This window comes from Coregonus lavaretus (assembly GCF_964263955.1).
Source record: "Coregonus lavaretus genome assembly, chromosome: 25".
Lineage (NCBI taxonomy): Eukaryota > Metazoa > Chordata > Actinopteri > Salmoniformes > Salmonidae > Coregonus > Coregonus lavaretus.
The window spans coordinates 37,546,875-37,618,963 of record NC_140012.1 but is presented as its reverse complement, the minus strand read 5'-3'; the positions used below and the strand labels follow the sequence as shown (position 1 = coordinate 37,618,963).

Here is a 72,089-nt window from a genome sequence, read left to right as displayed (position 1 = left end):
TTATTAAAAAATTGAAAGAATATGGCACCACAACAACCCTGCCAAGAGAGTGCCGCCCACCAAAACTCATGGACCAGGCAAGGAGGGCATTAATCAGAGAGACAACAAAGAGACCAAAGATAACCCTGAAGGAGCTGCAAAGCTCCACAGCGGAGATTGGAGTATCTGTCCATAGGACCACTTTAAGCCGTACACTCCACAGAGCTGGGCTTTACGGAAGAGTGGCCAGAAAAAAAGCCATTGCTTAAAAAATAAAAAAAAATAAGCAAACACGTTTGGTGTTCGCCATAAGGCATGTGGGAGACTCCCCAAACATATGGAAGAAGGTACTCTGGTCAGTTGAGACTAAAATTGAGCTTTTTGGCCATCAAGGAAAACGCTATGTCTGGTGCAAACCCAACACCTCTCATCACCCCGAGAACACCATCCCATGCTGTGGGGATGTTTTTCATCGGCAGGGACTGGGGAACTGGTCAGAATTGAAGGAATGATGAATGGCGCTCAATACAGGGAAATTCTTGAGGGAAACCTGTTTCAGTCTTCCAGAGATTTGAGACTGCGACGGAGGTTCACCTTCCAGCAGGACAATGACCCTAAGCATACTTGAGGGAAAAATTGAAATGTCTTAAAATGGCCTAGTGAAAGCCCAGACCTCAATCCAATTGAGAATATGTGGTATGACTTAAAGATTGCTGAACACCAGCGGAACCCATCCAACTTGAAGGAGTTGGAACAGTTTTGCCTTGAAGAATGGGCAACAATCCCAGTGGCTAGATGTGCCAAGCTTATAGAGACATACCCCAAGAGACTTGCAGCTGTAATTGCTGCAAAAGGTGGCTCTACAAAGTATTGACTTTGGGGGGGTGAATAGTTATGCACGCTCAAGTTTTTTTGTCTTATTTCTTGTTTGTTTCACAATAAAAAATATTTTGCATCTTCAGTGTGGTAGACATGTTGTGTAAATCAAATGATACAAACCCCCCAAAAATCAATTTTAATTCCAGGTTGTAAGGCAACAAAACAGGAAAAATGCCAAGGGGGGTGAATATTTTCGCAAGCCACTGTACCAGCTGTATTTCTGCATTTTGAAAGTTATTCATCTTGAAAACCTGATTGCTGACATGCAAAACATGTTGGGACTAAATCAACAATGGACTAATGAAACAAATACCAAAAGCTCGTTTTGGGGTGGAATTTTCCTTTAAGGGATTCTGAACTTGTGTGAGACCAGTATCCAAATGAGTTGCTGGGACAATGTCCTTAATTCACTTAATTTCTAGGAAGAATTCAATTAGATCAAAATGTAACCAAATCTTATTTTATCTTCGCTGCTGTATAGTATTCTAATCATATACTAAGTACGGGGATAACTAAGTAGAATTCAAAAGGTACTCGCACTCAAACCATGCAGAAAAAACATGCAGGAGGCAGATATAAAATAACATTGGTGTTTAATTACATTCTTGACAGTGAACACAAAAAGGTGCAAATGCAAGTGGCAAAAAAGTGCAAACAGAAAGCATAGGTTTCTACCATCATCTACTGTCAAGCATGTAATTACAGAGCAAAAATATGTTTCTATTTGGGCCTCTTGCAAGTTATTTCTACATGGTTGAGTGTTCTATCCAGCCTCCTACATATTTTTCTACATGGGTGGGTACCTTTTGAATTCTACTCAATGAATAATATAAATGCAACATCCATGATGACACGATATTGAAAACAAGTCACTGTCTTCCTTTGATAGGAAAAACTACTATCTAACCAGACTGTATGATTAGGGCAGTGGTGGATGGTGGCACTTTAAATGGGGAGGACGGGCTCATAGTAATTGCTGGAACGGAATTAATGGAAAGTTATCAAACACCTGGTTTTCCATTCCATCCATTATTATGAGCTGTCCTCCCCTCACCAGCCTCCCATTTATCTGTCCTGCTGAATGATTCACGGTCAGACAGTTGAAAAAGACTTGGAAAGCATCGAGGGATGACTTTGCAGGTCATCTGATAAAAGATGCATCTTGATTGCTATAGACAAATACTCTCACACAGAAAACCTTTCAACTATTGGCAGCACAATTGTTTAGATAGAAAATAAATGAATGTGTCAAGGCTATCGATTGAATGAGCGAGATCAAAGTACTCCATCTCTCAAATTCGTTTTAGTGTGGAAAACCTTTGCAGGAATTTGTCCTCATGCAAACTCTCAACTTTAAAGGTTGATATCTACCGATGTAGGATCTTAATTTACTGTAGGATCTTAATTTGATGCAGGACATTTAAAACTTGTAGTGTATGTGAATTTTTTTTTTTATGTCCATTGATTATGTAAGGGATAATCAACGAGGGGCAATGCGTTCTAAGGAAAATAATGATTGACGTGGAAGGTGTGTTCCACGACACGCTAGCAGAGTGGAACTGACCTTACATGGAGTTCCATTATTTTCCAGAGAACGCATAGAGCCCCAAGTTGATTGTCCCTTTTACAGTATACCATGACTATAATTTAACACATTTGCCACTAGAATATAAAATCCATATAATAGTTTACTTTTCCTGTTTGCTGCAGGATTATTTTCGTGCTGTAGCTAACTGGCTCAAAATAAGATCCTACATACGCTATGTGGACACCCCTTCAAATTAGTGGATTCGGCTATTTACACCTGCTGATGACAGCTGTATAAAAACGAGGACACCGCCATGCAATCTCCATAGACAAACATTGGCAGTAGAATGGCCTTACTGAAGAGCTCAGTGACTTTCAACGTGGCACTGTCATAGGATGCCAGCTTTCCAACAAGTCAGTTCGTCAAATTGCTCCCCTGCTAGAGCTTCCCCGGTCAGCTGTAAATTCTGTTATTGTGAAGTGAAAACGTCTAGGAGCAACAACGGCTCAGCCGCGAAGTGGTAGGCCACACAAGCTCACAGAACGGGACGGCCGAATGCTGAAAAGCATAGTGTGTACACATCGTCTGTCTTTGGTTGCAACACTCACTCCAAACTGCCTCTGCAAGCAACGTCAGCACAATAACTGTTCGTTGGGAGCTTCATGAAATGGGTTTCCATGGACGAGCGGCTGCTCACAGGCCTAAGATCACCATGCGCAATGCCAAGCGTCGGCTGGAATGGTGTAAAGCTCACCGCCATTGGACTCTGGAGCAGTGGAAACATGTTCTCTGGAGTGATTAATCACGCTTCACCATTTGGCAGTCCGACGGAGGACGAATCTGGGTTTGGCAGATGCCAGGAGAACGCTACCTGCCTGAATGCATAGTGCCAACTGTAAAGTTAGGGGAGGAGGAATAATGGTCTGGGCTAGGCCCCTTAGTTCCAGTGGAGGGAAACCTTAACGCTACAGCATACAATGACATTCTAGGCGATTCTGTGCTTCCAACTTTGTGGCACTTTCCTTTTTCAACATGATGATACCCCCATGCACTAAGCGAGGTCCAATGTTTTGTCGAGATCGGTGTTGAAGAACTTGACTGGCCTTCACAGAGCCCTGCCCTCAACCCCAAATAAACAGCTTTGGGATGAATTGGAACGCCGGCTGCGAGCCAGGCCTAATCGCCCAACAGCAGTGCCCGACCTCACTAATGCACTTGTGGCTGAATGGAAGCAAGTCCCTGCTGCAATGTTCCAACATCTAGTGGAAAGCCTTCCCAGAAGAGTGTGATAGCAGAAAGGGGGGACCAACTATATATTAATGCCCATGATTTTAGAATGAGATGTTCGACGAGCAGGTGTCAACATACTTTTGGCCATGTAGTGTATGTACAGTACCTTCATCTCAGACTGATGCCGCATTCACGTGCTAGTCGGAACTCGGAAATGACAGACTTTCTAACTGGTTGAACACGACACGTATATAACTACAACCAGTTAGCAAGTCGGACATTTCCGAGTTTTTTAGTTCTGACTAGCACGTGAACGCGGCATTACTCATGACTCAAATCTCTGAAATGCCAAAGTTATCTTTTAAGTCGTATGGGGTCAGTTCCATTGCCAGGATGCAATTATTGCTCAGCAGTTTGTCTAATGCAGGGGTGTCAAACTCATTCCATGTAGGGTAGAGTGCATTAATAAAATGGTATGCCCGCTCCACTGGAGCCTCCTCAGAGGAGGAAGGGGAGGACCATCCTCCTCAGTGAATTTCAGAAAAATAAAAATAAAATAACATTGAAAAAGTTATCCTTTTTAGATAAAACTATATTACAATACTACAAATAATTGATTAAAACACATTGTTTTTTAACACATTAGTTCTATTAGCTATGTTGACTAGGACATTACTTTAGCTAATATGAGGATAACGATGTAGCGCTTATGACAGGGTTTGGCTTGGAACGTTTTTTTCGCCTGGTCACATACAGCTGATGTGTTGTTCATTGAAGTCCACGAACGAAGGGAAAAGGTGAGAGGAGGTGAGTGCATAGAGGCGAGAAGGAATACAACGTGGCTGCTATAAAAGTGAACTGTGTTTATGCGTGATATGGGGTGTATTCATTCCAACAATTCTGTTGAAAACCGTTTCTTAAACGGAAGCAAACGAAACAGGGATCAAAATACCTGAATTTGTCCAATAGAAACACTTGTTTGCAACTGTTGGACTAATGATTACACCCTAGATAAGATAGATGCAGGCAAGAATGTGCAAGGCGGTATTGAATGTGTCAATGTCTGTCAATGGGTCACTGTCTGTCATCTCAAATCTTCCTCTCGACCTGTGTGCGCCTACATTTGTAAACTTTCATTCATAGGCTAGGTTATAGCAACCTCATGATGGGTATAGGGAAAATTCGAGTATCATGTAGTAGCCTAAACCTATCGATGTTACATTGAACTGGGTGAATGGAATATGAATGAGAGTCATATAGAAATAAGGTCATGCTCATAAAAAATTATAATCGTAAACGGCACTGACCGTCACTGGCCCACTCACACCTATCTGTTTCATGTCAACAAGTATTGACTAATATTTGCAACATTCTAATAATTCTCATGTGCCGACGTATCGCCCAATCGTGCCATGGTTAAACGTGCACTCCTGTAGACCTGAAATAATTGGATCGTGGAACTTGCATCCAGCCAACCAGAAAAGCAAGGTGAAGCAGTTAATTCATTCTTGATAGTCAGGACAAGTCTTGTCCTGCTAAGAAACATTATTTTTATAGTTGAAAAAAATAGATTTAGCAAGCAGTAGTCATTTAGATTAAGGATAAATGTGGAGTAGAGCTTTATAGTTATGTGATGACACCACATGCCCAGCGTACCTTCAAAATTATTCGGCAATCATTATTTATTCGAAAAACAGTTTCCATCATAATTTGTAGCAATAAAAAAAAAATTGACAAAAGAAAAATCCGACCCTGTTGAACATACAAAAATGTAGTAGATGTAGAACATCTACTGCATTTTTATCATTTACTACATTTTTGTAATGCTCAACAGGGGCGGATTTTTCTATTGTCAATTTTTTTTATTGCTACAAATTATGATGGAAACGGTGTTTTTCTAATAAATAATGTAGTAGATGTTTAAAACATTTCGCCTATAACTGCCGTTTACATTACACATGTCGCAATGTTTTCTTTTGTGACATTGATTTTGTGGAATAAACCTGTGTCAATGGAAACCTGCCTACTTATTCAATTGTTATTTCGTAAAGTGTAGAATGTTGTATTTGTTCAGCTGAACCTTTCTTTAATAGGAACCATATTTCAGCACAATCTGATGATTCCCTTAAAAAAAAATAATTATGTTCTGTCTTGCCACTCAATTTAGATTCCTGCACAGTAACTACAAGCTCATGCATGTTACTGATAAATATGTATATAAATGTAGCCATGTTTGTTTGCGTTTTACCAATTACCACCACAATTCCTACAGTACCCTTACGAAAAAACCACATGAATCTCACATGTGAACACCTGAAGTATTCCAAAATCATGTGATCACGTGATCTTATGTGAAGTTAATGTGACAACATGTGACAACATGTAAATCAACATGTGATAACATTAAACTACACCTGAAAACATGTGATCACATGTGAAGTGTTACAAAAACATGTTTTCACGTGACATAACATGGAACATTTCATGTGAAATCATGTGGTTTTTCTGTAAGGGTAGCGCCTCTAATTTACATCTATGTCACAATCATTTAGCTAAGTAATATTTTATTCTCCCAATAGCTGATGTCTACCCCAGGGTCTATCACACCTGTTTCTTCATCGCCACATACCTCGCTCCCCTCTGTCTGATGGTTCTGGCATACACCCAGATATGTCATAAACTGTGGTGTCAACAGGTATGTATGTAAATGTTTGTGAACAATAACAGACAACATTTGCACTGTTTCTTAGCAATCTGGCTGTTTGTTGATTGATCATGCAGTCATCAAGTTATCAGTGTCAATTATCCTTGCAATTATTTGACAATGCACTCTCAGAATATGCACTCCACTGTTCAGATCCATTCCATTGAGCTTTTTTAATGTTTTGAGTTTTAATGAGTCGGACAAGCAAAAGCTGTTCAAAGACCACAGTGTGATCGGCTGTGGGTTGTGGGTTCTTTAAACAGATTCCTGGGACGTCATCTGTGCTGCAGAGGAAGCGGACGTCCCTCCAGTGTTCCGCTTATCCCCCAGGTCCTGGGGAGTCAGCCAGGGTCCGGACCAGCACAGTGTCCGCTGAGATCAAACAGGTCCGGGCCCGCAGGAAGACCGCCCGCATGCTGATGGTGGTGCTCTTCGTATTTGCCCTCTGCTACCTGCCCATCAGCGTCCTCAACATCATGAAAAGGTAGCAGCCTCTTTGGGTGCTCTGTCTCTCTGTCATCAGGATCAATAGCCAATTCACTCTACGATTCAACGTAGAGATGTTTCAAGGAGTCAGTCGTTTCTAGGAGTCAGCAGTTTACGTTTGGAAATGAGTCATTTGACTCAAATAACAGTTGTCATTCACAGTAGTCCCTGGTAAACATTGTGTTTACAGAAAAAGGTGCTCACATACTGAGAATTGAGTAATCTGTAAGCATTAAATTAGCATACGTAGAAGAGATTTGTTCTGCTCCATCAACGCGGTAAGACAACATATCTGGGATGTCTGTCTCTCAGGGTGTACATCATCGCCGTCTGATGAAAACCTATTTTCTCCAAAACAAACTTTTCAGGAATTTGGGGAAAAAATACCATAATTTCATATTAATGTAGAATTATGAAACTAAATAATATATTTTCTTGGTCCTAGAGTCATGAAATGTTCAGAGTACATTGAGGGGAGTTACTGCTTTCATTAAATGTAAAACAATAATACAAATTGGCAAAACATTTAGTTACGAGGTTTTCATCAGACAGCAACGATATATTAATTGCTAGTTATTCATAGAATTAGGTAAACGATCTCTTTAATATCCCCCCTCCCCCCATCTAGTAAATATGTGTACACTTGTAAACACCTGTCAATAAGCTACAGCTCCATTTACAGCTTCAACACACTTGGTGTCATTACTGACGAGGTCTCACTGATGTCACCTTGTCATTGCAGAGTATTTGGGACGTTTAAGTACACAAACAGCAGAGAGACTGTGTACGCCTGGTTCACGTTCTCACATTGGCTGATATATGCCAACAGTGCTGCAAATCCAATCATCTATAACTTTTTAAGTGGTGAGTTTATCTCAATATACTTAGTTCATGATTTTATTGCCCCATCTGCTGGACAGTACGGTACATCACAACACACTTAGAGTGGCACTTTGGAAGAGGGATTTGATGTGCAGCATAACTTGTTCAGTCAATTTTAATGGTAAAGAAACATAATACTGAAGTGGTAGAATTTCAACAGAATTCCCCTTTCATTTGAGGCTTGATTAGCGGTTTAGAGTGTTGGGTCAGTAACCGAAAGGTTGGTGGTTCAAATCCCCAAGCAGACTAGGAAAAATCTGCCGATGTGCCCTTGAACAAGGCCCTTAGCCCTAATTGCTCTTGTAAGTCGCTCTGGATAAGAGCATCTGCTAAATTACTAAAATGTTATGTGTTTAACGAAGTTTCGCTTTTTTCCACAGGGAAGTTTCGAGCGGAATTCAAAGCAGCATTTTCCTGTCACTCTTTTGGCCGATGCCAGAACCAAACAGCGGGCATACGGAAAATAATAAACACTGACAGCCGTAAATCCTTGTCCACTCAAGTCAACAACATGGACAATGTCTCACGGATATCTGACCATGTGGTTTAATCCTATGCTGGGGCATGCTGGGAGTTCTTATAATTGCACCATGCCACCCAGGACACACTGGCATTCACTGTCGCCATGATATGTACAAAGATCACAATTAGAATTCATACACATTGTAACGTCAACCTTTTCATAACAGACATCTTGAATGAGACCACGTACTCCGAATGGACTGAAAGCACTCAATATCCACCACCCTGTGTGAAAGCAAATCCCTCCCCAGGGGAAGAGAAGTGATTTGAATGAGTCATGTCTGTTACAGACGGATAACAGTCATATCGGCTCCAGTCTTTGATTCTCATCCCACCAGAGGCAGGAAGAAGCACCCCATGGTGTTGTACACCTCACCAGAAAGAACAGACTGAAGGATGAATCACAATGCACAAAGATTAAACCCTATCAACGGTTATTATCAAAGCTTCTTAAAGCCGAAGATGGAGTACAAAAGAACAGTTTGCTCGTTAACTAGCCACATCAGTGTACTACATGTGTATTTGTGATGATGTTTACTTATGACTTCACTTATCGTAATAATAATTATTGTTATTATTAATATTTGTATTATTATTGTTGTTGATGCTGTTGTTTATTATTGTTATTATTATTGTTATTTCTTCCTATTCTATGTGTAATATCTGGTTATATGTTTACAGACGTGGTATTGTACATTGACAGTCCAGCCAAAGTTAGAAAACCTCCATGGAGGAATACATCTACAGAGGTTTTCATGACAAGGTGGAATGTTAAATTCTCACAACCTTATATCATAAAGACGGCTTTGTTTCTAATTCACTGCTGGACAAACAACAACCAATCAGAAGTAAATAACCCTACAAGACATTGAATTCTGATCGTTTTTTTTTACGACGTCTTATTTCATGTGAACCCTTGAAAAGCAGTTTCTACAATTGCTTTTGTTTGTTGTGAGTTCTTCTCAGGTGCTTGTTGTGATGATTTCTTATTGGTGTTTCTTATCATGTCATGTAATTTTCAAATAGTATGTTAAGCAGTTTCCCCTAGAAATGTATGTGTTCATGTAAGTGTTTGTTGTTTTTGATCTGTTTGAAGGTAAACATTTTAAACATTTATCATTGTTCGTTGTGCTTCTTGTAAAACAACATAGTATGTACAGTAAGTATTTGATCCCCTGCTGATTTTGTACGTTTGCCCACTGACAAAGACCTGATCAGTCTATAATTTTAATGGTAGGTTTATTTGAACAGTGAGAGACAGAATAACAACAACAAAATCCAGAAAAACGCATGTCAAAAATGTTATGAATTGATTTGCATTTTAATGAGGGAAATAAGTATTTGACCCCTATGCAAAACATGACTTAGTGCTTGGTGGCAAAACCCTTGTTGGCTATCACAGAGGTCAGACGTTTCTTGTAGTTGGCCACCAGGTTTGCACACATCTCAGGAGGGATTTTGCAGATCTTCTCCAAGTCATTAAGGTTTCGAGCCTGACGTTTGGCAACTCGAACCTTCAGCTCCCTCCACATATTTTCTATGGGATTAAGGTCTGGAGACTGGCTAGGCCACTCCAGGACCTTAATGTGCTTCTTCTTGAGCCACTCCTTTGTTGCCTTGGCCGTGTGTTTTGGGTCATTGTCATGCTGGAATACCCATTTTCAATGCCCTAGCTGAGGGAAGGAGGTTCTTACACAAGATTTGACGGTACATGTGGTGAAGTTGTCCTGTCCCCTTAGCAGAAAAACACCCCCAAAGCATAATGTTTCCACCTCCATGTTTGACGGTGGGGATGGTGTTCTTGGGGTCATAGGCAGCATTCCTCCTCCAAACACGGCGAGTTGAGTTGATGCCAAAGAGCTCCATTTTGGTCTCATCTGACCACAACACTTTCACCCAGTTCTCCTCTGAATCATTCAGATGTTCATTGGCAAACTTCAGACGGGCCTGTATATGTGCTTTCTTGCGCAGGGGGACCTTGCAGGCACTGCAGGATTTCAGTCCTCCATGGCGTAGTGTGTTACCAATTGTTTTCTTGGTGACTATGGTCCCAGCTGCCTTGAGATCATTGACAAGATCCTCCCGTGTAGTTCTGGGCTGATTCCTTACCGTTCTCATGATCATTGCAACTCCATGAGGTGAGATCTTGCATGGATTCCCAGGCCGAGGGAGATTGACAGTTCTTTTGTGTTTCTTCCATTTGCGAATAATCGCACCAACTGTTGTCACCTTCTCACCAAGCTGCTTGGTGATGGTCTTGTAGCCCTATTCCAGCCTTGTGTAGGTCTACAATCTTGTCCCTGACATCCTTGGAGAGCTCTTTGGTCTTGGCCATGGTGGAGAGTTTGGAATCTGATTGATTGATTGCTTCTGTGGACAGGTGTCTTTTATACAGGTAACAAGCTGAGATTAGGAGCACTCCCTTTAAGAGTGTGCTCCTAATCTCAGCTCGTTACCTGTATAAAAGACACCTGGGAGCCAGAAATCTTTCTGATTGAGAGGGGGTCAAATACTTATTTCCCTCATTAAAATGCAAAATCAATTTATAACATTTTTTACATGCGGTTTTCTGGATTTTGTTGTTGTTATTCTGTCTCGCACTGTTCAAATAAACCTACCATTAAAATTATAGACTGATCATTTCTTTGTCAGTGGGCAAACGTACAAAATCAGCAGGGGATCAAATACTTGTTTCCCTCACTGTATCAACATTGACCTTGTATTCATCAGACCTGGGTTCAAATACTATATAGGGTATTTCAATTACTTTCAAAGACATTTGGAAGTAAGTATTTTCATATTTTATTTAAAAACACAAGTATATTGGAATGTATTTGGAAATACACTTGGAAAGTATAAATAAACAGTGTATTTTTAAATACAGATAAAAACTCCTATGCATTTGAACCCAGGTCTGTTTGGTATTTGAAATAATGTTTTTGGAAATACGTTTAAAAATATATATTTTTATAGTAGGCTATTTATAGGAATGTATTTGAAAATACTCAAATACACAGTAAATACGTTTTTAAATAATACAAAATCAAATACACATTTATTTGAACCCAGGTCTGGTATTTATGGAGAGGGCCTACTCTATAGGGGCAAAATGTTTGAGATAAAATTTGATAGGCCACAGCATTCCAGGGGAATCCTGAGTAAAACAATAACTCACAGTGTGTTGTTATTCATGATGTTATCGATGTTGCTATTCATGATAATGAATATAATTTGTGTTATTCGTATTGTATTGTGTGTTATTCCATAATATTTGCACGTAAATAAACATGAAACTGTATGAACCTAAAAAGGAGAAATACATTGGTTAAGTAAACAAATCTCTGAAGCTGGAGACTCTTATCTCCCTCACTAACTTGAAGCATCAGTTGTCAGAGCACCTTACCGATCACTGCACCTGTACACAGCCCATCTGAAATTAGCCCACCCAACTACCTCATCCCCATATTGTTATTTATTTTGCTCATTTGCACCCCAGTATCTCTATTTGCACATCATCTCTTGCACATCTATCATTCCAGTGTTAATACTAATTGTAATTATTTTGCACTATAGCCTATTTATTGCCTTACCTCCATAACTTGCTACATTTGCACACACTGTATATATCATTTTCTGTTGTATTTTTGACTTTATGTTTTGTTTTACCCCATATGTAACTCTGTGTTGTTGTTTTTATCGCACTGCTTTGCTTTATCTTGGCCAGGTCACAGTTGTAAATGAGAACTTGTTCTCAACTGGCTTACCTGGTTAAATAAAGGTGAAATATATATATATATATATATATTTTAAGTACACAGGAGGCTGCTGAGGGGAGAACGGTTCATAATAATGTCCGGAACGGCATCAAACACCTATAAATCATATGTTTGATGTATTTGATACCATTCCACTGATTCCGCTCCAGTCATTACCACGAGCCCGTCCTCCCCAATTAAGGTGGCACCAGCCTCCTGTGGTTAAGTATAAACTTGACCATGATTGACTAACCAGGTTGTATAGGCTATTATTTAAATGGCTGAATATACCCACCTCTTACTGACCACCACTGTCCTTATCCACTAATCATAACATTGATGAAAGCAACCTGGAGACAATGCGATGTGTTTTGTTATACAACTAATTAATTAGTGGTGTATGTATTCCACCCTGTCCTAAACATATTTCATTGACTGTCAGTCACCATGAGTTTGACAACTTTTAACATCTTACATTAGAATGAAATTTCAGTACTCCCTAAAGATTCAAGATAAAAGTTACCAAGTTATTTCATTTGATAACCCAATGCTGCATGAATAACAAGGGCACGAAATGTTTACTTTATGAGCATGAAGTATGATCTGTGCAATCAGCTGGACCTTAAACTTTAATTCACTTATCTGTTTAACTAACCATAACCTCAGAGGTGTAAGTACTTAGCCTAGATCCCACCTGCAAGTCTGGTTACCTTTCAACTGACGTCATAGCGATTGGTACGCACTGGGGTAATCGCCAGCTGCAAAGATCGGAGCTGTCCACTTGAAGAGGTACCAACCGAAAGGGAAGGTGTTACCATGCAGCGAACGACAGGTGTGAAAACCGCGATGGTAATTGGTGAGTATTTAAAGTCTACCGGTGATTTGGGGTATGTTTAGCTTCTTTTTACTGAGCCTCAAGCAGGTGAATTTCCTTTACTACTACTGTGATACCTGACCTATAAAGATAGACTGTAGCTCCCCAATGTAGAGTAAGTAGCAAAAGTGGTCAAGTTAAATAGAGGTATGATAATATCCATATGTTTAGTATTTGCATTTGCCAAATAAATTAGTGAATTGGCAGCCTACGGTAAACTTGCTTGAAATAATGCTACACAATCTACCCACTGGGCAAAAACTGGTTTAATCAACTATGTTTCCACGTCATTTCAACGAAAAAAAAAATCTATATAATTTTACATTTAGCAGACGCTCTTATCCAGAGCGACTTACAGTTAGTGAGTGCATACATTATTATTTTTTCATACTGCCCCCCCGTGGGATTCGAACCCACAACTCTGGCGTTGCAAGCGCCATGCTCTACCAACTGAGCTACACGGGGCCCGATGTGATGATGCTGAATCAACGCGGAAAACTGATTGGATTTGCAAAAAGTCATCAATCTAAGGGCATTTCTTTTCTTTTTTTTACCCAACTTTTAACCTAAATCCAATGAAATTGGGATTTTTGTTTGTTTGTTGATTTTACATTGAATTCACAACTTAGCAAAATGTAAATCAAAACTGGACCTTGAACTGAGGTCTGTGCCCAGCCAGTAGTTTAAAGGGGAACATAAGGACAAAAGTTTTGTATTCAAATTCAAGCAGTAGCCTACCTTTCAGCTTGCTCAGTGTGAAATCCACTCATAAGAGAAGGATGGGGAAGGTGTTCTATCTACCAAAACGTTGGAGAAGAGTTCAATCCAAAGAAGATAACTTTAAAAATGTTGTATTCAAACTTTTTTTGTAAATATCTTCCAGTAGTTCTTGTTTACCAGATAACCAGCATCCAGATTTCATCCAGATCCACAGGCTGTTTGGCTTTTATGGAGACCTGCCTATCAGAGTCAGCTTTCTGTGAGAAAACATCTCTCAGAAACATCTGTAATCCTAAAGGTAATTTTTTTGCTGTAAGGGATTTAATCTGTTTTATTTGATTACTGGGACTTAACCATATTTCCATTCTTTGAGTGAATAAAATACTATCAAAAGCCATGGAACATAAATTAAATTACAAAAACATAATGTTCGATTCCACCCCTGTACGATATTAAGGAAACCTAATACCACTGAAGCAATAGCCTCAAGCCTATAGTCTTATGTGGAAAATGGATTTCCCACCTGTTATTGCCTAGAGCAGATGAAATTGTTGTCTCAGCGAGAGGATAAATAGAACCTCAATGACTGTAATTCTGGGAGCTGTAGGCTACATTGTTGTGAGAAATGGATTGGACATTTACATGTCCGTCTTTCTTTGGACTCCCACAAAGCTACGTCAAACCTTCCCAGAAATTATTTGTGTTTATTCTGAGATAATCAAACAATTCCTTTTGCCAATTACATGGTGGGGGGTAGCCCAGCCTTGAAAAAATAAACACCTGTTGCACAGAATACATATCAGTGCCAATGTGCATCTATTTAACTGCCTTTGAAAATCTGGTTTTTCTACCTCTTCTCCTTTGTGCTCAAATCCAGATGGAAGTTGCCAAATAAAAGGCTCAAAGGTCTGTAATATGACCATCCACTCCATTCTTGACCAATATCCTACCGTGAGAGGGTGTCTGTGTGCATGGGAGGAGCCCTGTACCTCTCTGGAACTACTCACATCACAATGCCTCCCTGAGACAGGTGAACCCATTCTCTCATACATGGTACAGATGTAGGATCTTCATTTGATCACCCTGTTGGAGAAGAACTTTAAAATTAATTAAAAACATGGTGTATTTGAGGTTTAAAAGGCTTCTGAAGTTTATAATTTCCACTTCTAAATTTCAGACTTGATCTTCCCTTTAGAAAAACGTATCAACCCCTACAAAAAAGTCAATTAATTATAATCCACATAATAATTCACATTTCCTGTTGCTGCAGGATTATTTTCCTGTTGTAGCAAACTGGCTCAAATTAACATCCTACATCTGTACATGTTGTTTTAGTTGTTCTATCAACATAGGCAACACTTAAATTAGTTGTATTCTTCGTAAGGAATCAATGAAGTACAAAATGAAGCAAACCTAGTACGGTAAATGTGACCCTCCTTTGGTGATACATACATTACATGTCCCTTTTACATTACAATACATCTGTATTTGTAGATGGTCAAGCCCTGAGCAGCTCTGTTAGATCCCGCTGGAATCCTATGAAGGAACAACCAATAACCACCAGAGATAGCTGTCTGTCTGCCCTTCATAGTTGCCAGAAGTCCCACCACTGTGCATTGGTGTATAAGAAGTTGAAGGACTCATGCCAGAAAGGAAAAAAACTGTGCAACTCTCCAAGCTCTCAGGACCACTGTCTGTCATTGTGGATGGAACTCCAGAGCACCTCTCTGTCTAATTGTACATGCACCATGAGCAGAAGAAAGTGCCGAGGGATATGGAGTGTTGTGAACAACAACTCCTGCATTCAGAACGCACTGGAGGCATTGGGTTCAACGGGTCTACATGATTTAAAGGACAGGTCAAATACAAGAAAGAAGTTAACTGGTAATGGTAAGACACTCATTTTATCTTCTGTAGTTTACAGGGTATTGATACACTTTTATTTACTTTTAAAATGGACATACAGTACCAGTCAAAAGTTTGGACACACCTACTCATTCAAGGGTTTTTCTTAATTTTTACTATTTTCTACCTTGTAGAATAATAGTGAAGACATCAAAACTATTAAATAACACATATGGAATCATGTAGTAAAAATCTATTTTATATTTGAGATTCTTCAAATAGCCACCGTTTGCCTTGATGACAACTTTGCACACTCTTGGCATTCTCTCAACCAGCTTCATGAGGTAGTCTCCTTGAATGCATTTCAATTAACAGGTGTGCCTTGTTAAAAGTTAATTTGTGGAATTTCTTTCCTTTTTAATGCATTTGAGCCAATCAGTGTGTTGTGACAAGGTAGGGGGGGTATACAGAAGATAGCCCTATTTGGTAAAAGACCAAGCCCATATTATGGCAAGAACAGCTCAAATAAGCAAAGAGAAATGACAGTCCATCATTAGTTTAAGACATGAAGGTCAGTCAATGCTGAACATTTCAAGAACTTTGAACGTTTCTTCAAGCACAGTCGCAAAAACCATCAATCGCTATGATGAAACTGGCTCTCATGAGGACCCCCACAGGAATGGAAGACCCAGAGTTACCTCTGCTGCAGAGGATAAGTTCATTAGAGTTACCAGCTTTAGAAATTGCAGCCCAAATAAATGCTTCACAGAGTTCAAGTCACAGACACATCTCAACTGTTCAGAGGGGTCTGTGTGAATCAGGCCTCCATGGTCGAATTGCTGCAAAGAAACCACTACTAAAGGACACCAATAAGAAGAAGAGACCTGCTTGGGCCAAGAATGTGTCCTTTGGTCTAGAGTCCAAATTTGAGATTTTTGGTTCCAACCGCCGCTTTTTTGGTTACTACATGATTCCGTATGTGTTATTTCATAGTTTTGATGTCTTCACTATTATTCTACAATGAAGAAAATAGTAAAAATAAAGAAAAACCCTTGAATGAGTAGGTGTGCCCAAACCTTTGGCACGTACTGTAGGTATAAGTGGCTGGCTTTATACCGGTTTTGAATCTTTCTCCCATATAGCACAACAGAAGAAGAGTTCAATTGTGGACTGGAAAAGTAGCAGTCTGAAAGAATATGGTATTCAATTTATTATCCTCATGTTCATACATTTAGAACAAAATGTGACGATTATAACTATTTATGTTACTGGAAATATTGTAGTTTGGGCTATAAACTGTAGCATTTACTCCAGACCCCTATTTTTCAGTTCATGACATTGATGGGTCCTGTTTGCAACAGATGACAATCTGCCTCCATGATGAGGTCTGCAACAGGCGAATGGTTCCTCTTGTGCAGACGTGTTCGGCAAAGCAATGCAACAGCACTCACTGTCGACAGGTCACTCAACAGCTCTACGCTGGTCTGCCATACAACATCGCAGAAATGTTCGTCCTCTGTGAATGTGACCCAGGCGATCCGGACTGTCTGCATATGAAGGAGGGTCTGCACAGTGGCACATGTGGAGAACATTTGGAGGAGGCCAGGACCCAGATCTGTCTGGAAATCTTTGACAACTGCCTGCGGGAGGCGCTCTGCAGGTTTGTATTGGACAATCGTGATACAACATTTCTAGAAGTCTGCATGGGATTTCTCTGATGTTTTCATGTAGACATTGTAGTGCCTGTCTGGGTCTTTTTGCTGTATGACTTATTATATAAATATAAATTAACAGGAACCGTTTAGAAGCTCTCCTATCAAACTGCTGGGATACTGAAGACACGCCATGCAGTGATTATGCTATGGATGAATGTACTAGTCTTCTGGATCCTGCTCTTATTCTTGGAGGAGATGCCGAGTGCAGAATGGCCTTGATTGCTACAATGGGCACAGCACTTCAGCATCCCTGTACATGTGATGGACTTCACAACAAAGACCTATTCAAGTGTGACATGATGCATCAAGTACTTCACAACCGAACGCATTTTAGTGAGTGACGTCCACAGTTAACTACAACACTACTTATTGTAGTATTTATATGGTGAAGTTTGTTCCCCAATGGATGTGTGTATTACATTTACATTGGACATTTTAGTCATTTAGCAGACGCTCTTATCCAGAGCGACTTACATTAGAGCGTTCATCTTAAGATAGCTATGTGAGACAACAACATATCACAGTCGTAGCAAGTACATTTTCTCTCAACATTGAAGTTATCAGCAAAGTCAGTGGGGGGAGGGGGACAAATAGTTTGTGTTCATGATAAAACATTGCTGAAGATCTAACAGTTTAAAAAATATATATTTCAGTGTCACCAGTGAAGAAAGATAGGACTCCATATGTACCACCTCCAGTGAGTGAATCAGGATCAGGATACGAATGGTTGAGTGGTAATGTTTTAAGTTATCCTTCAACTGTAACTCTAAATGTCAGCACTGTAATGGTTGTTGTGTGTATTCAAAATGTTATTGAGACAGTCAAATCAATTGACATTCACCACGAGAGCTTCCAATTAAAGTGTATTTTGTTTTTTCAGATCAACTGTTGTATGTTTTTGCATACATACTGCTTGTTGCAGTAGTACTGATGGCAGTCATGATTGTTTTTCACATACGGTAAGTAAGTATACATTAATAACGGATGCAGATTAGAATGCTTAAAAATTACAATTGTTTGATACATTGCTTTTTTTTCTAATAGGACACACAGAGGGAACGAAAAGCCCCAATTTCACCCTCCTGATAAAAATGGTGTTGTAATTTTCGGACCATGTTGAGACTCAAACACGCATGTAACTGTGTATATATTGTGTATATGATTATGGTACAGTATGCAATGGTATATGTCTGATAATGCAGAACCTGCATTTTCTGATCTAATTTAGATTTATTGGTATCTAATGGCTTTTTGAAAATACTATTTTTATCAACATTTACTTAGCTAGTTATACTAATATGTCAAAACATGACTCTGTTTTAAGATAATTTTGTGCAATTAAAACAAATGTACGGTCATAAGCCTTTTCTGCTATCCTTGCTTGAGTGAGTGTCAGAACACAGTGGCGTGGTTTACGTGATAACTCCTGGAAAAAGCTGATAGCGCTCTAGTAACTGGTACACAACACAGTCAGTAAGTGACATTATACAACTGGTTATGTCAACAAGGCAATGATGGTCAAATATTGACACATCCCTTTTAAGTGATTTTTTTCTTGCCTCTATTGTCACTCCAATGCTGTAGAGCTGATTCAGCCTACTTATAAGAAAGTCATGTCTATATATTTTTTACAGCCTTGTAACCATCTCATTTTCCCAAGGGAGCAAAGACAACAAGATCTTTGTTGTATTTTAACATGTGTAATGTATTAACAGTAACCAACATTAGTTCATTATATTAGCAATATGCTAGCTGGCTATACAGAACGTGTTAGAGAACAGCATAATTAGGATGATATATGATGGCTAACGTTGGTATGTAGCAGATGTTTATGTTTAAGGTCAGGTCTTTGACCTGTCTCAAGTCTGATAAGATGCATTGCTTTGTCATGCACCCCTTTTCATTGAACCTCAACTCCTTCATCCAGATGTCTACAAAATGGATGATGTGTTTACTTAAGTCCTCCACAAGCAATGGGAATTTTGTTTGGTATTTTTAACTTCCAGAAAATATATTGGTAATGTGTATCAAACATTTTTTTGTGTGTTTAATCCTGTGATACTCTCACAGTAAAATATTTAAAGGTTACCAAATGTTTGGATTAATCTCAAGTAAAATAATAATTTAAGTAATGCAATATTGTCACAAGATAATAACAATGCTAGGCCTTGATTTTGGGGAAAGGTTGGGCTGAAGGGGCCGGTAGATGATTAGATAAATATTAGATTTGCAGGCAGCACAGTAGGCAAACACTGAAAGCTTAGAATGTCATGTGTAATCTGAAACCTACAGTAATCTAGCTCTTTAACGGTAAACAACTTTGTTTAATCAACCTTTATTATCTTTATGTAATAAACATGTTGGATTCACAGTGGTTTGCCACAACACTCTTCAGTTTATTTCTGTTTATATTACCTCCAATCCAACTCCAATATAAAAGGGATACCATTATGTATCTTGGTTTGCTAACAAAATCAGACTTACTCAACCACCCTTCTTTAAATAACAATTTATTTAATGTATAATATATATGTTGCTCCCTATTGCAAGATGAACCCATAGAATAACGTCACTACATACATTGAACATATTTCTTATTACTATAGCACTCTGTCACATAGTACTTCACATTGAACTGTATTCATTACTATCGAAATGCAAATGAATAAAATAACTTACTTGTGTATATTGACATTTTAAAAGGCATTTAAAAAGGAGTACTGTCTAGTGGAAGGGAGGTTAAATACTTTGTTATACAACAAAGTTCATGAAGGGATTTAATTTACAAAATTTGATATTGTTCCGTGTTCTTAGAGATGCTGTATGTTCAGAAGGCCTACTTCAACTAAAATAAACGGTTAAGAGGCTTCTCCAGCTAAAATACATTTGGCCTCTGACTATTGCACATAGAATAGGTCAACATAAAGCTGCCACCTACTGTCCATTTAACTCCACAGAATAAAATGACCATCTATATGGTTTCGAATGGTGTCATGCACTGGTGAGGATGAATTGTGTTACTATTATTTTGTTTTACTCTGCATCGTTGGGAAGGGCTCATAAGCATGCATTTCACTGTAAAGTCTACACCAGTTGTATTCGGTGCATGTGACAAATACAATTTGACTCAATTTGATTTGAAGAGAGAAAAAAAAAATCCATATTTTAATTTGGAGGCAGACAGACTTCCATCTTGACGGAGCAACGGACTTAGGAAATGAAAATACATTTTGAGTGAGACAATGATCGACCCTCACTGGTTTTAAACCCAGCAGGACTCCCTTGACCCTCCCAGGTCTAACTGTAACCACATTGAGCCGGAAATGAATGGGAAGAGAACCCCACAGAAACCCATGAATAACTTTCATAACTTAGTGAGGAGTCATCTCTGTCTTTCACTTCCTACCAGACAGACTATACATGATAACTGGAAGAGGTTTTTTGGTTTAAAAAGTGTTCAGTTATTTCTTGAATTTAAGTAGGCCTTATCCAGCAACGTTTTAATAAAGTGCCTCTGCTAAATGGCCATCAATTTCGGTTTAAAAAAAAGAAGTATATTGTACTTTATATAGCATCAATGGCTATCAATATGCAGCATCAACAGGACAAAATACTGTGCTAAAGGGAAAGGTCTTTCTCTTCTTCTTGCGTCAATGCACAGAGTAATCATGAGGACTTGCTTCTTGCTTGGGCTACCTTGGAGTTGGTCTTGCGGTTTAAGGCTTTGCAGATTAAATCACCTGCCTCTATTACCTTGGAGAGATCCACTCCCTGGAATGAAAGAAACAACGGATCAAAGTAGCAGGAATGGTACCCTGCCAGCAGGGGGAGCAATTGCAACAGAAACAGTTGTGGAAATAGAAATAGCAGGCCTACCAATACACATGAAAGCTACGCAAAAAAACACTTTACTAATGTAAACAAGACCCAATCCTATGTCTGAAGCTTTCTCAAATGAATGGGGGTGAGCTGTATTTTCCCTAGCGATTACAAAGCTGTTTTAAAGTGGTATTTTCAAGTTACATGTGAAGCAACACTCACAGTTTTAATGCCCATGCCATGGAGCATATAGAGAACATCTTCTGTTGACACGTTACCAGAGGCACCCTGGGCATATGGGCACCCTCCCAGACCTGCTACAGACGAGTCCACCGCACAAATCCCCATCTGAAGTAGACATACAGACAGGAGAGACATTCAACAACCACACACACAGAGCAAGCAGAAGGTAAAATCCCATGCAGAACAATGTCCCCTGTTCTCCTGTATTGTAATGTGTTGGTACAGCGTGCCGTGCCAGGGTTGTGGTGGTGTTTTAAGGACAGTTAGGAGAACTGTGGTCTTCATTTCTCGGAGATGAGTGGGCGCAACAGCCTGGTGTCCTCCACAGTACAGCTTACTCATCCTCTTTGTCATACTAAACCAGTGGCACATCATTTGTTTTTGGTAATAGCAGAAAGAAAGTTCCATATTGTTGTGTCATGTTTTCTGATCCTCATGGTAACGTGTGTTAAACTGCACCATCTCTGTGACCTCTTAGCCACAAAATATGAATTTCTGTTGATACGTTTTACTCAATTGTTACTCAATTTTAAAAAGACTGCTCTCCACATACAGTACCAGTCAAAAGTTTGGACACACCTACTCATTCAAGGGTTTTTCTTTATTTTTACTATTTTCTACTTTGTAGAATAATAGTGAAGACATCAAAACTATGAAATAACACATATGGAATCATGTAGTAACCAAAAAAGTGTTAAACAAATCAAAATAGATTTTATATTTGAGATTCTTCAAAGTAGCCACCCTTTGCCTTGATGACAACTTTACACACTCTTGGCATTCTCTCAACCAGCTTCACCTGGAATGCTTTTCCAACAGTCTTGAAGGAGTTCCCACATATGCTGAACACTTGTTGGCTGCTTTTCCTTCACTCTGCGGTCCAACTCATCCCAAACCATCTCAATTAGGTTGAGGTTGGGTGATTGTGGAGGCCACGTCATCTGATGCAGCACTCCATCACTCTCCTTCTTGTTCAAATAGCCCTTACACAGCCTGGAGGTGTGTTTTGGGTCACTGTCCTGTTAAAAAACGAATGATAGTCGCACTAAGCGCAAACCAGATGGGATGGCGTATCGCTGCAGAATGCTGTGGTAGCCATGCTGGTTAAGTGTGCCTTGAATTCTAAATAAATCACAGACAGTGTTACCAGCAAAGAACACCCACACCATCACACCTCCTCCTCCATGCTTCACAGTGGGAACCACACATGCAGAGATCATCCGTTTACCTATTCTGCGTCTCACAAAGACACGACGGTTGGAACCAAAAATCTCAAATTTGGACTCCAGACCAAAGGACAGATTTCCACCTGTCTAATGTCCATTGCTCATGTTTCTTGGCCAAAGCAAGTCTCTTCTTATTATTGGTGTCCTTTAGTAGTGGTTTCTTTGCAGCAATTCCACCATGAAGGCCTGAATCACGCAGACTCCTCTGAACAGTTGATGTTGAGATGTCTGTTACTTGAACTCTGTGAAGCAATTTATTTGGGCTGCAATCTGAGGTGCAGTTAACTCTAATGAACTTACAGTGGGGAAAAAAAGTATTTAGTCAGCCACCAATTGTGCAAGTTCTCCCACTTAAAAAGATGAGAGAGGCCTGTAATTTTCATCATAGGTACACGTCAACTATGACAGACAAATTGAGAAAAGAAAATCCAGAAAATCACATTGTAGGATTTTTTATGAATTTATTTGCAAATTATGGTGGAAAATAAGTATTTGGTCACCTACAAACAAGCAAGATTTCTGGCTCTCACAGACCTGTAACTTCTTCTTTAAGAGGCTCCTCTGTCCTCCACTTGTTACCTGTATTAATGGCACCTGTTTGAACTTGTTATCAGTATAAAAGACACCTGTCCACAACCTCAAACAGTCACACTCCAAACTCCACTATGGCCAAGACCAAAGAGCTGTCAAAGGACACCAGAAACAAAATTGTAGACCTGCACCAGGCTGGGAAGACTGAATCTGCAATAGGTAAGCAGCTTGGTTTGAAGAAATCAACTGTGGGAGCAATTATTAGGAAATGGAAGACATACAAGACCACTGATAATCTCCCTCGATCTGGGGCTCCACGCAAGATCTCACCCCGTGGGGTCAAAATGATCACAAGAACAGTGAGCAAAAATCCCAGAACCACACGGGGGGACCTAGTGAATGACCTGCAGAGAGCTGGGACCAAAGTAACAAAGCCTACCATCAGTAACACACTACGCCGCCAGGGACTCAAATCCCTGCTTAAGCCAGTACATGTCCAGGCCCGTCTGAAGTTTGCTAGAGTGCATTTGGATGATCCAGAAGAGGATTGGGAGAATGTCATATGGTCAGATGAAACCAAAATAGAATTTTTTGGTAAAAACTCAACTCGTCGTGTTTGGAGGACAAAGAATGCTCAGTTGCATTCAAAGAACATCATACCTACTGTGAAGCATGGAGGTGGAAACATCATGCTTTGGGGCTGTTTTTCTGCAAAGGGACCAGGACGACTGATCCATGTAAAGGAAAGAATGAATGGGGCCATGTATCGTGAGATTTTGAGTGAAAACATCCTTCCATCAGCAAGGGCATTGAAGATGAAACGTGGCTGGGTCTTTCAGCATGACAATGATCCCAAACACACCGCCCGGGCAACGAAGGAGTGGCTTCGTAAGAAGCATTTCAAGGTCCTGGAGTGGCCTAGCCAGTCTCCAAATCTCAACCCCATAGAAAATCTTTGGAGGGAGTTGAAAGTCTGTGTTGCCCAGCGACAGCCCCAAAACATCACTGATCTAGAGGAGATCTGCATGGAGGAATAGGCCAAAATACCAGCAACAGTGTGTGAAAACCTTGTAAAGACTTACAGAAAACGTTTGACCTGTGTCATTGCCAACAAAGGGTATATAACAAAGTATTGAGAAACTTTTGTTATTGACCAAATACTTATTTTCCACCATAATTTGCAAATAAATTCATTAAAAATCCTACAATGTGATTTTCTGGATTTTTCTTTCTCATTTTGTCTGTCATAGTTGACGTGTACCTATGATGAAAATTACAGGCCTCGCTCATCTTTTTAAGTGGGAGAACTTGCACAATTGGTGGCTGACTAAATACTTTTTTCCCCACTGTATCCTCTGCAGCAGAGGTAACTGTGGGTCTTCCTTTCCTGTGGCGGAAAGCCAGTTTCATCATAGCGCTTGATGGTTTTTGCGACTGCACTTGAATACATTTTCTGTATTGACTGACCTTCATGTCTTAAAGTAATGATGATTCTCTTTGCTTATTTGAGCTGTTCTTGACATAAGATGGACTTGGTCTTTTACCAAATAGGGCTATCTTCTGTATACCACCCCTACCTTGTCAAAACACAACTGATTGGAAGACAGCGTCGGGTGAGGTTGTGTCTTTCTCTGACGGGAGGTAAGCTTGGCTTATATGGTGTCGAGTAAAGCTTAAACCATGTATTAAAAGATTGTAGGTAGGTAGGTATTGTAGTTAGGTATTGTAGGTAGTTTATCTAGGTAGTTATTGTAGGTAATTATTGTAGGTAAGTATTGTATTCGGCTGAGCCCGGTGAAGCATGAGGCTAGCTAACTCACTACCTGGACCAATAAAGCTAGCTAGCTAGCGGGTAGCTACTGGTAACTATTAGCAACTGTGGATAGTTGTTTCCAATGTTATTTCACGCTTAAGAGTACCTGTAATTATGCCATCTAGCTACCTACCATTCAGCTGTTTTTCTAACCTCATTATCTGAAGCGTTAACGTTAGGTAGTTAGTAGCTACTGTACTCGAAATGTAGCTATCTGGATAGCTAACTAAACAATAGCTGGAACGACCTAGCTTTAATATTTGGAGACGCTTTCTCTCAGTTGGGACAGGCGCGAACTGGCTGAATCGATTCAGTGGCTAGCTTTGCACTTAACTGGCTAATAGTAGCTACTAAGGGTAAGTTATAACCTACATTTATTTTTGTTTTGTTTTTACATACTGGTAACCAGAGTCGTTCAAGGGAATTCGGGACATGGGTGACTAGTTAACGTTAGCTTGGCTCTCTGTGTGTTCGTGCCGTGGGAGGAGGTAACTGGCTGAATAAGTTGACGACGTACTCACTCAAACTGTCAAAACTAACCCAAAACTTTACACAACGTTAGACACGGACACGAATGATCTGCTTGGCGTGTTAACACACTGGTGGTTTGTTGTAACCGAGTATTGGTGCTAAACCGTGTTATTGGAGGCTGGCATGCTAGTTGGCTTTGGCGTCATAGGATTCGGTGCCCTGGACGGTTTTCACAGAAGAATTCTGTACCAAGTTACCTAGCTGAATAAACTAAGTTAGAGCTTATTCCTAGAAAACATTGAACCGCTGTAGTTTACAACAATTATAATTTCTGAAGTGGAAGTTGGGAGAGTTATATTTGAGTGTTTCAGTGAAACGTAAGTGAGGGAGGCCCCACTCTCTCGCTTTCCCAGATGTTTAGTTCATTTCATTTCGATCTCCTTTGCATTATTGTGGCCTTTTTCTGTAGCCTGTCAACTATGTGTCTGTCTATCCCTGTTCTCTCCTCTCTGCACAGGCCATACAAATGCTTCACATCACGTGGCTGTTGCCACTCTAATCTGGTGGTCCCTGCGCACATGACCCACGTGGAGTTCCAGGTCTCTGGCAGCCTCTGGAACTGCCGTTCTGCGGCCAACAAGGCAGAGTTCATCTCAGCCTATGCTACCCTCCAGTCCCTCAACTTCTTGGCGCTGACGGAAACATGGATTACCACAGAAAACACTGCTACTCCTACTGCTCTTTCCTCGTCTAACCATGTGTTCTCGCATACCCGAGAGCATCTGGTCAGCGCGGCGGTGGCACAGGAATCCTCATCTCTCCCAAGTGGACATTCTCTCTTTTTCCCCTGACCCATCGGTCTATCACCTCATTTGAATTCCATGCTGTCACAGTCACTAGCCCATTCAAGCTTAACATCGCCCTCCAGGTTCCCTTGGAGAGTTCATCAATGAGCTTGACGCCTTGATAAGTTCCTTTCCTGAGGATGGCTCACCCCTCACAGTTCTGGGTGACTTTAACCTCCCTACGTCTGCCTTTGACTCATTTCTCTCTGCCTCCTTCTTTCCACTCCTTTCCTCTTTTGACCTCACCCTCTCACCGTCCCCCCCTACTCACAAGGCAGGCAATACGCTTGACCTCATCTTTACTAGATGCTGTTCTTCTACTAATCTCACTGCAACTCCTCCAAGTCTCCGACCACTACTTTGTATCCTTTTCGCTCTCGCTCTCCTCCAACACAACTCACTCTGCCCCTACTCAGATGGTAATGTGCCGTTGCAACCTTCGCTCTCTCTCTCCCGCTACTCTCTCCTCTTCCATCCTACCATCTCTTCCCTCTGCTAAATCCTTCTCCCTCTGATCTCCTGATTCTGCCTCCTCAACCCTCCTCTCCTCCCTTTCTGCATCTTTTGACTCTCTATGTCCCCTATACTCCCGGCCGGCTCGGTCCTCCCCTCCTGCTCCGTGGCTTGACGACTCATTGCGAGCTCACAGAAGAGGGTTCTGGGCAGCCGAGCAGAAATGGAGGAAAACTAGACTCCCTGCGGACCTGTCATCTTTTCACTCCCTCCTCTCTACATTCTCTTCCTCTGTTTCCGCTGCTAAAGCCACTTTCTACTACTCTAAATTTCAAGCCTCTGCCTCTAACCCTAGGAAGCTCTTTCCCACCTTTCCCTCCCTGCTGAATCCTCCTCCCTCCTCCCTCTCTGTGGATGACTTCGTCAACCATTTTGAAAAGAAGGTTGACGACATCCGATCCTCATTTATTAAGTCAAATGACACCGCTGGTCCTGCTCACACTGCCCTACCCTATGCTTTGACTTCTTTCTCCCCTCTCTCTCCAGATGAAATCTTGCAACTTGTGTCGGCCGGCCGCCCAACAACCTGCCCGCTTGACCCTATCCCCTCCTCTCTTCTCCAGACCATTTCCGGAGACCTTCTCCCTTACCTCACCTCGCTCATCAACTCATCCTTGACCGCTGGCCATGTCCCTTCCGTCTTCAAGAGAGCGAGAGTTGCACCCCTCCTCAAAAAACCTACACTCGATCCCTCCGATGTCAACAACTACAGACCAGTATCCCTTCTTTCTTTTCTCTCCAAAACTCTTGAGCGTGCCGTCTCTAGCCAACTCTCCTGCTATCTCTCTCAGAATGACCTTCTTGATCCAAACCAGTCAGGTTTCAAGACTTGTCATTCAACTGAGACTGCTCTTCTCTGTGTCACGGAGGCTCTCCGCACTGCTAAAGCTAACTCTCTCTCCTCTGCTCTTATCCTTCTAGACCTATCCGCTGCCTTTGATACTGTGAACCATCAGATCCTCCTCTCCACCCTCTCCGAGTTGGGCATCTCCGGCGCTGCTCACTCTTGGATTGCGTCCTACCTGACAGGTCACTCCTACCAGGTGGCGTGGCGAGAATCTGTCTCTGCACCACGTGCTCTCACCACTGGTGTCCCCCAGGGCTCAGTTCTAGGCCCTCTCCTATTCTCTCCATACACCAAGTCACTTGGCTCTGTCATATCCTCACATGGTCTCTCCTATCATTGCTACGCAGAAGACACACAATTAACTTCTGATAACCAGGTGGTGAATCGCATCTCTGCATGTCTGGCAGACATATCAGTGTGGATGTCGGATCACCACCTCAAGCTAAACCTCGGCAAGACGGAGCTGCTCTTCCTCCCGGGAAAGGACTGCCCGCTCCATGATCTCACCATCACGGTTGACAACTCCATTGTGTCCTCCTCCCAGAGTGCAAAGAACCTTCGTGTGACCCTGGACAACACCCTGTCGTTCTCCGCTAACATCAAAGCGGTGACCCGATCCTGCAGGTTCATGCTCTACAACATTCGCAGAGTACGACCCTACCTTACACAGAAAGCGGCACAGGTCCTAATCCAGGCACTTGTCATCTCCCGTCTGGATTACTGCAACTCGCTGTTGGCTGGGCTCCCTGCTTGTGCCATTAAACCCCTACAACTTATCCAGAACGTCGCAGCCCGTCTGGTGTTCGACCTTCCCAAGTTCTCTCATGTCACCCCGCTCCTCTGCACACTCCACTGGCTTCCAGTTGAGGCTTGCATCTACTACAAGACCATGGTGCTTGCCTACGGAGCTGTGAGGGGAACGGCACCTCCTTACCTTCAGGCTCTGATCCTACACCCAAACGAGGGCACTACATTCATCCACCTCTGGCCTGCTAGCTCCCCTACCTCTACAGAAGCACAGTTCCCGCTCAGCCCAGTCAAAGCTATTCGCTGCTCTGGCACCCCAATGGTGGATCAAGTTCCGCCAGGACAGACGCCAGGACAACGCCAGGACAGTGGAGTCACTGACCACCTTCCAGAGACACTTGAAACCCTACCTCTTTAAGGAATACCTGGAATAGTATAAAGTAATCCTTCTACCCCCCCCCCCTCTCCCACCCCCCCATAAAAAAAAGAGAAAAAAAAGAAGGAAAAAATAAAGTGCTTGTCCCACTGGCTATCATAAGTTGAATGCACCAATTTGTAAGTCGCTCTGGATAAGAGTGTCTGCTAAATGATGTAAATGTAAATGTGATTGGCTCAAACGCATTAAGAAGGAAAGAAATTCCACAAATTCACTTTTAACAAGGCACACCTGTTAATTTAAATGCATTCCAGGTGACTACCTCATGAAGCTGGTTGAGAGAATGCCAAGAGTGTGCAAAGCTGTCATCAAGACAAAGGGTGGCTACTTTGAAGAATCTCAAATATAAAATGTATTTTGATTTGTTTAACACTTTTTTGGTTACTACATGATTCCATATGTGTTATTTCATAGTTTTGATGTCTTCACTATTATTATAAAATGTATAAAATAGTCAAAATAAGGAAAACCCTTGAATGAATAGGTGTGTCCAAACTTTTGACTGGTACTGTATATTTTGTTGGGTCTTTTTTCTATAACTCAAAGACTTATAACTTTATCCATTCATTGGATAATTAGTATTCTACCTACGGTCCATTTGTAAATGGTTAATTCCAAAGGTGTGTGTTACTAAGCTCTGGGGTTGTTTAAATTCAAGGCTATAACTCAATTTCAATGATATCAAGACACCCTCTGCTGTCTTTGAGTACAATGTCTCAGTCTTTCCCATGTCCTGAATAAATAGAACGCACCCATATGTAAAAATAATCACATATAAAATGTATGTCTTGTTTAATGTCTCTGAGTTCAAATTGGTTTATGCAATGTCCACAATAAAAGTGATTGCAGAGAGAGTTCTACTTTCTGTTGGAAACAACTTTTTACTGCCTACGACACCAACTGTCTGGCCTCCATATGATAATTAATTATGCATTGTGGGGCTTATTGTTGGACCACAGTACCAAACAGCCAGAACATGTTGCTTATCAAGGGGAAAAAAATCATTATTGTAGTTAAACATTCCTAAAACATCCACCTCATGTGGTCCTGGGGAGAAGAATCCACTTGATCATAATAATAATGTTTTTATCTTTCATATGGAATGCAACATCACTGTATAAAGAATGCAGAAAGGCATAAAGATGTGTTGTTGTCCTTTGTTGTCCCTTCAGACTTTAAGCAAAGGAGACAGGAAGTAGAGCTGAAAGTGACAGTTCAATACCAAGTTATGAATACCTCAAAAACCTCAAAAACACATGAAAGCATAACCATTTGCCTTAAACCCACCTCACTAATTTGTCTTCCATTAAATCAAGAGCTTGTTTCGTCCAAAATGTTGATGTCATGAAAACATCTTCAGTTCGCCAGATAAATTTAATCATTCTTGTTGAATACATTTACGTTTCATTAAAGACATTATGAACCATAGAGAAGTTTTACCAGATGTTTACTCTCAAATCACGGGATATGCTGTTGTTGTTATGTTGGGTTTTAGACATGATTTATATGCTCCAACAGAGAACCTGAGTTTTATACAGCTTATCAACTGCCACGTGATAAAAACGTTGTACACAGCTTCACTTACTTTCAGGATGGGGGAAATGACTATATGATATGCCTCTCAGGACCTCAGGCCTCAAAGCCATCAGGTTATTTACAACAGCCTTGGAACATTTTGTCTTCAATCGGACAAATTATGAAGCCAAGCAGGGCCGGCTCCAGGCACAAGTGACACAAGCGGTCGCTTAGGGCCCCCGGCTGCTAGGGGGCCCATGACCCAAAAAAACAACATTTATTAGGTACTCAGTCAGGGTCTCAACTTACTGTTGAGAGTTAGAATAGTAGAATACACAAAATGCAAGTTCGAAATCTGGTTGTGCATCAGCAGTTTTTTATCTTGTTATGTCAGTCACTGAGATTCATGTCAGCTAACAATTTTTAGATGGGTAAGTTAGTCTAGCCAGCTATCTAAACTTGTAGTAATCATGGCCGAATACCGACCAGGCACGCAACGCAACGCACGTACCCAGGGGCCCTGACCTCCAGGGGACCTACATTGATTTTGTTAGTCACTCTCACTCAGATATCATTGGCATAGAATGCCTTTAGAAAGTATTCACACCCCTTGACTTTTTCCACATTTTGTTCTGTTATAGGCTGCATTTAAAATGGATTAAATAGAGGTTTTATGTATCTGGCCTACACACAATGCCCCATAATGTCAAAGTGGAATTGTGTTTACATTTTCTTAACAAATTAATAAAAACTGAAAAGCTGAAATGTCTTGAGTCAATAAGTATTCAACCCCTTTGTTATAACAAGCCTAAATAAGTTCAGGAGTAAAACTCTGCTTAACAAGTCACATAATAAGTTGCATGGACTCCCTCTGTGTGCAATAATAGTGTTTAACACGATTTTTGAATGACTATCTCATCTCTGTACCCCACATTACAATTACTGTATCTGCAAGATCCCTAATTCGAGCAGTGAATTTCAAACACAGATTCAACCATAAAGATCAGGGAGGCTTTCCAATGCCTCGCGCCAAGAAGAGCACCTATTGGTATTTTTTTTAAAGCAGACGTTGAATATCCCTTTGAGCATGGTGAAGTTATTAATTACACTTTGGATGGTGTATCAATACACCCAGTCACTACAACGATAAAGGCTTCCTTCCTAACTCAGTTGCCGGAGAGGAAGGAAACCGCTCAGGGATTTCACCATGAGGCCAATGGTGACTTTAAAACAGTTACAGAGTTTAATGGCTGTGATAGGAGAAAACTTAGGATGGATCAACAACATTGGAGTTACTCCACAATAATAACCTAATTGACAGAGTGAAAAGAAGGAAAATATTCCAAAACATGCATCCTGTTTGCAATAAGGCACTAAAGTAAAACTGCAAAAAATGTGGCAAAGAAATAAATGGTATGTCCTGAATACAAAGTGTTATGTTTGGGGCAAATCCAAAACAACACATCACTGAGTACCACACTTCATATTTTGTTATGGGTATGCTTGTCATCGGCAAGGACTAGGGAGTTTTTTGGGGGGACAAAAATAAACATAATAGAGCTAAGCAAAGGCAAAATCCTAGAGGAAAACCTGGTTCAGTCTGCTTTCCACAAGACACTGGGAGACAAATTCACCTTTCAACAGGACTATAACCTAGAGTGGCTCGCGAAAGTATTCACCCCCCTTGGCATTTTTCCTATTTTGTTGCCTTACAACCTGGAATTAAAATGGATATTTTTTTTTGGGGGGGGGGGGGTTGTTTCATTTGATTTACACAACATGCCTACCACTTTGAAGATGCAAAATATTTTTTGGGGTGAAACAAACAAGAAATAAGACACAAAAAAACGGAAAACTTGAGCATACATAACTATTCACCCCCCAAAGTTAATACTTTTTAGAGCCACCTTTTGCAGCAATTACAGCTGCAAGTCTCTTGGGGTATGTCTCTATAAGCTTGGCACATCTAGCCACTGGGATTTTTGCCCATTCTTCAAGGCAAAACTGCTCCAGCTCCTTCAAGTTGGATGGGTTCCGCTGGTGTACAGCAATCTTTAAGTCATACCACAGATTCTCGATTGGATTGAGGTCTGGGCTTTGACTAGGCCATTCTAAGACATTTAAATGTTTCCCCTTAAACCACTCAAGTGTTGCTTTAGCAGTATGCTTAGGGTCATTGTCCTGCTGGAAGGTGAACCTCCGTCCCAGTCTCAAATCTCTGGAAGACTGAAACAGGTTTCCCTCAAGAATATTCCCTGTATTTAGCGCCATCTATCATTCCTTCAATTCTGACCAGTTTCCCAGTCCCTGCCGATGAAAAACATCCCCACAGCATGATGCTGCCACCACCATGCTTCACTGTGGGGATGGTGTTCTCAGGGTGATGAGAGGTGTTGGATTTGCGCCAGACATAGTGTTTTCCTTGATGCCCAAAAAGCTCAATTTTAGTCTCATCTGACCAGAGTACCTTCTTCCATATGTTTGGGGAGTCTCCCACATGCCTTTTGGCGAACACCAAACGTGTTTGCTTATTTGTTTCTTTAAGCAATGGCTTTTTTCTGGCCACTCTTCTGTAAAGCCAAGCTCTGTGGAGTGTACGGCTTAAAGTGGTCCTACGGACAGATACTCCAATCTCCGCTGTGGAGCTTTGCAGCTCCTTCAGGGTTATCTTTGGTCTCTTTATTGCCTCTCTGATTAATGCCCTCCTTGCCTGGTCCGTGAATTTTGGTGGGTGGCCCTCTCTTGGCAGGTTTGTTGTGTTGCCATATTCTTTCCATTTTTAATAATGGATTTAATGGTGTTCCGTGGGATGTTAAAAGTTTCTGATATTTTTTATAACCCAAACCTGATCTTCTCCATAACTTTGTCCCTGACCTGTTTGGAGAGCTCCTTGGTCTTCATGGTGCCACTTGCTTGGTGGTGCCCCTTGCTTAGTGGTGTTGCAGACTCTGGGGCCTTTCAGAACAGGTGTATATATACTGAGATCATGTGACACTTAGATTGCACACAGGTGGACTTTATTTAACTAATTATGTGACTTCTGAAGGTAATTGGTTGCACCATATCTTATTTAGGGGCTTCATAGCAAAGGGGGTGAATACATATGCATGCACCACTTTTCCGTTATTTATTTTTTAGAATTTTTTGAAACAAGTTCTTTTTTTCATTTCACTTCACCAATTCGGACTATTTTGTGTATGTCCATTACATGAAATCCAAATAAAAATCAATTTAAATTATAGGTTGTAATGCAACAAAATAGGAAAAACGCCAAGGGAGATGAATACTTTTGCAAGGCACTGTAAAACACAAGGACAAATATACACTGGAGTTGATTACCAAGACAACATTGAATGTTCCTGAGTGGCCTAGTTACAGTTTTGACTTAAATCGGCTTGAAAATGTATGGCAAGACTTGAAAATGGCTGTCTAACAATGATCAACAACCAACTTGACAGAGCTTGAAGAATTTTTTAAAGAATAATGTGCAAATATTGTACAATCCAGGTGTGCAAAGCTCTTAGAAATTTACCCAGAAAGACTCACAGCTGTAATTGCTGCCAAAGGTGATTCTAACATGTATTGACTCAGGGGATTTAATACTTATATATTAGTGTTTTATTCAATATACATTTTGTTTTTTTGTTGAAATGTTCACATTTTTCTCCACATTACAGAGTATTTTGTGTAGATCATTGACAAAAAACAAACAATGAAATCCATTTTAATCCTACTTTGTAACACAACAAAATGTGGAAAAGGTCAAGGGGTGTGAATACTTTCTGAATGCACTGTAAGTCATGGCAAAATTGGTAGAACTGCAGGAAATTGGCTTTATAACAGCAAATTTGTTCTCTCTTCCCCATGACAAAATGAGTAGAATTGCATGAAATTTCTTATACATTAAAAAAAAAAATCTTACATATTATAAAATGTCAAAAATGTATTTCCGCCCCATGGCAAAATGTGTAGAACGGCAGAAAACGTGCTTTAAAACTGCAACATTTTCTCTACGCTCCATGGCAAAATGTGTAGAACGGCAGAAAACGTGCTTTAAAACTGCAACATTTTCTCTTCGCCCCATGGCAAAATGTGTAGCATTGCAGGAAATGTTCTCTTTTTCTCTCTGCCGTCAAGAGGGGAGCCACTAAAATGTTTTGCCCGTGAGGTGGAACCCCCAAAAGGCTCCGAAGCCAAGCATCTATTTTTCACAGGCATTGCAAATTAAGATATCCACAATGTTTTTCACATATCTCAGCGACTGTCAGGAGAATATTAAAGATGTTTTCCAGCTTCCGTGGCAGAGCCAGATGTCAGAGGTAATACAAAATTAACTCGCTTATCCTCCCACTGACCCCCCTGTGGCACGGGGACACATCAGACTGAAACCATGAAGGACGTCTTTCCCTGGAGGACAGACCCAAGCAAACAACAATAACGGAAGCACGGTTTTCTCTCTAAACAATGGTCCTAATTTGTGCTTTTTCTCAGAGACAAGGGTCTATTTTATCCAGGGGCTGTCTGACACACCTGTAATTGCTGTTTGTGTTGGCAAAGGCCTAGTGATCCACTCCGGTGTACACTGCGCACAAGATTCCCAGACCTTAGTTAACTCCAGGGCAGGATATTGTACCGGGATACTTTTTGTTGTGTAAACAGAGTTGTCATTTATCATGCCAAACCTGTCGCATTCTGCCGCTAACTGCAAGAGGGTCAGAGGGTCAGAGGGTCTCCGGCGGACCATTTCCGAGAGGAACAAAAGGCAAGAGCACAGCGATCCTTTTCGACAGCACGTCTGACTCCTGTTGCTCAATGGGACTGGTGGTCAGAAAGTCCAAATTGCCAGCATTCAATTAGCCTCTCATAGCCCAGAAACCAGATGTGGCCTGGCTATTAAAGAGCCACATTCAGTGAGCCGTGGAGGTATAAAAACACTGCATTCCTGGCAAAATACACTTTAGTGTGTGCTCGGGCTGTTCACAGCACATGATATGGAATTACGGAAGGCGGCTAATTTACTGTAAGTGAACAACTTGAGAGATTGCCACACTCTTGTCCAGTATTGTTTGTTTTAAGTGCGGCCGTGCGTCACTTGGGGCAGAAAGGGTATGTTCATTGAAGTGTTTGAGGCAGCAAGGTTTCGCCAAAACAGCCTTGACATTTCTCTACATAAACTGTGGAACTGAAGGAGATTGTATTCAATGGTAACTCACAAGGCTGACAAATTTCTAACCTGGGACAGCCCTTTCCAGCAATAAATAAACTGTCCTGTCACTGTAAAGCCACAACCTCTTCCTTGATATTTGTGGGTAATAGGGAGGTAGACAGAAAAACATAAATGGATTACTCAGAAATGAAAAGAGGGGAATTTTAACCTTAAAGCATGAAAACCTTCTATTGTCTAGTCAGACCATGGAGGTCATTGGCCAAGTAGAGACCTCACTCTTAAAGAAAGCACCCCTCAGTTACAGTATAAACCACTCAAAGCATTTGACTACCAATGTTTGTACAGTGAGCTGAAGGAGTAAGTCATACTAAATTCAAGAAATACTAATTTCACCTGCCTCATGGGCTGCACCAATTCCTGTGCCAATCTATCCTTTTGTAGTTTTCTTTGAGATGCATGGTTTTCAGAATATTAAAATATATTTTCCTCCTTGAGACACAGCAGACACCTCATGTCGACCTAAGGTTGATTAATTGATAGTGTTTTACTCTCTAATAAGGCACCATTTATTTGTGTACTCATGTTCTAAAGGGACCATGCCCAGGGCAGCGTTGTCTTGAGCTTAAGCGCACGCGGAGAGGAATATTTTCCATCCAAGTTACTGGCTTTCATCACTATGGTTACCTGGCACATACACTGACACCTGCACCACACTCTGGTGCACAGGCCTTTTCTAATAAGCTAATATCCTCAGCAGGCAATTAAATGGGAGTTCCTTCTAGCCTGTCATGTTGGCAATGTTGCCAAATTTCCAGAAGTCATTTTTAGGGAAAGGTTAAAGTATTGTCATATGCGGTGCTGTAGGCTAGCTAGCTAGAGCACTAAACATTGCTAAGACTGCACAACGTGAGCGTTCCAAATTCTCTAGAAAAGAGACTCCCTTTGGGCAAGACTCCCTTTGTTCATATGTCAACAACAATTCGTTTGAAGAGTCAATAACATTAAACTAATGTTAACACTCATTACTTTAGAGACTTTGCTCCTTGACCTTTGAGTAAGGCTTTAGTAATCAACCATCAAACTGCATGGATGAAGCTGTCTAAATGTTTAGTCATTTTGTTGAAAATAGGCTGAGTTGTATACCACTGACAAGTCTTTACACACATCTCACTTCACTTTAATGACACTCAACATTACACCTACACAGCTCAAATGTAATGTCTTCTGGATTGCATGGTTTAACTCAAAACCCTAGGTTTATTGGACAACATGCCTGTTTGATTTGTCATGACCATGATTACGAAACATTATTATCCTAATTCCAACTTTGTCTCTGTCACCAGTGGTTCCAAAACATTTTGGTTCTGGGATCATCTAAAGCTTTGTGAGGTTTCTTGTATGCCACAAGTGAACAGAAACATCTCTATACAAAACCCTGTCACAATCCACTACCCAGCTGGATTTAGCTACAGTACAACCCATTAGTGGGTCTCTCAAGCCACCATTGGGAAAACACTGATCTGAGTATTTAGATGTATTGGACAAGATGGAATAGTGTCCCTTTACTGACCGACTTACACCCATTATCAGAATAACATCCATACTTTCCACTCTGTAAATACACTACATGACAAAAGTATGTGGAGACCTGCTCGTCGAACATCTCATTCTAAAATCATGGGCATTAATATGGAGTTGGTCCCCCTTTGCTGCTATAACAGCCTCCACTCTTCTGGGAAGGCTTTCCACTAGATGTTGGAACATTGCTGCGGGGACTTGCTTCCATTCAGCCACAAGAGCATTAGTGAGGTCGGGCACTAATGTTGGGCGATTAGGCCTGGCTCGCAGTCGGCATTCCAATTCATCCAAAATGTGATCGATTGGATTGAGGTCAGGGCTCTGTGTTCTTTCACACCGATCTCGACAAACCATTTCTGTATGGACCTCGCTTTGTGCACGAGGGCATTGTCATGCTGAAACAGGCCTTCCCCAAACTGTTGCCACAAAGTTGGAAGCACAGAATCATCTATAATGCGTTAAGATTTCCCTTCACTGGAACTAAGGGGCTTTGCCTGAACCATAAAAAACAGCCCCAGGCCATTATTCCTCCTCCACCAAACTTTACAGTTGGCACTATGCATTGGGGCAGGAAGCGTTCTCCTGGCATCCGTCAAACCCAGATTTGTCCGTAGGACTGCCAGTTGGTGAAGCGTGATTCATCACTCTAGAGAACGCGTTTCCACTGCTCCAGAGTCAAATGGTGGCGAGCTTTACACCACTCCAGCCGACGCTTGGCATTGCGCATGGTGATCTTAGGCTTGTGTTTGGCTGCTCGGCCATGGAAACTCATTTCATGAAGCTCCCGACGAACAGTTCTTGTGCTGACGTTGCTTCCAGAGGCACTTTGAATTTTATACACCTGTTAGCAATGGGTGTGGCTGAAATAGCCGAATCCACTAATTTGAAGGGATGTCCACATACTTTTGTACATGTAGTGTATTTAGCGAGATTCACAAGATTAAAGCTCTGTCCATGAGCTTTGGCTTGGACTCACTTTGCTTAGTGTAGAGGAGCTAAGCGTGAGTAAGAACAGGTCTGAATTCTCAGCCAAGAGGCTACACTGAGTTCTATCAATAGCTCAGCAAGTCAGCTGCAGTTTACATGGAAACGTTGGGCCAGATCAAATCTATTTCCCAGTCAAGTCTGAAAAACCAAGTACATACTTTGTCATTGTGTGACCCGCCAAGGTGGGTTTGTAACAAAGGACCCCAGAACGTTGCAAAAGAAAGGTACAAAGAGCGTGGAATGTCATTATCATGAACAAAAGCAGAGTTGACACGGGGTTGACAGGGGTTAGTGGAATTCATTTCTATCCCTGTTGGTGGCATGGACTACTGGCACTCAGTAATGAAAAGTCTGTGATAAAATCTTTCATTTCCACTGAGGTTGTTGAGATGGGAGGAGAACAAATGGTTGGCTAAATATCCACGCCTGTTATTATTTTCAATGTTCATGGGGCAGCTGTGATAAATCAATTTCAATGTGATTCACAGAAAGGAATTTCACCCACCCTCTGGTTCTTCTCACCCCTTGTCAAAAGTGCCCAACATCAGGATCTGCTGAAAGGTTATTTGTTTAAATGCAAAACAGAAAGCTGTTTTATGAACATGTACAATTCCTTGAGCATGGAAGTACACAGCAAATTGGCCAGTGTTAAATAGTGTACATTTTTCAGTGTAACATTTCTAGTGTTGATTCAGGATTAAAATTAACTCTGTAAGTGTTAAATTAAAACTAATTGTTGTAAAAGAACCCAAGTGTCGGTGTTAATAACCAGTGTTAAACCAAAACCACGGCCATCATTATCAAATTTCCCAGCATGCTCTATTGCAGGTTGATTTTTAGAATTGTTTGTTTCAATATCTATGTTTTTATGCAAATAAGGCTTTAGACTAAGCACTGTGTTAATTTAACACTGAAAAGTGTGGAAATGCATAGACGCTGGACCAGTGTTAAATGTAACACTGTCAGTGTTTGATTTAACACTGGAGAATTTGCTGTGTATATAAATTCTTAAGTAAAGCCATGAATCGGTGATAACAGTTATGCAGACTTTGGGTTATTTAGGGTAAGTGGGATTGCAACACAATGAAACAATGAAAATTGTCAGAGATTATCTTAAGTGAATGATGCCTTTTTTCTTGACATTTAGACTTTTTCTAAATGTCTTACCATGAGTCTTACATTTCGGGAGCTTGGGACTATAAGGTTCTATCTGCATTTTTGTCAAAATGACATAGCCTTGTTCTGTTCAATGCCCTCTACCTATATAGTACTCTAAATACCCCAATTCATGTTGTTAAGTTCAAAATAATACAATATTAGAATTGCTGACACCATTCAAACCAATGAGAGTTCGAAACTTTGAAGCCAATTATCTCAGAATCATCTTTTTGCAGATAGAACCTTATAGTCCCAAGCTCTCGATTTCTCAATGAATCCAGCGATAGTCACTGCATTCTCCCTGTCTCGGTTACATAGTTACTGGTCTGGACGGGTTTCTTTCGCCTTCTCCATTTGCCATGTGTTTCATGCGGGCCAATGATAGGATAATTTTCCCCGTGCCTTTTAAGTGCAGCACTGTCAGATAGTGCAACAGCCAAGCAGCAGATGAGTTCGGAGTCCCTCAGGGCTGGCTGTTTCCTCCCCTCGCACTCAGTACCTTTTTCAAGGCCAGGGCACTGTCATGTGAAACAGACACCAGATAGGTGAGCCTTTGTGTGGACCCCCTTCACAATGCCTCCTCAATTCTCACAAAACAAACCGAGCACACAAGACGTTTGGCACGCAAAAGCATTCATACTGTAATGCAGATGTAGAACTTTCATTTGATGAGAGAACTTTCCTGCAATGTAGGAAATGTAAAACGTGTAGTGTAGTTGAGTGTAATTTCCACTTTGAAATGTCAGACTTTCCCTTACGAAAAGTGTATCAACCCTTACAAAAATGCCCATTAATTATAATCCACATAATAGTTCACATTTCCTGTTGTTACAGGATTATTTTCCTGCTGTAGCAAACTGGCTCAAATGAAGATCCAACATTTGTACTATCTTGGATCACTTCATAATGTCCCTTTACCACATTGTTATGTAATGTGTCATGAAGGTTTACCATGCAGCCTTTCAGTAACGTTTTACTACAGATTACTCATACCCTAGATTGTCAGGGGCTTTTGAAACAACCATAGTGCCCATATTGTGCTTGAATGTTAGCTGTTAGCTCGTTACCTGCAGTGCAGTTAGGATGTTGGCCAGAGCCTGGCCGTAGGTGTCGTGGCAGTGAACGGCCAGAGCGCTGCTGGGTACCTCCTTCATGACGCAGTGCAGCATCTTGGCCATGGAACCTGGGGTGCCCACACCGGTAGTATCCCCCAGAGACACCTCATAGCAGCCCAGTTCATACAACCGCTTGACCACCTATAGCCAAGAATAGAGCAATTTATCATAACAAGTCCCTTGGAAACATCAACGGGCAGGAGCTCAGAGCTCTTTCGCTTGATAAGAACTGTGTATGCTGTACTTACAGCATTACAGACATATGAATGTTTTTTCATTTGTCGAGAAAAGGAAAACAGTCCTTTGTTTAGATTACATGTACACGAAATGAATCCCTATTTGGTCCCTTTCATATTTTAAGTAGAAATTGTACACTAATATTTAATTTTAAAAGCCTGATATATGAAATGAAGTGCTCTTTACTATACAGTGCCTTCAGAAAGTATTCATACCACTTGACGTATTCCACATTTTGTTGTGTTACAGCCTGAATTCCAAATTGATTTTTTTTCTCACCCATCTACACACAGTACCCCGACTTTGGTGGTGATTACAGTTATGAGTCTCTAAGAGCTTTGCACAACTGGATTGTACAATATGTGCCCATTATTCGTTTGGAAATTCTTCAAGCTCTGTCAAGTTGATTGTTGATCATTGCTAGACAGCCAATTTCAAGTCTTGCCATAGATTTTCAAACCGATTTAAGTCAAAACTGTAACTAGGCCACTCAGGAACATTCAATGTCTTCTTGGTAAGCAACTCCAGTGTACAATTGAAATGTTTGCACAATTACATTTTCTTTGTGAAGCTTGCATTCAATTGCCACTCCCTGTTGCACACAACAAGCTTCCATTTCCCCTGTCACAAGGGGATTTATGGCTGATTTAAGATTAAATCGTCAACCCTGTTACGGTCAACCCTGTTATTTTATTTGGCACTTAATAGGCACGTACTATAGTAATTGTTTTATTTATCTTGAGATGGGAAAACGTTTTTTATTAAGTTGAACGTTGAATAAAACATTGTTTTTTTTCACCAAGTTACACGAGCCAAAAGGGACTAATATCGTGGAGCGACCCACATATAAAGTCTACATTATTCACAGAAGAAGGCAATGCAGAAGTGTTGTCTTACCTCTGTAACTTTAGTGGGTTCAATGGGTCCCTCGTATGGACATCCTAGTGCACAAGAAACATATCTAAAAGAGAACAAACATACATGGTAAATATAAACACTCATGGCATACATTAATATATGGGTCATGAACACACATATATTAATACATGTGTCATGAACACACATATATTAATACATGGGTCATGAACACACACATATTAATACATGGGTCATGAACACACATATATTAATACATGGATCATAAACACACATGGCATATATTAATACATGGATCATAAACACTCATGGCATATATTAATACATGGGTCATGAACACACATATATTAATACATGGATCATAAACACTCATGGCATATATTAATACATGGGTCATGAACACACATATATTAATACATGGATTATAAACACTCATGGCATATATTAATACATGGGTCATGAACACACATATATTAATACATGGATCATAAACACTCATGGCATATATTAATACATGGATCATAAACACTCATGGCATATATTAATACATGGGTCATGAACACACATATATTAATACATGGATCATAAACACACATGGCATATATTAATACATGGATCATGAACACTCATGGCATATATTAATACATGGGTCATGAACACACATATATTAATACATGGATCATAAACACACATGGCATATATTAATACATGGATCATGAACACTCATGGCATATATTAATACATGGGTCATGAACACACATATATTAATACATGGATCATAAACACACATGGCATATATTAATACATGGATCATGAACACTCATGGCATATATTAATACATGGGTCATGAACACACATATATTAATACATGGATCATAAACACTCATGGCATATATTAATACATGGGTCATAAACATGCCAACTTTGCCAAATGTCACAAAGTGAATTGCACTAAAAGGTTAACTCTCTCTAGTCAAAAACTCATATCATTTATGCTATCTGTCATTAGAATTAAGGTAGATCATAACTCTGTTTTCTGGATTCAGTAACCACTAACTGCCAGTGCAATATAGACTTCAAATCTTATATCCAATTGGTGTTGAATATTTTGTTATATGTAGTGGTTATGTTGTTGACAGTAGCAGTGAGAAATGAGGCAGGGGAGTGTTGTCAAACTATATGGCGATTCCATATGTGTAGGAAACGTTCACCGCCTGAAATAGCGGACAACATGTGAAAAGTAGAAAATGTTTCTCTTGGGTTCGCAGCCGTTAGACGATACCTCAGTTTGCCACCGGAACTTCCAGAAAGTTCTAGCTGGACTCGAGGGAAGGGAGTGCTGCCCAAGCCATCTCCAACAGCAGGCCATTTGCCAGAACGCCTGTGTCAAACTGATGCGTTGCCATGGCATTGCGGCGTTGTTTGGATGAAAGGGGGCTACTGTACCAAAGAATTTAAACATGCTTCATGTCAGCGGTTCTATACTGTCCATCTGGACTTGTAGTTGTAGCAACACATAGAACGATCAGTGCACATCTGGAAATTTGCTTGTTAACCTATTATTTCTGGAGTCATTTAGCGCTGTCTGAGTGTACCTTTGCTAATAGAGAGAGTAACATTAGGCCTATGAAACATTTTACTGTAGTTCATTTTTTTCAAAGTCAACATAAACATACAGTTTTGGTCAAATATATTGGCATCCTTGCACTTAAATATTTACCTATTTCTTAAGAAATAAGTTGAAATTTCAAAAACCTTTTTCTCCACACCTTGTTATTGGATTTCCAACATTGCAGAACCAATTTTATTTTTGTAAACTTAAATTTGCAGTTTAATTTAGAAAATAAAGACAAATGGCATGGACACAATTACTGGCACCCCAGAGATAGTACTTGGTTGATCAGCCTTTGGCCAAGATAACTGACAACAATTGCTTCTTGTAGCCTTCAATGAGCTTGTTGCACCTTTCTACTGGCAATTTGGCCCACTCTTCAGCAGCAAACTGCTCAAATTCTTCAATGTTTGAGGGTTGCCCTCCACCAACTGCTGTTTTCAGCTCTCGCCGTGGGTTATGGATCTGATTCAGAGAGTCCAGTGTTTCTTCTTGAACCATTCATGGTTGCTTTTGATATGTGTTTGGGGTCGTTGTCCTGCTGGAAGACCCACAACCTTCAATGGAGACCCAGTTTTTGGACACTGAGTTGAACACTGGACCCCAAAACACATTGATAGTCTTGATTTCATGATGACTTGCACACGTTCAAGGCCCCCAGTAACCATTCCATACAATTCGTCTTTATTTTTTAAATTAAAATTGTAAACTTAAGTTTACAAAAATAAAATTGGTTCTGCAATGTTGAAAATCCAATAACATGGTGTGGAGACCAAACTGCTTTTTCAATTTCAACTTATTTTTTTTAGAAGAAATAGGAAAAAAAAAAAAGAAAAGTGCAACTGTACATGGTTGACATCAGCTATAGAGCATATGGAATTATTGCAAGATATTAAAGTAAAATGTTTTTACTGGGGAAGAAGCACAAAGTAAGGAATAATACAAACCCACGGACTGGAATCTGTTGTTGTTTAGCAGCGCAAATGACTTCCTCCAACCTCAGCATGCTGGCATCGATAGAGCAATTTATATTTTTCCGACTGAAGGTCTCAGAGGCAGACCCAAACACGGCCACTTCAGTAGCACCAGCTGCAACCTTCAACAGGACAGAGGGAAGTTGCAACATAGGAATATGTAATCACATTATTTTGATGTAACATTATGGTATAAAAACAAATAAAGAGAGTCGCACACTCTTTATATAAACTCTCAGTAATTTCTTGGGTAAGAAACCACCAACGTTTCGGCATTACTGTGCCTTCTTCAGACCTGATGCCGAAACGTTGGTGGTTTTTTACCCAATAAATGACTGGGAGTTTATACATAGAGGGTGCGACTCTCTTTATTTGTTTTTATAGCTTACAGTTTATTCTCCGTTGGTCAGCACCTCTACACTAAGTGATGTTCTCTGGGTGTGCGCTAGCTCATGCTTTTTATCAGATGTAACATAATGCAAAACATTTTACTTTAAAACTTCTCCGTTAATCTCAGGCATAGTGTACCCTCAGCCTCTATATAGCACTAAACATCAGAGAAGCCTGGGGAGATATCTGTTCTTTTTAAAGAGTGTGATTTCTTGCATGAATAATGAAATGCTTACAGCATCCCGAAAGCCGTGCATGTTGGGTGTCAGAACAGGATAACGAGCATGAGAAGATCTGTGGATGGCTTGAAGCACTTCAGTGTGGTCCGCCATCTTGACAACATAGAAAATAATGTTTACAAAATATGTCGACAGAGTATAGTCTCTTCCCACAGCTGCTGGTGGAGGTCCCTGCGCCTGGCAAGTGAGACTAGTATGTAGCCTAGATATGGGTTTTGCGAAAACTTATAGAAATGCAGAGATAGCTGCTCCACATCATATGTCTCAATACAACTCAAGAATATGACACAGACATCTGTAGTTTATTTCATGAGTTGAGCTGTCCTATATTTTACACAGGCAAACGAAATAAAGTGCTTGGAAAACAACAGGTTCTGGAATAGGCCTATTTGTCAAGGTTTTCCCCGAAAACATCTGCGAGTCCAGGGCATAACTGGGATACTGGAGGAGCAGGTTTCCCCCAGTAGTCCTGGAGAAAACAATGACAGCCTAATACATCACTCAGTAAACTTTCTGGGAACACAAAGAAGAGTTATTACCTGTGGTACCCACTTTGAAGACACAAAGCTGGTGGCCTCGATCACAGGCAGGCCTGTTTCTGAGAGCATGTTTATCAGCTGGATTTTGACTCCTGTCGGAACCATTTCCTGGAAAACAATGACATGGAGACCGTCTCTTTCTGGATCTGATTCTGATCCCATCTTTCTGGATCTGATTCTGATCCCATCTTTCTGGATCTGATTCTGATCCCATCTTTCTGGATCTGATTCTGATCCCATCTCAAGATTGGAGGCATATGCGGAGTGGACATCTGGGCAATTCAGCTACAATGTCTTTGCAACCAGAGTAATTTACGGTACTCACCTGCTAGGTCCACTTCTTCCAAACATACAGTATCTCCTACAATTAAAGCATGTAGTACCCCCAGAGTTTGACTTTGTCATCATGTCAATCTGTACAGCTACAGCAGATTTCAATATGGGAATGATAAGGTTGCGACACAGCCATACTAAACATACAACATATGAGCCATCTGGTAAAATCATGTCATGTTTCCCATAGATTTCAAGGGCAGTTGGTGTTCATTTGATCAATACATTTTTTGAGAAGAAAATGTGAAACACATGTCTGGGGTAATCATAGAAAAATAATCCATATGTTTAAAGGGATCATCAAATCAACCAGGAATCAATCAAAAGGATAGTTACGTAATACAAATGTGGGCTTACCACAAAAGAAGCAAGCTTTCAGGTCTCAGATGTCATATTGAGTTTGTAATGGTGTAGTGAACACAAATCATTTGTAAATGTACAGTGCATTCGGAAAGTATTCAGACCCCTTGACTTTTTCCACATGTTACAGCCTTATTCTAAAAGTTATGTAATTGTTGTTGTTTTTCTCATCAATCTACACACAATACCCCACATCACATTTACATAATTCTTCAGACCCTTTACTCAGTGTTTTGTTGAAGCACCTTTGGCAGTGATTACAGCCTCAAGTCTTCTTGGGTATGACGCTACAAGCTTGGCACACCTGTATTTGTGGAGTTTCTCCCATTCTTCTCTTCAGATCCACTCAAGCTCTGTCAGGTTGGATGGGGAGCGTCGCTGCACAGCTATTTTCAGGTCTCTCCAGAGATGTTAGATCGGGTTCAAGTCCGGGCTCTGGTTGGGCCACTCAAGGACATTCAGAGACTTGTCCCGAAGAAACTCTTGCGTTGTCTTGGCTGTGTGCTTAGGGTTGTTGTTCTGTTGGAAGGTGAACCTTCGCCCCAGTCTGAGGTCCTGAGATCTCTGGAGCAGGTTTTCATCAAGGATCTCTCTGTACTTTGCTCCATTCATCTTTCCCTCGATCCTGACTAGTCTCCCAGTCCCTGCCGCTTAAAAACATCCCCACAGCATGATGCTGCCACCACAATGCTTCACTGTAGGGACGGTGCCAGGTTTCCTCCAGACATGAGGCTTGGCATTCAGGCCAAAGAGTTCAATCTTGGTTTCAGCAGACCAGAGAATCTTGTTTCTCATGATCTGAGAGTCCTTAAGGTGCCTTTTGGCAAACTCCAAGTGGGCGGTCATGTGCCTTTTACTGAGGAGTGGCTTCCGTCTGGCCACTCTACCATAAAGGCCTGATTGGTGGAGTGTTGCAGAGATGGTTGTCCTTCTGGAAGGTTCTCCCATCTCCACAGAGGAACTCTGGAGCTCTGTCAGAGTGACCATGGGGTTCTTGGTCACCTCCCTGACCAAGGCCCTTCTCCCCCGATTGCTCAGTTTGGCCGGGCGGCCAGCTCTAGGAAGTCTTGGAGGTTTCAAACTTCGTCCATTTAAGAATGATGGAGGGCACTGTGTTCTTGGGGACCTTCAATGTTGCAGAAATGTTTTGGTAGTCTTCCCCAGATCTGTGCCTCGACACAATCCTGTCTCGGAGCTCTAAGGACAATTCATTCAACCTCATGGCTTGGTTTTTGCTCTGACATGCACTGTCAACTGTGGGACCTTATGTAGACAGGTGTGTGCCTTTCCAAATCATGTCCAATCAATTGAATTTACCACAGGTGGACTCCAATCAAGTTGTAGAAACATCTCAAGGATGATCAATGGAAACAGGATGCACCTGAGCTCAATTTCGAGTCTCATAGCAAAGGGTCTGTATACTTATGTATATAAGTTTTGTAAAACATTTTTTAATACATTTGCAAAAATGTCTTAAAACCTGTTTTTGCTTTGTCATTACGGGGTATTGTGTGTGAATTGATGAGGAAAACATTTTATTTAATCAATTTTAGAATAAGGCTGTGTTGTCAGATGTGTGACTGTGATGAAAATATATACCTTTTCATTTTGAAGTCCGTCTCTTGGACCGACTTCAATAATTTTGACATACTCTGGATATTCACGTGTTAAAGTGCGCTGAAAATGAAAAGAAAGAGTAATGTTAGATATTGAAAACAAACAGTGGTGTAAAGTACTTAAGTAAAAATACCTGAAAGTAGTTTTTGGGTTATCTGTACTTTACTATTTATATTTTTGACAACCTTTACTTGTACTTCACTACATTCCTAAATACAATTATGTACTTTTTACTCCATACATTTTCCCTGACACCCAAAAGTTACATTTTGAATGCTAAGCAGGATGGGAAAATGGTCTAATTCACACACTTATGAAGAGAACATCCCTGGTCATCCCTACTGCCTCTGATCTGGCGGACTCACTAAACACATGGTTTGTTTGTAAATGATGTCTGAGTGTTGGAGCGTTCCCCTGGCTATCCATAAAAAAACAAGAAAATGGTGCCTTCTGGTTTGCTTAACCTCTACGGGATCGGTGTCCCGTGTACGGGAAGGTTGAGCTCACGTGTGCTAATGTGATTAGCATGACTGTTGTAAGTAACAGCAAACTTTCCAGGACATAGACATGTCTTATATGGGCAGAAAGCTTAAATTCTTGTTAATCTAACTGCACTGTCCAATTTACAGTAGCTATTGCAGTGAATAAATACCATGCTATTGTTTGAGGACAGTGCACAACAACAACAAACTTATCACAGCAACTGGTTTGATACATTCACCTCTGAATGTAAATAATGTGCTTACATTTTTATTTTAATTTTATTTTATTTAACCTTTATTTAACCAGGTAAGCCAGTTGAGAACAAGTTCTCATTTACAACTGCGACCTGGCCAAGACAAAGCAAAGCAGTGCGATAAAAACAACAACACAGAGTTACATATGGGGTAAAACAAAACAAAGTCAAAAAAATACAACAGCATTCACTAATCTTGCTCTGATTTGACATCCTAAGGGTCCCAGAGATAAAATGTAGCATAGTTTTGTTTGATAAAATCAATTTTTATATTCAAATGTAGGAACTGGGTTCTACAGTTTGAACCCCTGCTGTCTCTGGCTCCACACCCACGCTGCCCGGCCATCTAGATGTGTGAAAGTTAGTGTATAAGCTAATGATCCATCATGTATGACATTCCTGGGTGTGTGTAAACTTACATTTTGAATTACCATATCATTTTTGTATGTTCTCTATAGTTATGTACTTGAAAATTGACCAATTCGGCCCATTTGGGAAGACTTGATACAAAATGGTCCAGTATTGCAATGCTTCACTGGATCAATCTGAAACTTTGCACACACACTGTTGCCATCTAGTGTCCAAAATCTAAATTGCACCTAAACTGCAATATTATATTGTTGCCTTTCTCTTGCATTTCAAAGATGATAAATATAAATAAATAGAAAACACATGTTTTTTTGTTTGTATTATCTTTTACCAGATCTAATGTGTTATATACTCCTACATTAATTTCACATTTCCACAAAGTTCAAAGTGTTTCCTTTCAAATGGTATCAAGAAAATGCATATCCTTGCTTCAGGGCCTGAACTACAGTCGTGGTCAAAAGTTTTGAGAATGACACAAATATTAATTTTCACCAAGTCTGCTGCCTCAGTTTTTATGATGGCAATTTGCATATACTCCAGAATGTTATGAAGAGTGATCAGATGAATTGCAAAGTCCCTCTTTGCCATGAAAATGAACTTAATCCCCCAAAAACATTTCCACTGCATTTCAGCCCTGCCACAAAAGGACCAGCTGACATCATGTCAGTGATTCTTTCGTTAACACAGGTGAGAGTGTTGACGAGGACAGGGCTGGAGATCACTCTGTCATGCTGATTGAGTTAGAATAACAGACTGGAAGCTTTAAAAGGAGGGTGGTGCTTGAAATGATTGTTCTTCCTCTGTTAACTATGGTTACCTGCAAGGAAACACGTGCCGTCATCATTGCTTTGCACAGAAAGGGCTTCACAGGCAAGGATATTGCTGCTAGTAAGATTGCACCTAAATCAACCATTTATCGGATCATCAAGAACTTCAAGGAGAGAGGTTCAATTGTTGTGAAAAAAGGCTTCAGAGCGCACAAGAAAGTCCAGCAAGCGCCAGGACCGTCTCCTAAAGTTGATTCAGCTGCGAGATCAGGGCACCACCAGTGCAGAGCTTGCTCAGGAATGGCAGCAGGCAGGTGTGAGTGCATCTGCAAGCACAGTGAGACAAATACTTTTGGAGGATGGCCTGGTGTCAAGAAGGGCAGCGAGGAAGCCACTTCTCTCCAGGAAAAACATCAGGTACAGACTGATATTCTGCAAAAGGTACAGGGATTGGACTGCTGAGGACTGGGGTAAAGTCATTTTCTCTGATGAATCCCCTTTCCGATTGTTTGGGAAAAAGCTTGTCCGGAGAAGACAAGGTGAGCGCTACCATCAGTCCTGTGTCATGCCAACAGTAAAGCATCCTGAGACCATTCATGTGTGGAGTTGCTTCTCAGCCAAGGGAGTGGGCTCACTCACAATTTTGCCTAAGAACTCAGCCATGAATAAAGAATGGTACCAACATATCCTCCGAGAGCAACTTCTCCCAACCATCCAAGAACAGTTTGGTGACGAACAATGCCTTTTCCAGCATGATGGAGCACCTTGCCATAAGGCAAAAGTGATAACTAAGTGGCTCGGGGAACAAAACATCGACATTTTGGGTCCATGGCCAGGAAACTCCCCAGACCTTAATCCCATTGAGAACTTGTGGTCAATCCTCAAGAGGCGGGTGGACAAACAAAAACACACGAATTCTGACAAACTCCAAGCATTGATTATGCAAGAATGGGCTGCCATCAGTCAGGATGTGGCCCAGAAGTTAATTTACAGCATGCCAGGGCGGATTGCAGAGGTCTTGAAAAAGAAGGGTCAACACTGCAAATATTGACTCTTTGCATAAACTTAATGTAATTGTCAATAAAAGCCTTTGACACTTATGGAATGCTTGTAATTATACTTCAGTATACCATAGTAACATCTGACAAAAATATATAAAAACACTGAAGCAGCAAACTTTGTGGAGACCAATACTTGTGTCATTCTCAAAACTTTTGACCACGACTGTACAGGCAGTTAGATTTGGGTATGTCATTTTAGGCGAAAATTGAAAAAAAAGGGTCAGATCCTTAAGAGGTTTTAATATGCAGTGGGGAAAAAAAGTATTTAGTCAGCCACCAATTGTGCAAGTTCTCCCACTTAAAAAGATGAGAGAGGCCTGTAATTTTCATCATAGGTACACGTCAACTATGACAGACAAAATGAGAAAAACAAATCCAGAAAATCACATTGTAGGATTTTTAATGAATTTATTTGCAAATTATGGTGGAAAATAAGTATTTGGTCAATAACAAAAGTTTCTTAATACTTTGTTATATACCCTTTGTTGGCAATGACACAGGTCAAACGTTTTCTGTAAGTCTTCACAAGGTTTTCACACACTGTTGCTGGTATTTTGGCCCATTCCTCCATGCAGATCTCCTCTAGAGCAGTGATGTTTTGGGGCTGTCGCTGGGCAACACGGACTTTCAACTCCCTCCAAAGATTTTCTATGGGGTTGAGATCTGGAGACTGGCTAGGCCACTCCAGGACCTTGAAATGCTTCTTATGAAGCCACTCCTTCGTTGCCCGGGCGGTGTGTTTGGGATCATTGTCATGCTGAAAGACCCAGCCACGTTTCATCTTCAATGCCCTTGCTGATGGAAGGAGGTTTTCACTCAAAATCTCACGATACATGGCCCCATTCATTCTTTCCTTTACACAAATCAGTCGTCCTGGTCCCTTTGCAGAAAAACAGCCCCAAAGCATGATGTTTCCACCCCCATGCTTCACAGTAGGTATGGTGTTCTTTGGATGCAACTCAGCATTCTTTGTCCTCCAAACACGACGAGTTGAGTTTTTACCAAAAAGTAATATTTTGGTTTCATCTGACCATATGACATTCTCCCAATCCTCTTCTGGATCATCCAAATGCACTCTAGCAAACTTCAGACGGGCCTGGACATGTACTGGCTTAAGCAGGGGGACACGTCTGGCACTGCAGGATTTTAGTCCCTGGCGGCGTAGTGTGTTTCTGATGGTAGGCTTTGTTACTTTGGTCCCAGCTCTCTGCAGGTCATTCACTAGGTCCCCCCGTGTGGTTCTGGGATTTTTGCTCACCGTTCTTGTGATTATTTTGACCCCACGGGGTGAGATCTTGTGTGGAGCCCCAGATCGAGGGAGATTATCAGTGGTCTTGTATGTCTTCCATTTCCTAATAATTGCTCCCACAGTTGATTTCTTCAAACCAAGCTGCTTACCTATTGCAGATTCAGTCTTCCCAGCCTTGTGCAGGTCTACAATTTTGTTTCTGGTGTCCTTTGACAGCTCTTTGGTCTTGGCCATAGTGGAGTTTGGAGTGTGACTGTTTGAGGTTGTGGACAGGTGTATTTTATACTGATAACAAGTTCAAACAGGTGCCATTAATACAGGTAACGAGTGGAGGACAGAGGAGCTTCTTAAAGAAGAAGTTACAGGTCTGTGAGAGCCAGAAATCTTGCTTGTTTGTAGGTGACCAAATACTTATTTTCCACCATAATTTGCAAATAAATTCATTAAAAATCCTACAATGTGATTTTCTGGATTTTTTTTCCTCAATTTGTCTGTCATAGTTGACGTGTACCTATGATGAAAATTACAGGCCTCTCTCATCTTTTTAAGTGGGAGAACTTGCACAATTGGTGGCTGACTAAATACTTTTTTTCCCCACTGTAAGGAAGTAAAAATTATTTATACTTTTACTTTTGATACTTAAGTATATTTAAAACCTAATACTTTTAGACTTTTACTCAAGTAGGATTTTACTGGGTGACTTTTACTTTTGTCATGTTGTATAAAGGTATCTTTACTTTTACTCAAGTATGACAATTGGGTACATTTTCCACCACTGAAAACAAATGTTATATCTGTTGTCACAAACTCTAACAAAGCACTATTTTCCCACTTAACTCTGTTTCTCCTGTCCAATAATGTGTTACAACCGTAAAAGGGGAACTACACCTGCTGATTTGGCCTCGTTTTTTGGCTTGCTCCTCAAGAAATGCTGGCGGCCATGACAGAAGCCGAATGCGAGTTGGCTTGGGGGTGTGGTTTGATGTGGGTGTTTCTTGGGTGTATCCTTGCCACCACCAAGACACACCCATCTGTCAGAACCTTGCCCACAGCTGTTTCTCCCCACTCAATCACAACAAACAAACATCCTGCAGTTTGAACTCAATAACGACAGGAAGATGTATGGTGAGATGCCGGAGGAAGCTTTGAATAGGTAAGTAGCCTACAGAATAATATGAGAAGAATGCAATTGCTGAATTTATGTAGATATTCTAAACTAAGTGTTTTGATATCTTTCAAATGTAGTAACAGGTCCATGTAGAATAAACAACCCTGTACATAATACCATAGAAGCAGTGTTCTGCCAATATAACAATGTGCACCTTTTATCTTTCATTGTCATTCCTAGCTGATACAGATACCTTGCCTATCGGCATTTTGTCTTGTGATAATGGGGATACCTTGGCAAACATGTCAGAGTAGTCATACCTTCCTGTGTGGTGTCCCATATACAACAGGAGTTCCCTCATCCTGGTGAGAAAAAAACACAGGGTTTCTCCTTCCGCATACTGACTGATACCATTAAATTCAATAATAAAAAAGACAATACAAGTAAAAGTTGTGTCTAGTAAACATTTTATGCCGAGTGCCAGGTCTCTCTCCATTCAGAGACACCAGTATCAAGCCCGTCTGTCTGTCTGGACTTCATCACGTCATCTTGCAAGTCTCCATGTGCTGGCTCCATACATGTTTCTGTGAACACATAGTCACTGTTCTATTACCAATGGCAGTTAGGATAGGTAATATCTGACACACAAACAGGTACTATGTTGAAGTTTGTGCAGGTCACACTAAACCTACCTAATTCTGTTCTCCCCATCGACGACCGTTGGTGAGCAGGCAAGAGGTGAGGCTGGAGGTGAGGCCTTTGCCAGAGCCCCATTGATAGGCATGGCAGCGTAGATCAGCTCCTGGCCCCTCATCAAAGATACTGGTCAGTCACACACAAACACACACACACACACACACACAGAGCACTGATTACATTATTAATGGTGGTTATGATCAGCCTGGTGGAACCAACCTGATCGCTGTGTTCACATTTCTATTTCTATATGAAAAAGAATGGTGAACACAGCAATCAGGCTGGTTCAACCAGGCTAGGTTATGCCCTGGACATTATAGAAAATAAGCAACAAATAATATCAGTTTACATACATTTTGTTTCACAATTGAGTTATCAAATGTATCCAAGTAATGAAGTGGGTTACCTTCTGTATTAGTACAAATTATGAGCCTGTGAAAGCTGTTGCCGCTGACAGGTGAAGGTTGCTGGTCGGATACTTGGCAATATGTGGCTAACTGTTCCATTCATAGGAGTGCTCACAGCGAGGGCATGTCTGCATGATGCTGATAGGGGGCCCTCTTGCTGGTGTTCTTTATGCTGCATGTCCGGCTGCAAACTGGACATCTCTTGAACAAGTGCAGCAGGCAATCTCATGAGGTGGTGTTGACTGGGAGGGCCTGTAACAGGATGATATAATAGACAGCCAAGTGGTAAATTACATTTTGTTCTAAAGAAAGGGCAAAGCTTTTTGCTAATGCACTTCACAACCAAAATGACTCTACTAGTTGTATCTGCTTGGCTGGGGAATTAGCCTACTATTTTATCAAGTGTTTTTGAATACAACTTTTCACATTACTTGTCTGTGTTGATGAAGTCATCTGTGTCATCAGGGCAGCAACTCGGGTCACAATCAGAGGCCTCATGATGGTCTGTCCTTTTCATAGGAGTCGAGGGAGACTGGAAACAATGAATGAGGTGTCACACGGGTACTTGTGTCGCATTACACACTTTTATTCTGAGGTCTTGCCTGACAAGCTGTGAAAATAGCAAGAGAACAGTGAATTAAATTATTTTTGGAGGTCGCTAAACCATTGCAGTCCCATTGCTAGACATGTTATGGTACCCACCTTTGCTCTTTCTGGTAGGTCCTGGCATCCGTTCATGACCAACTGTGCATTTTGTCTAACAGAAAAACAAGGTCAATGATTGTCATCATCCCTCAGTTATAAACATAGCTAGAGAAATAACAATCTCATTTGGAAGCTAATTCTATGCTTTACAGATGTAGACTGACTGCTCCAGATTGGATTAGATTCAGGCCGGTGACGCCGTTACACTATGCATGTTTTGCTATGGCCCAGGGTTGGTTTGAGTTTGTTGCTGCTAGTTAGTACACTGTTGTAGACTGACATGAGTTACCTAGTACTATCATAGCTGCATTCAATATTTACTGTATTTGTGCACTAGACATGGGTTGCACCTCGGAGGCTAATGTGATTGTTTAGTCTACATTAAACTAAAGAAGAGGGTCATGGAAACACGATGGCAATGCTAAAGTAGGCAAAACATTTGTTGGAAACAACTTTGCCATATTATGATGTCTGTTGGGTTCTATTTTTCTCATAATTGGATCTGTATGTGATGAATAACTTAGAAGGAATGCATTAATGATAAGCATAGGTTTGTACTATACTGATATAAATTGTTTCACATAACAGGCTGTGATTCATGTAAGGAACGTTAGGGGGTAGGACAGATAAGACTTGTATTTCTTACAGATACGAACACTCTCTCTTTGTTGTCTGTGAAACCGTCCTTGAACGTAGGTACATAGAGTACAGATTGGAAGGGTGTCTTTTGGGTGCTGACTCTACAGGTTATTATGATAGCAACTTATGCCTGGGAACGGTGGAGCGCCAAGGGGTGGAGCGCCAAGGGTTTAGGACTAACCCGTGCGCCAACGGATTGGCTGAGTAAAGTCTAAACCACACTCAGTCCTTTACTCTGATTGGCCAACAGAAGAGGTGGGAACTCTCTGTCAGAGTATTTGAGAAAGAACCTGTAAACAATAGTTTAGTTCTCTGAGTGCCCTGCGTGGTATTTCAGCGGACCCGTATATACGAACCTTCATACTTATCATACATACATTTTGCATATAATAAATTAAGCTTGGATTGAAGATCTCTTGATTCTTATTCCAATACCAGATTTGAATTACGCAATTTCTAACATGTCGTCAAATTTACTCTAGAGAGATGGCAATGTTGCCATTACTGTTACTAGCGAAGTTTGTCAAAAATAGCTAGCAATGCTAATGTTAGCTAGCTAAAATACTGTTGTGTCTTCGATCTTAGTTAGCTGGCTAAAGTTATACTGCATCTAAAGTCAATCTGGTGACATCACAATCATGACAAAAGGTTTTCCTACTAATTATTTGTCTTCTTTCGAAATGTTATTGCCAAGACCGAGTTGTATTGAGGTAGGCTAACAGTAGCCAGCTATCTAGTTAGTTAGGTAGGTAGTTAGCTAGCTAGAGAACGTCAGCTAGGCTAGCGATGATAGTGATAATGATTATCAAAATATACATAACCAGATACATAACCAGCAGTCTAGTGTCTAGCTACCAGTATACTCACCACCACTGGGGAGCAACGAACTCCAACCACCTATTGCGCATGATAGGGTCCTTCGGCAGGGCATACAAACCATACATTTTACATTTACATTTTAGTCATTTAGCAGACGCTCTTATCCAGAGCGACTTACAGGAGCAATTAGGGTTAGGTGCCTTGCTCAAGGGCACATTTACGTCATTTAGCAGACGCTCTTATCCAGAGCGACTCACCAATTGGTGCGTTCACCCTATAGCCAGTGGGATAACCACTATATGGATTGACCATGCATTGCATGGTCAATCCATATAGGGCTGTTCAGTCTTGAACAGCCGTGATCCTTTGAACGCGTTGGTTGGGGGGCGATGAACAACAGGAGCCCCATTCAATAAAGGGAAGCGAAGTGGGCTGAGGGGCGATTTGCGTGTGGAGCTTGGAAAAACGGGGCATGATTTGTTGACATAATTGCAATCCAAACCCAACCTTCATTTACTCGTTGTGACACACTGAGGTTCCAAACTCTGTTTTAGGCGAGACTGACTTTACGACCAAAATTATCCTATTTACACTTTGTAGTCAATTTTGACACTAGAATAAATAATTCCTACCCACATGGATGCCACATAGGCCGTTTTCAAACTGATTCGTTGTTTTTTAGGGGCAGTCGCTCTTTAAGCCCAGAACACTTTGATTTTCAGATCACTGCTGGCACTTTAATAATGCATGAAACGTGTAAAGTGTGTCAGTTTTTTGTTTCTAATAGTATCAACAGTCGATTTTACAGTTGACAACAAATGCAGTCAACCACAAACAATAATACAGGTTTTTTGATATTATACCTGACTAACTAATCTAACAGTTGTAAAAAGATAAAGGGAAAATATGAGAGGAAGATAGGAAGTAACAGGGTGTTGACTTGATGCACTCTATCTGACAATACACAGACTTCAGATAGACGGTGGAGGAGGAACGAATTAATGAAATTCTGCAGTATTTCAATTAAATGTTTCAAGAACAAAATTACATGTACAGTGCCTTGCAAAAGTACTCATCCCCCTTGGTGTTTTTCCTATTTTATTGCATTACAACCTGTAATTTAAATTGATTTTTATTTGGATTTCAGGTAATGGACATCCACAAAATAGTCAAAATTGGTGAAGTGAAATGAAAAAAATAACTTGTTTCAAAAAAGTATAAAAAATAAATAATGGAAAAGTGGTATATTCACCCCCTTTGCCATGAAGCCCCTAATTAAGATCTGGTGCAACCAATTACCTTCAGAAGTCACATAATTAGTTAAATAAAGTCCACCTGTGTGCAATCTAAGTGTCACATGATCTGTCACATGATCTCAGTATAGTTTACATACACCTTAGCCAAATACATTTAAACTCAGTTTTTCACAATTCCTGACATTTAATCCTAGTAAAAAATTCCCAGTCTTAGGTCAGTTAGGATCACCACTTTATTTTAAGAATGTGAAATAATAATAGAGAGAATTATTTATTTCAGCTTTTATTTCTTTCATTACATTCCCAATGGGTCAAAAGTGTACATACACTCTATTAGTATTTGGTAACATTGCCTTTAAATTGTTTAACTTGGGTCAAACATTTCAGGTAGCCTTCCACAAGCTTCCCACAATAAGTTGGGTGAATTTTGGCCCATTCCTCCTGACAGAGCTGGTGTAACGGAGTCAGGATTGTAGGCCTCCTTGCTCGCATACACTTTTTCAGTTCTGCCCACAAATCTTCTATAGGATTGAGGTCAGGGCTATGTGATGGCCACTCCAATAACTTGAGATGTTGCTTCAATATATCCACATAATTTTCCTTCCTCATGATGCCATCTATTTTGTGAAGTGCACCAGTCCCTCCTACAACAAAGCACCCCCACAGCATGATGCTGCCAACCCCGTGCTTCACGGTTGGGATGATGTTCTTTGGCTTGCAAGCAACCCCCTTTTTCCTCCAAACATAACGATGGTCATTATGGCCAAACAGTTCTATTTTTGTTTCATCAGACCAGAGGACATTTCTCCAAAGATCTTTGTCCCCATGTGCAATTGCAAACCATAGTCTGGCTTTCTCATGGCGGTTTTGGAGCAGTGGCTTCTTCCTTGCTGAGCAGCCTTTCAGGTTATATCGGTATAGAACTCGTTTTACTGTGGATATAGATACATTTGTACCTGTTTCCTCCAGCATCTTCACAAGGTCCTTTGCTGTTGTTCTGGGATTGATTTTCACTTTTCGCACCAAAGTACGTTCATCTCTAGGAGACAGAACACGTCTCCTTCCTGAGCAGTATGACGGCTGCATGGTCCCATGGTGTTTATACTTCCGTACTATTGTTTGTACAGATGAACGTGGTACCTTCAGGCGTTTGGAAATTGCTCCCAAGGATGAACCAGACTTGTGGAGGTCTACAATTTTTTTTCTGAGGTCTTGGCTGATTTCTTTTCATTTTCCCATGATGTCAAGCAAAGAGGCACTGAGTTTGAAGGTAGGCCTTGAAATACATCCACATGTACTCAAATGATGTCAATTAGCCTATCAGAAGCTTCTAAAGCCATGACATCATTTTCTGGAATTTTCCAAGCTGATTAAAGGCACAGTCAACCTAGTGTATGTAAACTTCTGACCCACTGGAATTGTGATACAGTGAATTATAAGTGAAATAATCTGTGTGTAAACAATTGTTGAAAAAATGACTTGTGTCATGCACAAAGTAGATGTCCTAACCCACTTGCCAAAACTATAGTTTGTTAACAAGACATTTGTGGAGTGGTTGAAAAACGAGTTTTAATGACTCCAACCTAAGTGTATGTAAACTTCCGACTTCAACTGTATATACACCTGTTCTGAAAGGCCCCAGAGTCTGCAACACCACTAAGCAAGGGGCACCACCAAGCAAGCGGCACCATGAAGACCAAGGAGCTCTCCAAACAGATTATCGACAAAGTTGTGGAGAATACAGATCAGGGTTGGGTTATAAACATTGAACATCCCACGGAACACTATTAAATCCATTATTAAAAAATTCAAAGAATATGGCACCACAACAAACCTGCCAAGAGAGTACCGCCCACCAAAACTCACGGACCAGGCAATGAGGGCATTAATCAGAGGCAAGAAACAGACCAAAGATAACCCTGAAGGAGCTGCAAAGATCCACAGCGGAGATTGGAGTATCTGTCCATAGGACCACTTTAAGCCATACACTCCACAGAGCTGGGCTTGACGGAAGAGTGGCCAGAAAAAAGCCATTGCTTAAAGAAACAAATAAGCAAACACGTTTGGTGTTCGCCAAAAGCCATGTGGGAGACTCCCCAAACATATGGAAGAAGGTACTCTGGTCAGATGAGACTAAAATTGAGCTTTTTGGCCATCAAGGAAAACGCTATGTCTGGCGCAAACCCAACACATCTCATCACCCCGAGAACACCATCCCCACAGTGAAGCATGGTGGTGGCAGCATCATGCCGTGGGGATGTTTTTCATCTGCAGGGACTGGGAAACTGGTCAGAATTTAAGGAATGATGGATGGTGCTAAATACAGGGAAATTCTTTCAGTCTTCCAGAGATTTGAGACTGGGAAGGAGGTTCACCTTCCAGCAGGACAATGACCCTAAGCATACTGCTAAAGCAACACTCAAGTGATTTAAGGGGAAACATTTAAATGTCTTGGAATGGCATAGTCAAAGCCCAGACCTCAATCCAATTGAGAATCTGTGGTATGACTTAAAGATTGCTGTACACCAGCGGAACCCATCCAACTTGAAGGAGTTGGAACAGTTTTGCCTTGAAGAATGGGCAAAAATCCCAGTGGCTAGATGTGCCAAGTTTATAGAGACATACCTCAAGAGACTTACATCTGTAATTGCTGCAAAAGGTGGCTCTACAAAGTATTGACTTTGGGGGGGTGAATAGTTATGCACGCTCAAGTTCTGTTTTTTTGTCTTATTTGTTGTTTGTTTCACAAATAAAATATTTTGCATCTTGTGTAAATCAAATGAAACAAACGCCCCAAAAATCCATTTAAATTCCAGTTTGTAAGACAACAAAATAGGAAAAATGCCAAGGGGGTGAATTCTTTCGCAAGCCACTGTATTTAAGTATTTTTGTTGTTGTAGTGAGGATAATAACATTAGTAATCTCTCAAAATTATACTTTAAGGATTTGTTTTATTTGTATGTTTATCTCACATAATATAATTTAAAAGTATGCATTAAGGTGTCTGTAATGGAATAAACTTGAAAAAAAACGAATGTAGACATTAATAAATTCATTTCTATAGCTTCCAAAATGTTTTTTACAACAGTGGGGCTGCCACTGGCGCGGTGGATTCAACACAGCGCCCCCTATCAGTAATCTAGTGTATCTATAAATCATTGGGAGGACAGGGTCCTGCTTTTAGACCGCAAGTCAACAGTGGTACAACATTAAACAGTAGGCATAACAATTCTTTCTTATCACGACAATTTAATTGATTTAGAAATAGAGCATTTGCACAGTTTGACGCCAGTTAGTATAGTGCCTGTTTCTGCCATCCCAGGGTGATGCCCCCTCTCTGTCCTTTCATATGTCTCCACCCTGCACCCTCCCTCTGTATATGTGTCATGCTTGCAGAGGGAAGAAAGCACGATAATGACCCTTACCTTCTCCTCCTGCAGCCGGCTTCCTAGCCACGGATAATCCTGGATGAGTTGTTCATAGCTCAGGCAGTGCTTCACCGTGGTGGGGATGTTGCCCATCCGAAACGCTCCCGTTTGGCCTGTAGAGCTCCCCCAGGATCCTCTGGCTCTGACACCCGCAGTGATGGATCTTTATGCTCGACTGCAACAAATATACATGGTGGAGTTCTCTGATCAATACGCTCACGAAGCAGACAGGGTGGATGACTGAGACCCTGGCCACCCCCCCCCCCCCTCGCTGAAAGAATCACATTAGAGGACGGCAGCTGAGAGCAGAGAGCTGGCAGTGACTCCGCAGTTGCCGTGGCAACCGCATCCCTAGGAGGGAGTGGATGGAGACAGAGAGAAGATAGTCAGCGAGAGAGAGAGAGAGAGAGAGAGAGAGAGAGAGAGAGAGAGAGAGAGAGAGAGAGAGAGAGAGAGGGAGCGAGCGAGCGATAGAGAGAGATTTAAAAAGGCGATGAGAGAGTGGCATATGGAAGGGACGGGAGTGTCAGTGACTAGCTGGCTCACTGGGGACTCAAGTGTGAGCTAATGTTTTGTCTGGACTAGTCTGACAGTGTTACGAGGGACTGTGTGAGCTGAGAGGTCAGGAAGCTCTCAAAAGGGAAGTACTTGCCTGCCGAGTCTCTGGGCTCTAGAATAAGACCAGTCACACACTGCTTATTGTAAGTCCCCCACCTCCCCCTTTCAGGATGAAATCTAAGGCTTCAGGGAAACAGGCTGCTTTGATTGATCTCCTGTGACTGAAACAGCTGAAGGTTTTCCATTGCCAGGTGTGCCACTAGCTGCCAATGTCAACGGCGTAGCGTAATAAAATCCTCTTGTAAAGCAGGGGCACAGTTTACCAGAGAAAGACCCATTCTTTCTCACCCAGATGTTAACAATAGAGGGGCTTAATGAAGTCCTAGCACTGAACCCTTTCACCATAATAAGCTGCCCTGCAATGAGAGACCCCTACCCCACTCAGGGGGAGAGACGGAACTCGTATGACCGTCCCATGAAAGGTCTTCAGGTCTCTTTGTGTCATTGACTCCCAGGTTTATGTCCATCACTTGTCACCTCCCTAAATTTGAAAACTCCCTCATGGCAGATCATTTAGAATCCCACCCTCACAACCTTCTCTGGGCCACTGAAAATAGGGAAGGGTTTCGGCATGGAATGCCAACCCTGCCATTTTTGCAGATGGTTTCCATGATGGGTGCATAAATCACAGTTAAATTGAAAGGGAGAGTTTAGATGAAATTGAAAGGTTGCTATTGAAAGGCTGTCATTTTAGTCATCTCGATAAAAAACTGTTTGGCTGTAGGTTTACTATTCTGTGGAGTTTCTGCGGACACATACAGTATCATCATATTGTATACCTGCATTAATACTCAATTTCAGTTGAATGGGTTAAAGGTAAAGTAATCCAACAACAATGTGTCATTGCCAAAGCAAGTTTATAATTCTACTAAACAGTACAGTGTTACTATCTGGGGCCTGGGCAAATGAAAATGGCCTCTGCAGGGTAGATTTTCAAAAGGCTGGTACTGAATCTCTGGCAGCTGGAATAAACTACATCGGTTGCATGTCCCTAACTGGGCATTTAATGTTTCCCTTTCATGAGAGCTATGCAGCTAAAAGGACAACAATGGAAGCTCATCTTGACTAATACCAGCTGCTGAGGGTAACTTTTAAAGGGGGGAAAAAAGCCCCTTAGGGGAATCCCTACTTATTCAAAGCTACGCAGTGCAGGTGAGTGAGGAAGTTTTATGTTAGAGAAAACACATATCAAAAGGATATTAATAGGGCTTTTGTACATTTGAAATAGCTTAACGATTCATGCCATGAATAAGAGCAGGCTGGCATTTATTGGGATGAATCTTGTCCTGGAGGCAGCTCTGCAGAGTGGTCATTAGCTGACCTAGCCACAGTGAGAAAGTTACAGAGGCATAAATATCATACCCCACAAAAAATGCTAACGTCCTCCCCTGTTATTGGGAATGGTGAGAGGTTAGCATGTCTTGGGGGTATGATCTTTGTGTCTCTGTAACTTTCTTACTCATCATTATTCACAATTAATTTAGGATTATACGTAATCCTGGTAGCATCCACATTAATGTAGAAGTGTTCAGAAAAATATTGTATTCTTATTTACAATAAAAGTGACTCCAATATGACGCAATACATTTTTACCATTAAATTCTATTGGGCACAAAATAATCTGAAACACAACCAAAACAAACTGCAAATGCATCTCACAAGTTTGTAGTCCCAAACTTGATGTAGTCATTGCGTGCTAAGAATATGGGACCAAATGCTAAACTTTTGACTACTTTAATAAACTTATAAATTAATTTGTCCAAATACTTTTGGTTCTCTAAAATGAGGAGACTATGTACAAAAAGTGTTGTAATTTCTAAGCAGTTCACCTGATATGGATGCCTTCAAATTAAAGCTGACAGTCGGTACTTTAAACTCATAGTCATTGTATCATTTAAAAGTGCTGGTGTACAGAGCCAAAACAACCAAGAATGTGTCACTGTCCAAATACTTTTGGACCTCATATACACAATATATTTTACACATGAAACTCTTGGAGAGCAATCAGAAGACAAATGAATTAAAATATGTAAAATAAAAACTCAATGGCAAACGGCAACAGTTTTCCTCTTAAAGACCCATCTAATCTGGAAAATGTTGCTTGTGAGTAATTGAGAGTATATCTTATTATGTTCAGAAAGAAACAAATGTGAAAAACACACTTTATAGGGAACAGGTTTTTCACAACATGAAAGGGTTTTAAACTCTCAGATATTGAAAACAAAATGGAACACAGAAAACAGGATCCAGATTAAACCCATTTTCATCCCTACACCTGTCTTCAATTCGAAACCATGTATTTGATTGAATTGCTTAAAAGCACTGGTTGCAATAGAAGATCCTCGTTCATTCTTCAGCTGTGAATGCTAGAATACGTTTTAACAATGTCCGTTATTTATGGGCAGCAGGGAAGCTTTATAAATGTACTCTTCAACCATGGAAAGTTAGAACTAAATTAGCTTACCAGTGATTATCTGGTTGCAAAGGTCTGTGTCAGCAAAATCTGGTCAGAATGGATGAATTGAGATGTGTATGTGGGCGGCATCATATATGCTGAATAGATACAATGCGATAAAAATAAACAGATCTGTGACCTTTCCCCCTCAACCAACGTAAAAGCCTTTATAAAAACAGCGGGTTACCTTATAGTTTTCAGGAAGGTCGACTGGCTGTGGCCAACTTTCCATAGCACCCCTCAGAGACAGCATGTGTGTTAAAGATTACTTTGGAGTAGTCACATTGCCTAGCATCCCTTGGTTTTTGGTTACAAAAGTCACTGACCTCTGCGTTGGGGCCACTGTCCCCAAAGGACCATCAAGTGCAGGGTCATGTAGGACATTTCTCAACAGATTTTCATGCTACTAAGCAGTAGCTGGCTTTGAGACCCGTCGACTGCTTGTTATGCCTTCTATGACAGCTCTACCGTATGTACACAGCAGCAACATGTTGACTGTTAAAGTACTGTTCAGCAGGTGGGAACGCAGAAGAATTTACCGTCATTGACTCATTAAAACTTGGAATCCGAATTACGATGAAAAGTTATTATTTTTGCTTGAACATGATGGATTGGCTGTAAGATTGCCACATGGTCAATTTGAATCCTGAGAAGACTCCTGCCGGGCTATTAAATAGAACACTAGGTAACAACAGGTTTGACATTGATGTATCTAGGCAGATGTTCTTATGCAGCTTAAGATGTATTGTGCAGATTGGTTAATTACCCAGTAGAGGAATCTAAGGCTCTGCTCATGTTATAAATGATCTCTCAAATGTTCCCATCTCTTTGGTGGGAGAAATTATATTTAATAGCATTCTTTACAAGAGCCAGAGAGACAATGTGTTAAATGGCAGCTGTTGATATCTCTATTTACTTTCTAAGTGACCAGAGAGGTATACAACATAGGATAATTAATGATCTAGCCAGCTTACTTTGAGAAACAACCCCAAAAAATGTCTGATTCATTAAGAAAGCTTAACATAAGTATGGGTTTTTGGTTGTTGAGTCAAGTAGACCACACCCATTTCAAGCTTAACTTTCTAAAAAATAAAAAGTTATTTCTGAATATTTAGCTGGCTAACTCATTGATCCTGCTTTGTATGATTCCTCCCTGTATCTATTTTTCAAAAACAAACATGTCTTCCTCGGATGTTGTGAGAGGATGAAAAGACAGTAGAGAGCATAACTAATCTTTCTGGTGAGGTTTAACACATAACTACACACAAAGAAATACCTGACTGATGAGGAACCCAATGCACAATGGATTTCGTATCCAAAGCAACAGTATTATTCCCTGTGCCTAGAACAACAGATGGAACTTCCGTTTAGCATCCCCTAGCCTGGCAAATCTATTTTACTCCACCTATCCGTCTTACACAACTAGACACATTTTGATGCAATATTTGTCTTGGCTGCCATGACAGTGATGAAGATTGACTAAGGAAATTATAGTCTCTTCTTTTATCCAAAGACTAAAACTACTAATACTGTGTCAATGTACATCCGTTTGGAATACTGTTTGTCATCAGGCTTCTTTTGGCAAGGATGTTACTTCTGGATGTAACCACTGACAGGCAATAGTGCTTTTTAATTTCACTTGGGCCCAGAACTGACAGAGAAATAGAAACCAGGTGGGTTTGTCTTCTGATCTCTGGCAGGAGATCAACCATCGGCTTTTGAGTCTTGATGATAAATCAGTATGTTTAATATGAGATCTCGGACCTTGTTTAAACCCATTTCAGAAGAAGATGGTTAATACTATACAGCTGATTTAGTCCGTTTTTTCCTTACTATATTTTTCTTTTAGGTATTTTCCCCTGAAAAACACATATCAGTCATGTTGTTCTGTCCTGGTGTAGTATTGGAAAACATGCATAAAAGCGCTATTTGACTGTATCCTTATGACATGGCTGACTGCAAGTTACTGTAACATGCCTACAGCCTTGTACAGTAAGAAGAAAGCACACATTCTCTTCCCAAGTTCGCATGATGTAGCCAGGAGCTCTGACTTTGTTCCTACTGGAAAACATTAACAAGTGAGATTATCCAGAGGCTAGCCTGTTTGAATTAGACCCCTTGGGGAAATACAGATGTGTTTCATCAATATGAGACTTGCACTGGCCACCCTGCCTCTGATAACATCATAGAGTGATTCCAAAGGTATTCATTGTAGCATTAGATGTTACTCTTAAAACCCTCAATGTTGGACTTTCATTTCAAAGACAGATTTACAAGAATGTATTCAAGAAAGTAATTGATTAAACCAGTCACACTTTACATGAAACAGCAGTCTATAACACCGTTACTGTATAATTATTTGCAAGGCATGTTTCCTGTATTAGTCAAAAAAATAGTTGTTTTTATTTTTATGAAATCCACAACAAACACAGCTTTCCATAACTGAAAGTAAATCCCAAATCTCCGATCATTACATGACAGCAGAATCAGGAATGCACCTCACCTCTTCAATACTGTAGTTGCCAAGGAGACTACACTAAACAGGAACACATACAGAACATGTTTACATTTTTATACAGGCGATAAACTGTCAGATACATTTGTCAGTTCCAGCTATTCAATTTAGAGTTAGCGATGATAAAACAAAAATGTAACACATAAAATGGGACAGGAAAAATATATAAAATGTGGAAATATGGCATCATTTGGAATCATTTGGCATGAAATTCTCAAGAATAAATGACTGGCAAACTGTTGTTTAAGATTGATAGCAAAATGTTATCCACTGATCTTCAAACAGTAGGTAATTCACATAGGGCCAATATTCAGTACGTAATCCTCCATTTACGTTTGTAACAATGGAGGGGAACCTTGAATTTGTCCTAAATTTACAACACAAGACACAAGTTAACCTTGGGAAAATGCTTGCTTCTCATGAAAGGACGTCTGAAGATGAAAGTTTCAGGGCAAATCCTGCCAAGACACAGGTACTTCATAATACAATGATTGGAGAAGACATATCAGGTAAAATGCAGCCTTTTGGGACTCTGGGAAGACAACACACCACCACACTTTCTCTAGTTCAGGAAACAAATGTGCATACAAGCACACATACACACTATATGGCAGTGTTAGGAGACATTCCTTCAGTGGCGGCTCCTGAAAAAATTCTCAGGAGGGGCAATTTTTCTGATGATTTAGGTGACCTACACACATTTAAAAAAAGATATGTCCAGCAACAACATGAAGACAGGGGCAGCATATAAGTCAATACCAGAAGCATTTATTGACTGATCTCAAAAGTGTTGGCTTACCAGGGTTGGTGGAGCCCTCAGTTTCATCTTTGCCTCGCAAAGCTAACTCAAACACTCCGCAAAACTTCACACACTGGATTAGCCGGCTGAGGATGTGGCGGTTCTTGCTAATGTCGTAGTAAATATATTTGTTATAGTGAATATGGAATATGATATGTTGAGTAAAATGTTGTGCTAAGATCTATTTAGGTCAGGAGCTGGTTATAAGTTCTGTTCCTATCCAATAACAATGGACAAAAGGGTCCTATCTTGTCAGCCTTGTCAGCAGGTGGCCAAGGACAACACCCACGCCATAGGCCTCTCAGTTCTTCCAACTCACGAGTTCTTGCTCTGAGGACACACACACACACAAACACACACACACACACATCATCACTGTTAAACACACACACACACACACACACACAAAAATCCCCTCTCTTAGGCTGAACATTTGAAGACAGAGAACCCGACTCAGAGCCAATGCAACAGTGACAGTAGCCTGGAGGGGACCTCGCCCAACTCATCAGGACCAATCAGAAGATCAGAACTACTAGATTGAACCTACTTCATTTATTGCATAAAATGTCTGCACACAATGTTTCGGGGCTCTCTTCAGATAATAATAATAATAATAATAATAATATGCCATTTAGCAGACGCTTTTATCCAAAGCGACTTACAGTCATGCGTGCATACATTTTTGTGTATGGGTGGTCCCGGGAATCGAACCCACTACCTTGGCGTTACAAGCACCATGCTCTACCAGCTGAGCTACAGAAAGTGGATACTCATGGATGCGCATTGCAATTGTAAAATGTCAACACAATTGGAGACACCACGTCATTTTTGGAGACATGTTATTGACAGTAAACTATTGTAGATGCGACTGCTAACTAAATAAAACATTTTAGCTGGCTAGCTAATCATCTTAGCTAAATGTGGGGCAAACAATTCAGTTATTTACCGTTAATTTGAGGGATTGGGGTGAAAGAAATCGAGTTACATAGTGATACTTTACGATATACTGTATTGACAATATCGCAATATTTTAGCGCTAGTTGGCTGTACCTGCACCAAAACACCATTATTGTTCCTTCATAGCTTGTTCTCAATCTTTTCACATTGGGAGCCAATTTGTTTTCAGCACTTTTATTTCCATGACTGATCAAAACTCGTTCTCATGGCTTTCTGATCCCTCTGCAACAGACATATGGTGCGCAATAAAATCACAGTATCGAATCGCAATACGTATAGAATCATGAGACTCGCAATGCTGATGCATATATCTTATCGTGAGGTTCCTGGCAATTCCCAGCCCAAGTTCATTTGCCACAACAAATCTCTTCGCTAGCAAACGCGATGTCTTCTCCAAAACGGCAATGTGTCTCCAGCAATGTTTACTTTTTTGACGTTCTATGGCATCTCCACTTTCCAAGCATATATGACCACATGTAATATTTTGGTAAGTGATGCAAATAGTGAACTATGTAGGGCCAGGATGTAAAATATATGTAGCTGCAGCAATTTCTCTTATCTGATATGGTAAGTAATGGGGCTTGATTTATAGCTCCCTAAGAGTTTGACGAACGGGTCCGTGAACGCGATTGCAGATATCTTTACCTCTGAATAAACTGCCTTATATTATACAATTATCCACCTTGTCCAAAAGTCTCTACTTTTTCTCCGTTCTCCAGTAAACTTGTTTTATCAACAATAGTAAGGTTCAATGACACAGAAAGCAGTTCAATGTCGGGGTACAGAGTCGCTCTCTTACCAGGATCGCGGTCCGCTCTGACCAGGGTGAAGGTGACCGGCTCCACCTCTCTGTCCGGGACTCTGTCATCCAGTCAAGTCTCCCAGCTGTATTGGGATTACAGCTGCCTGCAGCGTTTTCATTATTTAGTCCGTTCGTAGCGGGTATGTACACGATCAACAAGATCAGTCCAAAACCGAAGATCAGTCCAAAGCAGAATGTTTGCAGAATGTTTGTAAACTAAGTCTACAAATTAAAAACATAAAATAACGCCACACTGCAGGTCGCAACATAGACGCTGATAGCCGCCATTGTCTTAGTTACGTTCAACGTTACGTCACGTATGACGAAAGCGCGTAAGTGCATGCACACAGACACCCATAGAGAATGTATTGAAAGCTTTGAAATGTGAAAAAAATAGATTTTACATGACAGGCTATGAGAGACTTCTGGGCGATTTTCAACCTGACTGAAATCGCCCAAAAACGGGCGGGGCCATTTGAAGCACGACTTTAGCCTGATTTGACATTTAGTGGCTGGCAGATCAGACGTGAACACTGATAACTGCTGTTGCCGTGATATAATTTTTTATAAATTTATTAAAAAATATATATAATTTTTTTTTTATTTTTTATTTTTTATAATTGATTAGAAAAAAAATCCCTTCCTTTTCCCGTTTGGCAGTGCGTCGCCCATATCGCCCTATTGAACAAGCCGTCCCTGCATTCCTTGTGTGTCTTGCTGCAGCCTTGTCATACCAAACAACATGTACAAATCTGACCCAGATGGCCGTGCTGTTTAAGAGACACTGATTGAGCTGTAGTGGAAGTCCCAGCCCACTCAAAGAAGACAAACAGGGAGTACCGGAGCCATATATTTAGACAGTTAGGCCAACTTATAGAATGTTGTATATGGTTCTAATTCTAGACATTCAGTTAGATAGTATTGTCTAAATATTCCCAATGTAATGGTAATGGGGAGCTAACAGTAAGATGGCTGCCATAAAGTGCTATGTAAATGGCTCATTATGCAGAAACCGCATTGGCCCAACTCTTTATATAAATGACTCTATAGGGAGAACCATGTGGAATGATGAATAAAGTAAACTGAATAACATTTTTATTAGATACAATTTCACCAGCCTTGTGGACAGAGTGTAAGCTGACACTTTGAAAATAAACTGTGAGGCAAAGAAAAATTACAAAATCCTGTAGTTAACTCAAGGGAAACAGAAGTGGGGATTACCCAACAGAATTGACAATTGCTGTTGTTTTGTGGCCATTCATTTACATCTATTAATTAGATCACTGAAAAACCAATGTTAACCCTAAAAGCGCCCAAAATGTCAATTTCTAAACCCCTCTGAAATTGTAGGACTTTGTCAAGCAACTAGTTATAGACAAAAAACCACAATTTATCATGATTTCTGTGTTAATATGAAATAAAAAATAACCTCTCTTTTGTTTACTAATGGTGTGTGGCTAAACTGAAAATGTAGACTCAATAGTAAACTTTGGCACAGAGGTAGAAGTACATTATATACCCTGAAAATATATAGATACAGTGGGGAAAAAATGTATTTAGTCAGCCACCAATTGTGCAAGTTCTCCCACTTAAAAAGATGAGAGAGGCCTGTAATTTTCATCATAGGTACACGTCAACTATGACAGACAAAATGAGAGAAAAAAATCCAGAAAATCACATTGTAGGATTTTTTATGAATTTATTTGCAAATTATGGTGGAAAATAAGTATTTGGTCAATAACAAAAGTTTCTCAATACTTTGTTATATACCCTTTGTTGGCAATGACACAGGTCAAACGTTTTCTGTAAGTCTTCACAAGGTTTTCACACACTGTTGCTGGTATTTTGGCCCATTCCTCCATGCAGATCTCCTCTAGAGCAGTGATGTTTTGGGGCTGTCGCTGGGCAACACGGACTTTCAACTCCCTCCAAAGATTTTATATGGGGTTGAGATCTGGAGACTGGCTAGGTCACTCCAGGACCTTGAAATGCTTCTTACGAAGCCACAGCGAAAAATATAGGAAGAAAACTCTCTTGGTAAATAGTGTGGTCTACAGCTTATCATGAGATACTCTAACTCAGGCGAGCAAAATGTCGAGACTTCCTTGGTATTAGATTTTATGCACCAGCTGTTGTTTACAAATATACACAGACCGCCACCCCTTGTCTTACCGGAGTCAGCCGCTCTATCCTGCCGATGTGGTGTATATCCCGCCAGCTGTATGTTATCCATGTTGTCGTTCAGCCACGATTCGGTGAAACATAAGATATTACAAATTTTTATGTCCCTTTCGTAGGATATCCTTGATCTTAGGTCGTCCATTTTGTTTTCAAATGATTGTACGTTGGCTCATAGGATTGATGGAAGAGGCAGATTACTCGCTCGCCGTCGGATCCTTGCAAGGCACCCTGACCTACGTCCTGACCTCTTTCTCATGCGAATGACGGGGATTTGGGCCTTGTCGGGTGTCTGTAGAATATCCTTTGCGTCCGACTCTTTGAATAAAAAATCTTCATCCAATACGAGGTGCGTAGTCACTGTCCTGATATCTAGAAGCTCTTTTTGGTCATAAGAGACGGTGGCAAAAACATAATGTACAGAATAAATTACAAATAACGTGAAAAAACACACATAATAGCCCAATTGGTTAGAGGGCCGTAAAACGGCAGCCATCTCCTCCGGCGCCATCTCTGTTGGTACCATGTCACCAGAATAAGACCCTCGATATTTATTGGAAAGGAGCATCAAGCACATCACCTTGCACTTTCACCACCCTGTGAAGTTCATAACTTATTTCATCTGTAGCCTAATAAACTGCATGTTTTCCCGATTCGTAGTGGTAGGACCACACAACATGTCATCGCCTGACTCCAAGTTTACGTCGATATGATGGTTATTATATCTATATTTGCACATAAAAGCGTTTCCACCACCATTTCTCGCATTAATACATTTTACAGACACAAAAAGATCTCACCTTGTCTAGAGTATTTTGTTTTGTCGACATTATTCAAATTTTATAAACAAATTTGCTGTATCCATCAGGCCTTTCGTGACATTTTTTATCCAACATGTACTTTACTCGCATAAAAAGGTTGGATGGAAACCTGGCTAACCTTCAATTGGAACTGAATTGATAGCTAAAGTCTGATGCACCGGTGCCCATATCATCTATATCACCTATATCGGTGGCCATCTTAGGTCGTAACGGTATCTCAGATTAGCTCAATTGCTAATTTCTCAGTCTCTGAGTATCACAGAAACACAACATTTTGAACGAATAACAGACAAATAACATAACAAGTGACTATGGATGAAAATGATGAAAATATCTGTTCAAAACATGAAAAACATACAAAAATGTATATTTTAAATTATCAAATTTGACTATAAAT

At 40.7% G+C, this 72,089-nt stretch overlaps 3 protein-coding genes across 3 annotated transcripts in view; 2 read left to right on the top strand and 1 right to left on the bottom strand.

Annotated features, from left to right (window-relative positions):
* The window catches only part of LOC311100903 (orexin receptor type 2-like), a gene marked incomplete at both ends in the record, with an annotated part of 9,869 nt that extends 1,631 nt beyond the window's left edge, over positions 1–8,238 (top strand). The window contains 4 exons of the mRNA XM_084141889.1: positions 6,196–6,311; positions 6,584–6,804; positions 7,549–7,670; positions 8,069–8,238. Coding sequence (XP_083998015.1) covers positions 6,196–6,311; positions 6,584–6,804; positions 7,549–7,670; positions 8,069–8,238 — 629 coding nt within the window. The remainder of the gene's footprint in view (positions 1–6,195; positions 6,312–6,583; positions 6,805–7,548; positions 7,671–8,068) is intronic.
* A 4,543-nt stretch (positions 8,239–12,781) lies between these two features.
* Positions 12,782–18,239, top strand: gfral (GDNF family receptor alpha like; the record flags this gene model as incomplete). Its single annotated transcript, XM_084141888.1, has 10 exons — positions 12,782–12,821; positions 13,723–13,857; positions 14,437–14,589; positions 15,054–15,449; positions 16,547–16,603; positions 16,734–17,064; positions 17,199–17,452; positions 17,773–17,853; positions 18,000–18,078; positions 18,164–18,239. 10 exons carry the CDS (start codon positions 12,782–12,784, stop codon positions 18,237–18,239), a joined length of 1,602 nt encoding a protein of 533 aa, XP_083998014.1.
* Positions 18,240–20,785: 2,546 nt separating this feature from the next.
* LOC311101201 (3-hydroxy-3-methylglutaryl-CoA lyase, cytoplasmic-like) lies at positions 20,786–60,640 on the bottom strand (the record flags this gene model as incomplete). Its single annotated transcript, XM_084142303.1, has 9 exons — positions 20,786–20,890; positions 21,161–21,286; positions 40,083–40,271; positions 41,265–41,328; positions 43,803–43,951; positions 44,456–44,551; positions 44,998–45,105; positions 47,290–47,367; positions 60,545–60,640. The coding sequence occupies 9 exons, from the start codon at positions 60,638–60,640 to the stop codon at positions 20,786–20,788; spliced, it is 1,011 nt and encodes a 336-aa protein (XP_083998429.1).
* Positions 60,641–72,089: the final 11,449 nt, after the last annotated feature.